This window comes from Brassica napus, chromosome C5, assembly GCF_020379485.1.
Source record: "Brassica napus cultivar Da-Ae chromosome C5, Da-Ae, whole genome shotgun sequence".
Taxonomy (NCBI): domain Eukaryota; kingdom Viridiplantae; phylum Streptophyta; class Magnoliopsida; order Brassicales; family Brassicaceae; genus Brassica; species Brassica napus.
This window is the reverse complement of record NC_063448.1, coordinates 35,490,189-35,562,277: the sequence shown is the minus strand read 5'-3', so window position 1 is coordinate 35,562,277 and position 72,089 is coordinate 35,490,189. Positions and strand designations below refer to the sequence as shown.

General features: G+C 38.3%; 5 protein-coding genes across 5 annotated transcripts; 1 reads left to right on the top strand and 4 right to left on the bottom strand.

Annotated features, from left to right (window-relative positions):
* Window positions 1-10,115: 10,115 nt before the first annotated feature.
* On the bottom strand, window positions 10,116-11,717 carry LOC111211456. The gene has a single exon (XM_022712551.1). The coding sequence runs from the start codon at window positions 11,715-11,717 to the stop codon at window positions 10,116-10,118; it is 1,602 nt and encodes a 533-aa protein (XP_022568272.1).
* A 16,315-nt stretch (window positions 11,718-28,032) lies between these two features.
* LOC111211451 (putative ubiquitin carboxyl-terminal hydrolase 11) lies at window positions 28,033-31,973 on the top strand. The gene is made up of 12 exons (XM_022712547.2): window positions 28,033-28,361; window positions 28,520-28,696; window positions 28,774-28,912; window positions 28,987-29,046; window positions 29,123-29,221; window positions 29,284-29,634; window positions 29,708-29,848; window positions 29,926-30,096; window positions 30,210-30,455; window positions 30,544-30,698; window positions 30,776-31,481; window positions 31,569-31,973. The coding sequence occupies exons 1-12, from the start codon at window positions 28,225-28,227 to the stop codon at window positions 31,713-31,715; spliced, it is 2,529 nt and encodes an 842-aa protein (XP_022568268.1). The 5' UTR covers window positions 28,033-28,224; the 3' UTR covers window positions 31,716-31,973.
* Window positions 31,974-44,238: 12,265 nt separating this feature from the next.
* LOC111211457 (granule-bound starch synthase 1, chloroplastic/amyloplastic-like) lies at window positions 44,239-47,626 on the bottom strand. Its single transcript, XM_022712552.2, has 12 exons — window positions 47,373-47,626; window positions 46,909-47,292; window positions 46,752-46,832; window positions 46,578-46,676; window positions 46,419-46,508; window positions 46,032-46,095; window positions 45,839-45,939; window positions 45,625-45,734; window positions 45,125-45,545; window positions 44,784-45,062; window positions 44,583-44,711; window positions 44,239-44,507 (listed from the first exon to the last, which is right to left on the bottom strand). Exons 1-12 carry the CDS (start codon window positions 47,523-47,525, stop codon window positions 44,391-44,393), a joined length of 2,028 nt encoding a protein of 675 aa, XP_022568273.1. The 5' UTR covers window positions 47,526-47,626; the 3' UTR covers window positions 44,239-44,390.
* Window positions 47,627-57,564: 9,938 nt separating this feature from the next.
* Window positions 57,565-59,165, bottom strand: LOC111211449 (UDP-glycosyltransferase 91C1-like). The gene has a single exon (XM_022712545.2). The coding sequence runs from the start codon at window positions 59,110-59,112 to the stop codon at window positions 57,751-57,753; it is 1,362 nt and encodes a 453-aa protein (XP_022568266.1). The 5' UTR covers window positions 59,113-59,165; the 3' UTR covers window positions 57,565-57,750.
* Window positions 59,166-65,793: 6,628 nt separating this feature from the next.
* Window positions 65,794-70,661, bottom strand: LOC111211454 (probable CCR4-associated factor 1 homolog 5). Its single transcript, XM_048759188.1, has one exon. The coding sequence runs from the start codon at window positions 68,336-68,338 to the stop codon at window positions 67,367-67,369; it is 972 nt and encodes a 323-aa protein (XP_048615145.1). The 5' UTR covers window positions 68,339-70,661; the 3' UTR covers window positions 65,794-67,366.
* Window positions 70,662-72,089: the final 1,428 nt, after the last annotated feature.

Sequence of the window (72,089 nt, the reverse complement as noted above, 5' to 3'; positions counted from 1 at the left end):
AAACATGCATGGTTCGGTTCCCTAATGTTCCTGACTAATCTAAACCTCAATAACCATAACAACACACAGCCACACTCAGATCCTTCATAGGATCAGGCGCGCCTAAGCCAGGCCCTAACCGGATCACCCCCAAGCGATCTAGATCAATCCGATCAGTCCTTGGTGTATCCGATCATGCCTAAGTCCGACCAAAGGCCAAGGACTTCTCATCTGAACCGGCTAAAGCCTTGGTTCGGTCCCTCTACATATGATCAACCATAATACAACATAATATAAAGAGAACAAGGAGGGTTAGAAGAGAAGAAGAGATGGATGTATCTGATCATCAACCCGGTGATAGACTATGGATTTGACCCATTTTCATCCATAGTTTATAGGTTTTTTACTAATAATTATATTACTATAGAGTCTATTTATTATATTTATAAGATCAGGAATGTTTTGGAGATAAGTGATGATTTTGGAGCATTTTGGAGATATTTGGAGCAAGCACCCGAGATGACCATCGAGATCGACTATCGGTCGATATTGGAGAGCTAGAATCGATCGATACACAAGACATGGTGTCGATCGACAGCAAAGCGCGCAGGAAGCCCATTTGCTCACAGCCGACTTGAAGCCCAAGATTTCACTATTTTACAAGATTGCCCTGACGAGTTTTTACCCTAATTATATAAGTGTTGCCGCCATGTTAGAGGCAGAGAGTGCTTTCTTTGTGTTTCATTGTTTTACTGATAGATAGGAGAGAAGATCCAAAGTAATAATTTGTGAATGGAACTCCACTGATATCTACTTAACTGTTGTTATGAATTGCTTAGCCATGTCTGAGTAGTTCTCTTGTTAGATTTTAGGGTTTAAATAGGTTAGGAGGGATTAGCCCCAACTATAGATTGCTGAGTTCTGATAATCATCGTTAGGATTGTTCATTAATGCATGTGTTTAGATTAGCTATCTACAACCTGCCCTTGGATTGATTGATAAAAGCCATAGCTTAATGCCCTTAGATTAGCTACCAAGACCTACCTAGAACACGCAACGTAGCGACCGACCAAGCCACTCGGTGTAGCGACCGACCAAGCCACTCGGTCGGTCACTACGTAGCAACCGACCAAGACACTCGGTAGCGACCGACCCGCGAACGAGTCGGTCGCTACGTAGCGACAGACCAAGACACTCAGTCGGTCGCTACATAGCGACCGGCCCGCGAACGAGTTGGTCGCTACGTAGCGACAGACCAAGACACTCAGTCGGTCGCTACATAGCGACCGGCCCGCGAACGAGTCGGTCCCTACGTAGCGACCGGCTCGCGAACGAGTCGGTCCCTACGTAGCGACCGGCCCGCGAACGAGTCGATTGCTACGTAGCGACCGACCAAGCCACTCGGTCGGTCCCTACGTAGCGACCGACACGCGAACGAGTCGGTCTCTACGTAGCGACCGACCAAGTCTTTCGTTCGGTCGCTACGTAGCGACCGATCCAGCGCGAACCGGGTCGCTAGGTAGCGACCGAACTGTCTCATACATCGATCAACGGGTACGACCCAAATCTGTGCACTCTCGTATGTTCCTCAATGCTAGCTCCCATGTACCGCAGCCATATCATTTCTCACTCCCATCGATTGGAGTTATCATTTAAACTATACGATAAAAATCGTGGAAAGTTTATTTTTATCGATAAAAATCGTAATAAACGTTTCGAGTCAAAAGACGGTCCAAATAGGTCTAAAACGTGATTAGAAACCCACTTACGATTCTTTAAGAATGAGCCCATAGATACTATGACGGTTTATACCCAGTCTGCAAGAAAAGGTAAATATCAGGTTTCCGCGGATAAATGTTAAGTTTCCGCAGATAATCATGAAGATCGAGAAAAATGGAACATCTCCATTTTTGAGTTATGACAGCTTAAGGGTAGAAGAGGAAAGCTCAAACTAACCTTGGAGGGAGTATATAAGGAGTCCTAGGGGAGAGGACAAAGGAGAACTTTTTCATAGCAAACTTAGCACTTAGAGCGATTTTAGGCAACTTTCCGTTTTTGTTATTCGAGCTGCGACTCAATTAGGTTTTGCAGTCTTAGGGTTTTAGAACTAGGAATCTCGCCGACAGCTCTCGTAGCCCAGGCTCTTACTTTTTTGTAACGCACAAACGCGATTTCGGAATAAGATCTATTTTGCTCTCTTTACGATTTCCTATTTTTCTCGTCTTTATTTCGTGTTTTGATTGCTTGGCGTGTGGTTTAGCAGATATCCGAGACCTCTGGGAAATTAGGGTTTTCCTAACTTTCCTTATTTAAACGGATATTGACAGTGCGAATTTCCGTTCCCACAGTTTGGCGCTAGAAGGAGGGGGTACGGATTACTCTAACAGAAATCACAGCAGAAACGTTTCTCGTAAAACCCGCAGAAACAACCCTATTTTGACATGTGTATACATATCACAGATTTACAATCTTCGTAAAACCGGTCCCCATTACTTACACGAAATCCTTCTTACAATCAGACTAAGTCTTACGAAGAAACTTTCGAAAGTAAACATAACTGGTTTTACGAAGAAGTATATTTTGTATAGCAAACACAAAGCTGTAAAATCTGACTTTGGATGACCAATCTAAAGAGAGATCTCTTCGCATTACGATTTAATTGATCTCATATTTTAGCCATGCGGCTCACTGGCTTCTGCGCTTCGTTCCCCGCGGTCGTATCCGAGCAGGCAATCGTCTCGCAACTGACTCCTCACTGGTTATGTATCAAACCTCTTAGGCTACGTCTTCCTCAGACAAAAACGAATCAATTTTCATAAGACTATAGGTAACATTATACGAAACATTCATCGTATAACTGAAACCTAAAGCATAGAATCGTTTTCTATGACTATCAGCCACCTTAACACGGATAACTCTGGCAAACTTGGCCTATCAATCTCGACAAGCGCTCTTTGGCCCTCGGTCAATTACGCCTTCCAGTAAAAATCCAAACCAGAATTAGCCATCCCCATTAAGGACGATCGTAAACTAACATGACCTTAAATGTTAAAGTGACATGGTCTAATCCTTGACCTATAACATCCTTGGCTATCTGATTGAACACATCCTTCACGCCAAGCCAAACTATTTGAGAAACCATCGCTCCATCACTTAACGGCTAAACGACAATCTACGATTTGTCTAAAAACGTCATGTAACTACTAAGAGAATAATTATTGTATAGCGCACAGTCGAAAATCATATGATAAATTCTTCGTTACGAAACTCAATCCTAACAACCAAACGGTTAACGGAAAACCAAAACTTGTCGACAATCGACCAAGTTCGATACATTCCACAATTCACTTTAAGCCCGCTATGTTTTACCCATAATACGCGGTATGTAAGGAAAAATTTGTAACAAAGCTTCTAAAGGTATACGAAACATCCTCAAAAATGCACGAAATAGATCTCGGAAGGCCAACACTTCACAAAGCACTATTAAGGAAAACGCTTCTTCCCATGGACAAATTTACGCGACCCCTCAGTCCTAATTCCTCGATTGCAAATCAAATCATTAGCATCCAAACAGGAACAACAATTTTTGCTGCGAACATTCGTAGACAAACCAGAATGTTTCTCAAACGCAGGGCTAAGACTAGACCATTGTAATATCGTGAAACATCTTCAAGCCCGCGAACATTTCAAGCACGAAACGCGGCATACGAAAGAAAAATCAATCTTCAGCATTGCGAGACGTGGCAGACGCCTGAAGAACCATTTTTCAACAAAATTACCTTCCTCGATAAAGGCATCTTCTTGGAAGACCAAACAGTCATACATACTAACATCTTCTCAAACACGTATTCTTCGCGAAGACTCAAAAACGGTAATATCTACCGATAAATTTGTTGCTGATCACAACAAACACTTAACGTCCTAAACAGACTTAGCCATCTCGTAGAGATAGCTCTCGTACACCCGACAGAAGGGTAATAGCGCTATATAAAAAAAATCCGAAATTTTGGTCAGCTTACAAGAGATGCTCGATTCCTACCATACAAGTCACGTAAGCCAAGAAAATATCACGGACTTTAAAGCGGGATGGAATCAGGTCGAAAACGATACGGGAAACGTAAGTCGAAGTAGTCATCGCACCCCTAAAGCCGTGATTAGACCTAGGTCTTGCCCTAAACCCAGCACACTGGTCTCTAACATCTCTAGGCATAGTATCAAACACCGTGATACGAGATCCCAAATTTTGTCTCTTGGCCAATATTCGAGAGTCTTCAGAAATCCCGCAAGTTTACACACTGCGGAAAACTCTCGAAACAGATCATGGATATAGCAGTTCACACAGAGTTAGATTACGAGATGACAACTCGTAGTCTTCCCTCTACACCCATATAAAATGCCATCGGCAGCAACATGCCTGATAACCTCTACATATAAACTAGGCCCTAAAGGTCTTGCTGGAAAACAGGTCATAAGAACCTTAAAGACGAACTACGAAAGGCTTAATCCCTTCAACAAGGGTACGTAGGCAGCCGTCATAAGGCGCAGCCCTAATCTTATCGCGTTCCACTCTTAGAAGAGCGAGAAGACCACTTACCACAGACCTTTTCAACCATTAATTCCGCCTAACTTACCCAACTTGCCAAAATTGCCAAGCCACTCGCTAGAACCTCACGCTAGAAGCTCATGGTTCTAACGAGCTGGGGGACGAACTGTTTGGGTCAAAATTGGTCACGACGGAATCAATGTCTGAAAGTCCCCGGAAAATATTTCCCACAATAAAAACACTTCTCGGAAAAGTAATTTTCGTAAAGAAACCCTTGCAGAAATATGTTGGGGTCAAAAACGGACACGACGAAGTTAACATCCAAATATCCGTAAAAATCAGCATGAATGTTTTTACGAAAAATAACCTTCGTGAAGATTATTTCTACGAAGAGCTATTCGGTGAAATCTTGCACTAATCTCGGTTGATTCATCAAAACTAAACACCCAAAGTCCAAAGACACGTTCATACAACGTCAGAAAAGGATCCAAACAAGGTCGCCATGTAGCGGTCGGTCCGCGAACGAGCCAGTCGCTACGTAGTGACCGACCAAGCCACTCGGTCGGTCGCAACGTAGCGACCGACAAAGACACTTGGTCGCTTGCTACGTACCGACAGACCAAGACACTCAGTCGGTCGCTACATAATGACCGGCCCGCGAACGAGTCGGTCGCTACGTAGCGACCGACCCGTAAACAAGTCGGTCCTTACGTAGCGACCGACCAAGACACTCGGTCTGTCGCTACGTGGTGACCGACCCGCGAACGAGTCGGTCGCTACGTAGCGACCAACCAAACCCCTCGGTCGGTCCCTACGTAGCGACCGACACGCGAACGAGTCGGTCTCTATGTAGCGACCGACCAAGCCTTTCGTTCGGTCGCTATGTAGCGACCGATCCAGCGCGAACCGGGTCGTTACGTAGCGACCGAACTGTCTCAGACATCGATCAACGGGTACGACCCAAATCCGTGCATTCTCGTCTGTTCCTCAATGCTAGCTCCCATGTACCGCAGCCATATCATTTCTCACTCCCATCGATTGGAGTTATCACTTAAACTTTACGATAAAAATCTCGGAAAGTTTATTTTTATCGATAAAAATCGTAATAAACGTTTAGTGGGAACCGAAATTCACACTGTCGATTATAATAAATAATAATGGAGGAAAACCGAGTCAACCCGTTTTTCCTTGAAGGTCCGAATTCTCTGCGTAATCACTTTAAAACGATAAAAAGATAGATAATCGCTCAGAGGCGTTTTATTGAATAGTATGAATACAAGATTTTCTCCGAGAGGAGTAGAGATATGCTAACTATCGGAACAACGGGACAAGAGGCGGTCAAGACGTCCTAAACCTTGTCGTGCTAGTCTAACCACCTAAGCCCTAAGTTCTCTAAGCTAGCAGGAGTTCTCTAAGTCTAAATTCTCGGATCCTTTTTCTTCTGCTCCTGCTCTCCTTATATAGTCGCTCTAGGTCGGTGGCCCATCCTTCGCCTTCGGGCCCAAGTCTATCACTTTCGGACATATTCCATTTGTCGTCGATCTTGATAGTTATCCTCGAATCTTTACATTTATCGTATTTCTGCGAGTAAGGACAAACCGTCATAATTTTTATGGGCTCGAATCCCTTCTGAGAGCGTAGATGGGCCCCTAGACCAGTCTGGATCCTTGCGCACCGTTCTTAGGCCTTTTGGCGTTTATACGATTTCTCGGTTTTGGTCAGAAAACTTCGAGAATAACTTTAATCAAAACGAAACGAGAAGTATATGGTCCCGAAGGACGGATATCACAGCTATACGAAAGATATGGGAGTCGAAGTAAGTCGGACAGGCCGGGATCAGGTCGAGCTCGCCGGGCAAGCCGACTCGCGTGACGGCCGAACTCGCCGGCGAACACAACCACGCGACGGTTCAGCTCGCCGGCAAGCTGACCGGCGTGATGGTTGAGCTCGCCGGCGAGCTGACCCGCGTGACGGTTCAGCTCTCCGGCGAGTGGCCTTTGTGTGGGATTCGCTCGTTCGTTCACTTCCGATCTTTCTTTCAGTGAATGTTTTGCGAGAAATCCGTGAATAAGTAATAAACATAGCCGTTGATTTCAAAATAACCGTTTTTGACCCCAACAGTTAGCCCCCAGCCCGTAAGACTCGGAGACGATATTACGGGCGAGTGATATGAATTAGAAATCGAAATCTTTGGCTAAGAATATTTATTGCGGAAATCCACGTCACCCTCATATCCTTATAAGTAGCAACTCACCACTCCTCATTCTTCACACATCTCTTTCTCTCATATTCTCTTTTCTTCAAACTACCTATCAAGAATATCTTCCTCCCTAAGTGAAAAGAAAAGCTCCGACATCGAGATGGGTGAGGCCAACTCGGCACTTCCGACTCCGGCCATGCACGAAGCTACTCCAACCTTCATCGCCGGGTTTCTTTCTTTCAAAGAGAGACTGTCCAGACGCAGTGCTGAGAAGGAAGGGGGTCGGATTCAGCCTGAGGTGCCAGCTATCCTTTCTTCGCCTGCGATGTCGACCTCGGCTGGAGGAAACAAGTCCCCTGGTGATGCCACGCCCCTCGCAGAATTGGCCATGGTTCCTGTTCAAGTTCTGGAGGTCTCGGCTCAACCCTCGGGCTCTTCTACCACACCAGTCCTAGCTCCTAAGGAGGAGAAGGTGACGGAGTTGATGCCTCCACCTTTGGATAGGAAGGAGATCGTCCCAGGGCTTCCCGCGTCCAGTGCTGCTCCTTTGACCAAAAGACGCAAGAGGACTGGCGCTGCGACCGAGACCGTCAAGAAGAGGAGATGTACCGCTGGCGCGGAAGGGGAGCCCTCGGGACCTTTGTCGCAACATCGTGCCAAGGTTTGTTTTGACTATTTTCAGCATGAGCCACCTTGTTCTACGATTATCCTGACCCTTATTTCATGTATAGTTTGTATCCCTGATTGACGGGATGCTCAGTGACTGCTGATCAGAGATAGAGCGTTCGACAAGGGGCCTGGCTGAATCGCGAGAGGCGTTGAAACAAGTCGAGGCCGCGTTGAAATCTACTGAAGCCGCTCGTGCTGCTAAGCTCTCTCAGCTGGAGGTTCGTGTCAGCGATCTCGAGCGGGACCTCGGAAAGTCGGCGAGTGCATTGTTCAAGCTGAAGAAAGAGAAGAAGAGCAAGGCTTCCGAAGTCCGTCGTCTCCAGCGTGAAATTCAGAACCGAGAAGAGTCGAGGACTGTTGTTTCGAGGGATGATTTTCACGCTCGCCTGACGAGGATGGCTGTTCTGTTCGATTCCCTCAAGGTGGCCCATGAGAAGGACCTGGCTCTGGCGAGCGGTTCCGATTCTGGAATCCGAAGAAACCAGGCTGTTATCTCGCAAGGAGGAATTGAAGGCTTCTGACGGGGACTTCGACTCAATCCTCTCTCAGCTGCAGTTCGAGTGCACCCTCATGCCTTGTTCGGGAGAGAACGAGGGGCATGGCCCCGTGGCTGAAGAAGGTGGAGATGTTGCGAACGGGAGAGGAAACGACGAAGCGGCCGAGGGAGGCAATGGCTGTGAGATTGAGGATGAAGGTAGTGCTCCGAGGAGCGCTTAGGGTAATGATCCTTTCGGGGATTTTTTTTATTTTCTGTTTCGGCCTGTTTGTGAGGCCACAGTTTGCATGTTTTGGGACTGGCCGTTGGTGGCTTTGAATCCCTGCCCTTGTTTGGGCTTTTTGTATAATGTTTGGCTCGATCTATAAAATCTTTTCGGCTTATTATAAATCGAGAGAACTCCGGGTTTTTCAAAGTTAGAGGGCGAAGGAGTGAGTTGTCGTCTCGTTCCTTGCCCCCGGACAATCACCGTATCCATAGTCTGTTGAGCGCGCAGCTTTTGCTTTATGCGAGGACTCGTGAAAACATATAGACTTAAGTGAAGAGACAAGTTTTGGGATCTCATATCGTGATGTCGCTATTATGCCTTTGAGATGTCAGGATCCAGCAAGACTGGGTTTAGGGCAAGACCTAGGTTTACTTTCGGACTAAGGCTATGCGATGACAAGTCGGCATTCGTTTGCCTGTTTGCGATTTCTACCTCATTCATACCGATATAAAGTCCGCGAAGTGTTAGCGGCTTATATGACTTGTCTTGGCATGAATCGAGCTACTTCCACAGGCCGTTTGGAGGTGGTGGCCAAAATTTTGGATTTTCTTGTATAGCGCGCTATGGTATCCTTGTCGGATGTACGAGAGCCTATCCTTTCGAGGGCGGCTAGTGTCTGTTTAGGACGTTAGGGTTCGTTTGTTGTGATCAGCAACAAAGAAGCGATGCCATTTTAAAGGCATTTCACCGTTAGAGGTATGTTGATTTTGGAAACAAGAGTGTTGTTTCCATAAGTGTTGGAAAGACCGTAACTTCAAGCGTGTTGCGACGTCTCATAGTGCCAGAAGTTAATCTTTTTTTTTTGTTTTGAGCCGCACTTTTCTTGCGGGCTCTTTACCAAGGATGTTTTTTTTATGAGCATTCGTGGGTTTGTTGATTTTAGCGTGATAGTTGATTTAGGCGTTCTGGGCGAGTTCTGGACCGCCGTTCTGGCCGCTTGTCGGGTAGTGGGCTTAGCGATTGTAGCGTCGCGTTTTTTTTTTTTGTAAAAAATTCCGAAAAGATCGACTTTTTGAAAGCTGTGGGAGTATACGAGTATACGTACCCATTCCCCCCCCCCTTTTTAAGATGGGGGATAGCTGAACTCGCTGGGCGAGCTGCCTACGTACCCTTTTTTCGGGGATCAAGCCATCTCGTAGTTCTTTGGATCCACTTTACGATTAGTGGTAGTATTTCTTAAGATGCATCGCGTTCCAGGTTCTTTGGATCTTGAAGTCCTGCATTTTTGCGATTTGGTATGATCCTGGTCAGACTACCTTTATGACCTTGTATGGGCCTTCCCAGTTTGCTCCCAGTTTTTCTGCGTTACGTTTGGTAGTGTTTTGGAAGACTTTACGAAGGACCAGGTCGCCTTCTTTGACCCTGCGATGGCCAACATTTGAGTTGTAGTATTTTGCGGCGGCGTGCTGGTAATTTTGGATCTGTATGAGAGCTTGATCTGCCGCTCGTTAATAAGATCGAGTTCGTCTAGCAGCATTGCGCTGTTAAGATCTTCTCGTTCGGGGAGGAATCTTCTCCGTACTTAAGGAAATTCTACTTCCGCGGGGATCATACATTCTGTTCCGTAAACGAGGGTGAATGGGGTTTCACCTGTAGCCCGTCTCGGGGTCGTACGATGAGACCAAAGAACTCCTTCGAGCTCTTCTGCCCATCGCCCTTTTCTGGCTTGTAAGCACTTTTTTAACCCGTCGAGGACGGTTTTGTTGATGGTCTCTGCCTGGCCATTGCACTGCGGATATCTGGGAGTCGAATTGGTCTGTCGTATCTTCCACTTCTCGCAGAATGCTTCGAATCGGGTAGAGATGAACTGAGATCCGTTGTCTATCACGATTTCGTAAGGGACCCCGTGTCTGGTGATGATGTTCTTCCATACGAAGTTCTTGACTTGTACGTCTTTGATACTTGCGTAGGAATCTGCCTCTACCCACTCTGAGAAGAAATCCGTGAGGACCAGGAGGAATCATTTCTGCTTCGAGTTGTGTAATGGCCTGGCGATATCCATGGACCATCGCATGAAGGGATACGGAGACGAGATGGACGAGAGGACTTCCGCGGGTTGATGGATTGTCGGCGCGTGCCTTTGGCACTTTTCGCACTTTCGTGCGAATTTCTCGCAGTCCTTGATCATACTTGGCCAGTAATAACCATGGCGTTTTATTTTTACGGCGAGAGATCTTCCGCCGGAGTGGTTCCCACATGACCCGGAATGAACCTCCTCCATTACTCTTCTTGCTTTTTCGCCTTCGGCGCAGGTCATGAGTGAGCCAGAGAATCTCCATTTGTAGATTTCTCCTTCAACCGTTACATATCGCGCGGCTTGGGTCTTGATTTTACGGGCCGCCCATTTCTCAGTGGGAAGCGTTCCGTTGATTATGTATGCTCGGATTGGCTCTAGCCATGGGCTGTCGCAGCCGTATTCCGACTGATCCACGTTTTCTTCTGGTGGGTCTTTGACTTCCTCCGCATTTTTGATTTGTGCTCGAATCAGATTGGCGACCACTGGTGGTTCGATGCTTGGGTGTTCGATGAACTCGACGGGGATTATTCGTCTTAGTCCAGAATCCGAACTTGATGTGAGTGCGGCCAAGGCATCCGCCTGAGTGTTTTCCGAGCGAGGAATCCTAGTGAGGGCGAAGTGGTTGAAGTCTCGGGAGAGGTCTTGGATGAGTTTTAGATATGCATCCATTCTTTCGTCCCTCGCTTCGTATTCTCCACTGTACTGATGTGCGACTAACTGAGAGTCATAGTAAGCGTGAATGTTGCGGATCTTAAGCCCAAGGGCTAATCGTAATCCTGCAACGAGTGCTTCATATTCGGCCACGTTGTTCGACGCATGGAATTCCAATCGGAACAATTGTTCCAAGACTTCGCCGGTCGGAGACGTGAGCCGGATTCCGATCCCGGATCCTTGTTTGGACGATGATCCGTCGACGTGAAGGATCCAGGTTGAGTCCGGTTCCGTGTTTGTTATATCCCCCTTGGGCAATTCTATCAAGAAGTCTGCTAGTACTTGAGATTTTGCGCAGGTTCTTGGGCTGTACTCCACGTCGTACTCGCTTAGTTTGATTGCCCATTTTGCGAGTCGTCCTGACTGACTCGGACTGTGCAAGATCGTTCGCAGGGGGAAGGTGGTGAGGATTATTATGGTATGCGACTGAAAGTACGGCCGGAGTTTCCTTGCCGATGTCACAACTGCGAATGCTAGTTTCTCCATCAGGGGATACCGAGTCTCAGCGTCCAGTAACGTTTTGCTTATGTAGAAGATTGGTTTTTGCTCACCGCGTTCCTCTCTAATCAAAACGCCGCTTACCGCTGTTGTGGAGACTGCGATGTACAAGAACAAGGGTTCTGCCTCCAATGGTTTTGCGAGGACGGGAGGAGTGGCTAGGTAACGTTTTAGCTGTTGGAAAGCTTTCTCACATTCCTCCGACCATTCGAACTTCTTATTCTCTTTCAGCGTGTCGTAGAAAGGAAGACACTTATCCGTCGAGCGTGAGATGAAACGGTTCAAGGCCGCGACTCTTCCGGTTAGCCTTAGGACTTCCCGTTTCGACTTCCTCATTTACCGCGGTGGCACGCTCCGGTCCTAGCTTCCGCCTTTTTTGTTTGAGAGGTCTGTAAGTCGGATCGATGTTAAGCTCATGACATGTTATGCCGATATCGATCCCTGGCATGTCTTCTGCGGCCCAAGCGAACGCATTGAGGTTCTTTTTGAGACAGGCGATGAGCTCTGTCTTTAGTGGCTCGCGAAGGTTGGCTCCAATTTCGACGCATCGTTCCGGAGAGGATTCGTCGAGGCTAATCGAAATTACCGGTTCACAAGTCGGTTCGCGCTTCCCTTCTAGGGCTTCGGCCCTTTGAGATTGCCAGAAGACTTCCGAGTCTCGTTCCGGGGCGTTTCGATTGCCAAGTTCTTTCTTTTTAACTCGGCGGCGAAACATACTTGCGACATCATGCAGTCTCCTTGTATAGTTTCGACTCCACGAGGGGTTGGAAACTTAAGGCACAGATGGAATGTCGAAGGGATCGCTCGCATGGAATTCAGCCATGGAGTACCGACGATCGCGTTGTACGATGTTGGGCGGTCGATGACTAATAATTCTGTGACTTTGGTGACGCTCCCGGCTTTAACAACGAGGTCGATCAAGCTGAGAGTCATAGTAGCATTTCCCGAGAGTCTGAATATCAGGCCGGGTCTTTCCGTAATGGCGCACAGATCGATCTCCATTCTTTCGAGGGTGCTTTTGTAGATAATATTGGCCGAGCATCCGGTGTCGACCCACTCTCGCTACGTCGATGTCCTGGAACGTCAGCTCGATGAGAAGGAGATCGTTGTGGGGTTTGGCCTGATCGGCCGTTGCCCGGTCCTTGAAAGAAACGACATCGTTAGCTGCTGAAGCGGACATCCTGTGTCTTTTATCGTTTAGTGATTTTTTAGTTAGAGAATTCATCAAACCCCCCCCCCCCTCCTTTTAGCGCCAAACTGTGGGAACCGAAATTCACACCGTCGATTATAATAAATAATAATGGAGGAAAACCGAGTGAACCCGTTTTTCCTTGAAGGTCTGAACTCTCTGCGTAATCACTTTAGAATGATAAAAAGATAGATAATCGCTCAGAGGCGTTTAATTGAATAGTATGAATACAAGATTTTCTCCGAGAGGAGTAGAGATATGCTAACTATCGGAACAACAGGACAAGAGGCGGTCAAGACGTCCTAAGCCTTGCCGTGCTAGTCTAACCACCTAAGCCCTAAGTTCTCTAAGCTAGCAGGAGTTCTCTAAGTCTAAATTCTCGGATCCTTTTTCTTCTGCTCCTGCTCTCCTTATATAGTCGTTCTAGGTCGGTGACCCATCCTTCTCCTTCGGGCCCAAGTCTATCTCTTTCGGACATATTCCATTTTTCGTCGATCTTGATAGTTATCCTCGAATCTTTACATTTATCGTATTTCTGCGAGTTAGAAAAAACCATCATAACTTTTATGGGCTCGAATCCCTTCTAAGAGCGTAGATGGGCCTCTACACCAGTCTGGATCCTTGCGGACCGTTCTTAGGCCTTTTGGCGTTTATACGATTTCTCGGTTTTGGTCATAAAACTTCGAGAATAACTTTAATCAAAACAAAATGAGAAGTATATGGTCCCGAAGGTCGGATATCACAGCTATACGGAAGATATGGGAGCCGAAGTAAGTCAGACAGGCCGGGATCAAGTCGAGCTCGCCGGGCGAGCCGCCTCGCGTGACGGCCGAACTCGCCGGCGAACACAACCACGCGACGGTTCAGCTCGCCGGCGAGCTGACCGGTGCGATGGCTGAGCTCGCCGAGCGAGTGCAACCACACGGCGGTTCAGCTCGCCGGCGAGCTGACGGGCGTGATGGTTGAGCTCGCCGGCGAGCTGACCCGCGTGACGGTTCAGCTCTCCGGCGAGTGGCCTTTGTGTGGGATTCGCTCGTTTGTTCACTTCCGATCTTTCTTTCAGTGAATGTTTTGCAAGAAATCCGTGAATAAGAAATAATCATAGCCGTTGATTTCGAAATAATTGTTTTTGACCCCAACACGTTTCGAGTCAAAAGACGGCCCAAATAGGTCTAAAACGTGATTAGAAACCCACTTACGATTCTTTAAGAATGAGCCCATAGATACTATGGTGGTTTATACCCAGTCCCCAAGAAAAGATAAATATCAAGTTTCCGCGGATAAATGTTAAGTTTCCGCAGATAATCATGAAGATCGAGAAAAATGGAACATCTCCATATTTGAGTTATAACGGCTTAAGGGTAGAAGAGGAAAGCTCAAACTTAGCACATTGGAGGGAGTATATAAGGAGTCCTAGGCGAGAGGACAAAGGAGAACTTTTCCATAGCAAACTTAGCACTAAGAGCGATTTTAGGCAACTTTCCATTTTTGTTATTCGAGCTGCGACTCAATTAGATTTTGTAGTCTTAGGGTTTTAGAACAAGGAATCTCACCGACAGCTCTTGTAGCCCAGGCTCTTAACTTGTTGTAACGCGCAAACGCGATTTCGGAATAAGATCTATTTTGCTCTCTTTACGATTTCCTATTTTTCTCGTCTTTATTTCGTGTTTTGATTGATTGGCGTGTGGTTTAGCAGATATCTGGGACCTCTGGGAAATTAGGGTTTTCCTAACTATCCTTATTTAAACAGAAATTGACAGTGCGAATTTCGGTTCCCACAGTTTGGCGCTAGAAGGAGGGGGGTACGGATTAGTCTAACAGAAATCACAGCAGAAACGTTTCTCGTAAAACCCGCAAAAACAACCCTACTTTGACATGTGTATACATATCACCGATTTACAATCTTCGTAAAACCGGTCCCCATTACTTACACGAAAAATCCTTCTTACAATCAGACCAAGTCTTACGAAGAAACTTTGAAAGTAAACATAACTGGTTTTACGAAGAAGTATATTTGTATAGCAAACACAAAGCTGTAAAATCTGACTCTGGATGACCAATCTAAAGAGAGATCTCTTCGCATTACGATTTAATTGATCTCATATTTTAGCCATGCGGCTCACTGGCTTCTGCGCTTCGTTCCCCTCGGTCGTATCCGAGCAGGCAATCGTCCCGCAACTGACTCCGCACTGGTTATGTATCTAACCTCTTAGTCTATGTCTTCCTCAGACAAAAACGAATCAATTATCATAATACTATAGGTAACATTATACGAAACACTCATCGTATAACTGAAACCTAAAGCATAGAATCATTTTCTATGACTATCAGCCACCTTAACACGGATAACTCTGGCAAACTTGGCCTATCAATCTCGACAAGCGCTCTTTGGCCCTCGGTCAATTACGCCTTCCAGTAAAACTCCAAACCAGAATTTGCCATCCCCATTAAGGACGATCGTAAACTAACATGACCTTAAATGTTAAAGTACCATGGTCTAATCCTTGACCTATAACATCCTTGGCTATCTGATTGAACACATCCTTCACGTCAAGCCAAACTATTTGAGAAACCATCGCTCCATCACTTAACGGCTAAACGACAATCTACGATTTGTCTAAAATCGTCATGTGACTACCAAGAGAATAATTATTGTATAGCCCACAGTCGAAAATCATATGATAAATTCTTCGTAACGAAACTCAATCCTAACAACCAAACGGTTAACGGAAAACCAAAACTTGTCGACAATCAACCAAGTTCGATACATCCCACAATTCACTTTAAGCCCGCTATGTTTTACCCATAATACGCGGCATGTAAGGAAAAATTTGTAACAAAGCTTCTAAAGGTATACGAAACATCCTCAAAAATGCACGAAATAGATCTCGGAAGGCCAACACTTCACAAAGCACTATGAAGGAAAACGCTTCTTCCCATGGACAAATTTACGCGACCCCTCAGTCCTAATTCCTCTATCGCAAATCAAATCATTAGCATCCAAACAAGAACAACAATTTTGGCTGCGAACATTCATAGACAAACCAGAATGTTTCTCAAACGCAGGGCTAAGACTAGACCCTTGCAATATCGCGAAACATCTTCAAGCCCGTGAACATTTCAAGCACGAAACGCGGCATACGAAAGAAAAAATCAATCTTCAGCATTGCGAGACGTCGCAGACGCCTGAAGAACCATTTTTCGACAAAATTACCTTCCTCGATAAAGGCACCTTCTTGGAAGACCAAACAGTCATACATACTAACATCTTCTCAAACACGTATTCTTCGCGAAGACTCAAAAACGGTAATATCTACCGATAAATTTGTTGCTGATCACAACAAACTCTTAACGTCCTAAACAGACTTAGCCATCTCGTAGAGATAGCTCTCGTACACCCGGCAGAAGGGTAATAGCGCTATATAAAAAAAATCTGAAATTTTGGTCAGCTTACAAGAGATGCTCGATTCCTACCATACAAGTCACGTAAGCCAAGAAAATAACGCAGACTTTAAAGCGGGATGGAATCAGGTCGAAAACGATACGGGAAACGTAAGTCGAAGTAGTCATCGCACCCCCTAAAGCCGTGATTAGACCTAGGTCTTGCCCTAAACCCAGCACACTGGTCTCTAACATCTCTAGGCATAGTATCAAACACCCTGATACGAGATCCCAAAATTTGTCTCTTGGCCAATATTCGAGCGTCTTCAGAAATCCCGCAAGTTTACCCACTGCGGAAAACTCTCGAAACAGATCACAGATATAGCAGTTCACACAGAGTTAGATTACGAGATGACAACTCGTAGTTCTCCCTCTACATCCATATAAAATGCCATCGGCAGCAACATGCCTGATAACCTCTACATATAAACTAGACCGTAAAGGGCTCGCTGGAAAACAGGTCATAAGAACCTTAAAGAAGAACTACGAAAGGCTTAATCCCTTCAACAAGGGTACGTAGGCAGCCGTCATAAGGCGCAGCCCCAATCTTATCGCGTTCCACTCATAGAAGAGCGAGAAGACCACTTACCACAGACCTTTTCAACCATTAATTCCGCCTAACTTTCCTAACTTGCCTAACTTGCCAAGCCACTCGCTAGAACCTCACGCTAGAAGCTCATGGTTCTAACGAGCTGGGGGGCGAACTATTGGGGTCAAAATCGATCACGACGGAATCAATATCTGAAAGTCACCGGGAAATATTTCCCGCAATAAAAACACTTCTCGCAAAAGTAATTTTCGTAAAGAAACCCTTGCGGAAATACGTTGGAGTCAAAAACGGACACGACGAAGTTAACATCCAAATATCCGTAAAAATCAGCATGAACGTTTTTACAAAAAATAACCTTTGTGAAGATTATTTCTAGGAAGAACTTTTCGGTGAAATCTTGCACTAATCTCGGTTGATTCATTGCTATGTAGCGACCGACCAGATCCTGAAGGTGAGCAATCATAGGAGACTCCGCTCTTGCTGCTCCGTCAGGTGCTTCTTTATCGGGTTCGGGCTCCGATTTGCTGTCTTCCACGTCGTAGGTCTGAGCATCCTTAGCCTTTTCACGCGTTGATGCGTCTCCTCCTGGCGCCGTAGTTGGGAGATTCGCGCATGTCCCAGAGTTAGGTGTCTCCAGAGTCGGCATGGGGCGAATTTGAGTCTGGAATCGATGCTTCTTGTTATTTGTCGTGTTGAGGGCTTGGTTCTCGTCTCGGAGGGTAAGATTCTCCTATTCGAGCTGGCTAAGCTTCTCAGCGCTCTGCTCAAGTTGCTTAGAGTGTTCGTTGAGCTTCTCCTTTAGGATCTGGAACTCCGAGGAAAGCTCGGGATTGGTATCTTCCCGATTTCTATGCAACCCGGTTACTTGACCTTGCAGATCATCGATTTACCTTTGGAGTTCAGCTTCTCTCTAGGTAGCTTCAGGTAGCTCATCCTGCTCGTCCACCGCCATTATCACGTAGTTTAGATTACCCCCTCCTTCTAGCACCAAACTGTTAGGGGAGTTTTGTGTAGGATCTTTGTGAGTACACGGAACGATGGACAAGGCTAGTGTTTGTATTGATTTCGTATGTGTTTGAGAGAGATAGACTTGAAGAGATGTTTTATTAGATAAAACAAGCCAGAACTACAATGATTGGTGTATAAACCCTAGTTCTAGCCGCCTAGCTTTAATCTCTAAGTCTCGAAGTGTCGATCCCTTGCTCTAGGGTTTAGGTTCCCTTTATATAGTCTTCTCAAGGCGGGCCTTAGTCGGTTGGAGTAGGTTAAACTCTTCCATATTCGAAAATATGGAAGGTTCTCCTTATCGGAAGTTTTCCTTTCCCCGGGGGAAGGGGGCGGTCTCGGGACCGGACCCGGAGAACTCCATAGCGGGGAACCGGGGTTCCTCTTAGCGGGGACCCAGAGGCCGGTGTCCTGCCTGGGATCTGGAGTTTCCCCAACAATTACGAAGAGCCATTATTCCAAAAATAAAAAGGGGCTACAAAGAGCCATTATTCGAACAAACAGATTCAACAAAATTCAGAGTTTCAAAAACAAAAACTCTTCCATATTCGAAAATATGGAAGGTTCTCCTTATCGGAAGTTTTCCTTTCCCCGGGGGAAGGGGGCGGTCTCGGGACCGGACCCGGAGAACTCCATAGCGGGGAACCGGGGTTCCTCTTAGCGGGGACCCAGAGGCCGGTGTCCTGCCTGGGGTCTGGAGTTTCCCCAACAATTACGAAGAGCCATTATTCCAAAAATAAAAAGGGGCTACAAAGAGCCATTATTCGAACAAACAGATTCGACAAAATTCAGAGTTTCAAAAACAAAAACAAGGAAAAATCATTCAGAAAGAAGGCTCCTCCGAGAATCGCGACCCCACAACAGAATTCGGGGTGGCGACCCAGGAAAAACTCCCCGACTGCTAGTCGATCCCCCCGGACAGGAATAGATGTCGGCGATACTCTTCTTTAGGATCCAGTGCTCTACCAGCTTCTCCAGCCTTTCCCTCATGAGATCCCATTTGGATGATGCCCTCACCAGCTGAACCAATAGATCCCGACAGGCCATCATGTCATTCACCTGGCTACGGAGAAAGAACACCTCGCCAATCAACCTCTGGTGAGCATCTACCAGTGGGTCATGATTAGATGCAGCTTGAGCACCAGTTGATGAGGTGGAGGATAAACCATTAACCGACGAAGCAGCCCTCACCAATCTTGGCGAGGGGTATAAAACGGACGCATTTTCCGTGTTTTAGCCTTATGGTGCTCGTCATAGACGGCTGACACCGAGAGCCTCACCACATTCCCTGGAGGCTATGACGGAATCCTATCAGATGAAAACTGAGGAGGAAAGGCTTACCCCAAACACGGCTATGACGCAAGGCCTCCTTGCTCACCAGAAAAGTCACCCATCGGAATCGCCGGGGAACTCCCATTATAAGCTTCGCTACTGCTTCTCCAGCAAAGGATACCGGACGAGATACATCTGATGTCAAAAACCAAGCATCAATAAGTATGAGGTCCCAAAGGAACAGTAAACTCAAGGCTCGAATAAAGGAGAAGAGCTTACCGACGGTACGCTAGGACGTAGGATAGCCGAATGGCCCTTGAATCTTCACGAACACATACCGGTTGTTCCAACCATCCCCGAAGGGATAGTTACCCCTAATACCCCTTGAAGGCTCCTCGACTAAAGGAGCGCCATCGCGGGATTGGAGGTGATAAAACCTTGCTTTGTTCACCAGAGGGGCAAAATAGTAGGAGTACAGAATCTCATTCACTCCGACAGAGAACCTGTGAAATTCCCCGAGCACTTGAATAGCCATTAAAGTTCTCCAAGTCAAAGGGGTAAGTTGAGAGGGACATAAACCGAAGTAAGAGGATACTTCAGCTATAAGGGAAGGAATACCGCCTCAGAAGCCCGCCTCTAGATAAGCCTCATAGACAGCCACCTCACTCTCTCCTCCGTCTGGAGCACGCTCGAACTCGAAAGGATTCTTCATCCCCACTGAAGGATTCCTCATCCTCACTGAAGGATGAATCACATACTTCCTCCGAATATCAGCATGGTCTCCCTCTCGGATCTCAGAACGGGGACCATCATCAAAGAAACAGGAGCAACGCCGTCTCAGGAGCTACGCCGTCTCAGGAGCGCCATAGGGACCGCCTCACTATCAGCTTCTGGAACATCTACCCAAGAAGGAATAGGATATGGGAAAGGATCGGTGAAAAGACGATGTGGCCTTGAACAACCACCCACTAGTGAGGACGGAAACGCGAGCAGTTCGGAATTCATCTTTCTCGTCCGAAAATCAGCGCTGGAGATGGATTGAGGCAGATTAGGAGATATCACGAGCCCTTATATACATCAGGATCACCCCTCCTCGTAGAGCCGGAAAAGGAAACAAGGATGTTTCCAAATATCTCAGAGAATCCTTGGCATAAACGACCAGCATTAAAAAACGAAACTCGGTCCTCGCAGGAGAAAGGAAATCCTCCCTAAAAAGGGAAATTTCACAGAAAGATAAAAATGATATGTACCTCTTAAAAGAAGATTTGAGTTAAGTATCCTTCGAAGCATCCAGAACCTCCAACGAAATCTTGTGCTAGCTTCGAACCTGCCTCCACACATCGCACTCAAATGCTCAGGCTTCCTCTTCGAAAATCATCATAGCTCCAGGCTCCATCATCTCCAAGGCACCGCTAAAAGCCCCGAGCTTCGCCACCTTCGACTAGAGTCAACGCCGCCAGATCCCGGTCAACTACAAGGGAACCGGTCCTCCCCCAGGTTCAGAGTATGGCTCCGGCCTGAGAGGAACCTGGGATAGCAGGATTACTGGAGTGATGTCCTGCCTAGGGGAAGCCTGCTGAGAATGAGCAACTCCAGTTGACTTGAGTGCACAAGTTATTCCCCGAGTTCGATGACGAAATTGAGAAATAAGGGGCAAACTGTTGGGGAAAAATACTCAGGTATTGAATTCCTCCAGACCCCATGCAGGACACCGGCCTCTGGGTCCCTGCTAGGAGACACCTCAGGTCCCCACTATGAAGAATTCCGGGTCCGGTCCCAGGGACCGCCCCCTTCCTCCGAGAAATGGAAAAAATCCGATAAGGGGATCCTTCCATATTTTCGAATATGGAAGAGTTAAACCCTATTAGCTGACCAAGACTGACCTACAGACGACTATATAAGGGGAGCCCAAACCCTAGAACAAGGGATCGACACTTCAAGACTTAGAGATTAAAGGTAGGCGGCTAGAGCTAGGGTTCTTACTCAATACATTGTAGTTCCATCATGTTCTATCTAATAAAACATCTTTCAAGTCTTATTCTCTCCAAATTCATACAAAATACAAAGCTTGTCCATCGTTCTGTGGTACTCACAAAGATCCTACACAAAAATTCCTAACACACGCTAGAATAAAAAATAGTTGACTTTTGTAAATCTATATTATAATAAGAGAATTTAATCTATCTTCTGGAAGTTCACGTAGTCATTTTTTTCTATTTGGTGAGACTTACATAATCTTCTATATATATATATATATATATATTATAATGGGAGAATTTAGTCTCTCCTAGAAGTGTCCACGTTGTCACTTTTTTCTGTTTGGTGGGACCTACATAATTGGCCGTCTTTATCGCTGGTTCAGAATCGCGAAATGTGGTGAGGAATTTGTGTACTTTAATTATGGGTCAGCCTTAATTGATGCATGAACCCAATATGTCACCAGACTGATTTGTTAATTTATCCATATTAATTTTAAAAGTGTGAAGCCCATTACTAAACCCATTTTTAGTCAAATCCCCTAAACATTCTGCGACTTTCCGGAAAAAGGACTTATTTCAAGATGAACTTTGTCTGTCGTGCCTATTCCTTTCCGAACTTTGTAGTAGTGTATATTTCATACTCAACTAAATAAAAAAAATTAAATATACTACATGAACTTTAATGCATCGTGCATTTTCATTTCCGAACTTTTAGTAGTGCATATCTATACCGAACTAAACAAAAATTCAAAAATACTAGATGAACTCTTAAAATCGTGCTTCTATATATATTGACCGTCAAAAGTGTTAGTCATCCGTTAATTTATCAAAACAACGTTATTTTGGATAACATACATAAAGCAAAATAACTTTCTTGTATAAATTGTGTAAACATTAACTTATATATATATATTAGTTTAATCAAATAAATGTTATCAAATTTTTCTTGTTTTAGTTTATCAAATAAATCTTTAATTACTTATGTTTTTAAATTTACCTTTAAAATTCTTATCTTATAAGTTTAAATTATTTATTATTAATTCAGATATTTACTTTATGTTTGTCCACCAGGGTGAGAGTTTGAATCTCCCAAAAAATATATTTTAACTTTATAGAATTTATCCAAGATAACGCGTTTTGGTAAATTAATGGATGACTAACACCTTTGACGGTCAATATATATAAGCACGGTTTTGAGAGTTCATGTAATATTTTTAATTTTTAATTTTACAGAATTCATCCAAAATAATGTCGTTTTGATAAATTAACGGATGAATAACACATTTGACGATCAATATATATAGAAGCACGATTTTAAGAGTTCATGTAGTATTTTTGAAATTTTGTTTGTTCGGTATGAAATATGCACTACTAAAAGTTCGATAATGAAAAGGCACGATGCATTAATGTTCATGTAGTATATTTAAATTTTTATTTAGTTCAGTATGGAATATGCACTACTACAAAGTTCGGGAAGGAATAAGCACGACGGGTAAAGTTCATGTTGAAATAGGTCCTTTTTCCTTTTGTTTCCCCTGCTGTTTTCTGAAAAGTCAATTGCATATGGACATCACATGAACGAATCCTCTTTAACCTCCAATCTCTCTCTCTTCACATCAAGAAATGAAGCCTATGAGGAGACAGTGGAAAAAGAGAATCGTCGGGTCATTCGTCTCCTCCGCTTAGAAAGCCATCACGTTATGTGATTTAGTTAGTGTGCATATATGAATTTCTAAGCAGGTTGATTCAAGGATTCGAAACACTACTCAAGATTGCTTATGGTAAGGTAGAAGATGATGAGGATGGAAACTGTTTAATTCTTGAATACAGGCAAGTTTTCATTTAAATTTCACGAGTTTTGTCTTAAGTTTTTTTTTTTTTTGCTAAAAAGTTTTGTCTTAAGTTTCTTCTCAAACATATGATAATAACTTTACTAAAAACTTTTGTGTACTTTCAGTGCGGATCAACAACAGAGCGAATTCATTCAGTAAAAGCTTGAGAATTGTAATCCAAAAGAAAAATCAGTTGTCTTTAAGGAACTTCTTTCTCATGTTCCAAACTAATGACTTTTGTGTTTGACATTTCATTCATAAGGTATGTTCCTACTTGACCCAGTCTTACTGTGAATTTCCCATCAGACTACCCTTTCACTTGATTATTTGGAACTATGTTTCAGTTTTTTGAATACAGCAGGCCATCAAAGAAAGGAACTCGCAGATCAGGGAAAGAACCACATACTCTGCAGATGCACGATTATAGAATAATACAAAAGGTACAAAACCACTACATTTTGCCTGGACCATGAAAAGAATGTTAAACTGGTAGACTCATGGGTGAAAATTTGTAGGTCAAGCTATAGGTTGTTTCTCCTCCTGCTTGTGTAGCATGAGGTTCAAGAAGCTTATTCCTTTTTCACATAAGTTTCCACATGCTGGTCCTCTCGCTGATCCGTTTCATCCCTTCAACGCGTATTGGTGAGGTCCACACTGACGCTCCTGAGATTAACTATGACAAATTCATGGTGCGACGTTACGACCACCTTCAAGTGCTTGTGAACCCCAACCTAGAGCTCCCAGGTGTGTGTCTCTATCTTCGCCATTTTCATTTCATCATTGTACTCCGTTGCTAACATAGTCTCCACTTGCCCTGTATCTTAACGACATCAGCAGGTCCATCAGAGTCGGAATTACGATTCCGTTTGACTCACTTCTATGTGCATAAGTATTGTCGGAATCCCGATCTGCTAATTACAAATTTCTCATGTTCTATCAACATTCTTTTATGCTTATCGCAGATTGTTCTTACTTATATGTTTTTCTCTCTTTCTCTTTTCTTTTTGCTTCTCATGCTGTTTTCATATAATGCTTAGTTCCTTTCTGATTCTCTACCGTCTTTTTATTCTTAATGACGAGAGCAGTCTATGAGAAGATATTGGATTTTAGGATAACGACACCTAAGATCATTCTGAATTATGTTTTCCTTCTTGAGGAAAATAAGTACTTTGAAAATGCTTTTGATATGTATGAAAGAGGTGTCAAGATATTCAAGTATTTCATGTTAAAGACATATGGTAACTTATCTTACAAAGTTTGTCAAGAGATATGGGAAGACAAAGCTGAGCGGGCAATAGAGTTGTTTGAGCATGCTGCTTACATGGTAATCTAATATATCTTACATACGCATTATTTTTGGTTTAAAGGTTGTTTTTGGTCGTCTATCGATTTGTACTTTATCTAACTTCTCTTATCTTTCTTTTCGGCTCCATCAGATGCTGTCTGTCAGGACCTTATACCTTCAGTATGCCAAGCTAGAAGAGGATTATGGCATGGCCAAACAAGCTATGAAAGTTTATGAAGAAGCCACCAAAAAGGTTCCAGAATGCCAGAGGGTAGAGATGTGTGAGATATACATTTCCCATGCAGCAGAGATATTTTGTGATCGTGCAGTCTACAAGTATGTCTCTCACTATGCTGATCCAAGGTCTGACCCAGAGTTCAGTAAGTGATGATGCTGCCATGTTTCTGTGCAATGACTAATTTTGGGATTCGACAGATTCGTATATCATAATTAAATTTGAAGAATATTGCATGTTTTTTAATTATTATATCAGAGTCTAGATGAGCATTTAGTTATGTGAAACTGTGAATATTCGACTCTGATCTAATTGAATGTGCCTTCTTTACAACTTATTATAAAATTTAGATTGGCATATATATGAATGGGTTGGTTAATATATGAGAGGAAGAAGTTGGTTTGGAAGTTTCTGTTACACAAAGTGGCACGAGCCTTAGGTGCAATGTGGGAAAGAAGACAGAGAGAAATGCTTCGGATCAAGAGAAGTGTCTCCGCAGGTTACAGTCAGGTTTGCTCTCTAATCTTTTACAATCAGGTGTTTTTGCGATGGATTCCATTGTTTTCAGCCCACAAGCAACCTTTTTTTGTCAATTCTTAGAATCCTTTTGTTGTAATTTTTACAGTTGGAAGCTGACTGACGTGACCGTATTTGATATTTTTGTTTCAGACTAATTTCATTCTGCTAGAGAACACGATCAAAAAAAGGCGAGATGGTAGATGTGGAGGAGGCAAAATACTAGCTGAATAAAGATGAAATGGTACCTTTGAAGAGGCAGCTCATGTCCCCAATGTCTACCACAGTTACATCAAAAGATGGTGCAAGAAAACTGGGGTTTGTGAGCCGGTGACAGGGAATGTGGAAGGTACTGAGCTTCTTGAAGAGTGTGATGATGAATCTGTTGGAGAAGACAAAGTAGAGATCGCTCATAAAGAAGTCCTTGTGTTTTGAAGACCTGCCAGAAATAGAGAGCAAGACGGTAAAGAAGCAAGAGAAGGCGTTGAAAATGGTAACCAAGGCTTTGGGTGTGCTAGAGAGGACAAAGAGACACAAACTAGCTCAGTGAGTAATGATGTTGACAAATTACTTGTGATACAGTTTGGAATTGTAATATGCAGAACATGATCGTATTATTTTCATGAGAAATTATGTACTTCTATTTTGTCTCAATTCCACCATGTTAGTTTATTGCAGAGTTCTTTGTACTCTTTCCATTACTTGGTCGGCCTTTCACCGGAATTACATCTTTGATCTAAATGTGCAATCTTTATTTAAGGTATTTAAACAATCGCAAAGAAACTAACAAAAGAAAGACTTAAACTCTAACAAAGAGAAGTAGAATGAAAGAACCACTGAACCACACGAGATAAAAAAAATCAGTTGATGAGCTTTGGTCTCCTCTCTAAAGACACCTTCAAGATTAACCGTCTTTGTAAGACCAGTTTTACTTGCTTTAGAAGTTGTTGATAGAGCTTCATATTTCTTGGAAAAGGCAATTAGGTTTTGTTTAAGATTAAGGAAATTTGAGGAAACTATTAAAGGAGACACCATAGGCAAACAAAATTTTGTAAAAAAACAAACAATACAATCCCATACACAAAACAACACAATGCACGATAACGTACCCAGCCCCGCACTTGCGCGGGGGCTATGTCCTTAGTCACATTATAAATTTTATGTTTAATAAAATACCGTTGGAAATCTTAAATGCAGTTAAATACGAGAGTCATCTCGCGGGCGAAGCTCAGAGCTCAAAAAACTCAGAATACCGAACCTCATTTCTCCTTCCCTAGTCAACAAAATTGATGGAATATTGTTACAAATGCCTAATAGATGTTAATGGTTTAGTTTGGTAATAACACTACATAACGCTTTTCTCCTCGCCGAGCGAAGCCTAAAACTCTATAGGACTGGGCAACTTCATCAAATGTGGCATTTCCAGGAGTGGGCGTTTGAGTACCATTCGGATTTAGTTCCGGTATGTTTCAAATTTAGAGGTTAGAGATTTAAACCTCATTCAGATATTTATAATTTTGACTCGGGTTCAGTTTATATTTTTGCAGGTTTGGTTCGGCTTTTGGTTCGGATATCTGTTTAAATTATTTTTACGAAAAATAAATCCAAACATCCATTAAAAATTTCAAAATCATAAAAAAAATATATAACATATAAATTTGAATAATGTATGTATAATACCTAAAATTAACATAAATTTTTTTGGTATGAATATCTGAATGGAGAATTAGTAGGTATTTTGAGCATCTTAGAGTTTTGAATTATTTTAGTTGTTTTGAATATTTACTTTTGGCTATTTGTATATATTTTTAGGTAATTTAGGATTTTTAAAATTTTTGTATACTCTAAATACTTTAGATATTAGATCTAAAAGTAATTAATATATCTAAATATATAATTCAAAATATTTTTGGGCATTTAACCGGTTTGGGTTTAGAGTATCTCCAACACATTGCTATATTCGCTTCCAAATGCTATAATAGAGGAAAAAAATATTCTAACCCATTGTTATATTCACCTCTAAAATAGAGATTGTGATTTTGTTTTCCTCTATTTATAGAAGAAAAAATAGTATTCCTCTATTATAGTGGCATAATTTGTTTTTTTAAACAGTCATTCAACCTTTAAACTTTTATAATTATAACAAAAACAATTATTTTATAGGAAAATACATTTTTTATAAACATAGAATCACACTTTTTATTTACCTAATAATCTTATAATGAAATTTTAATTTAAACAAAGTTATAATTGTATAAAAATCTTATAAAAATTAAAACTAAATAAGGTTGATTTTTAACTGTCATAAGTAAAACGTACTTGTTGTAAAATAAAAATAGAATCTTTTGAAAATATTCATTTTCAAAACTAAGAATAGAAGAATACATTGGACAGAAACACATCTCTATCTTAGAGTTATCCTTTTAGAGATAGAAATAGAGATATACATTGGAGATGGTCTTAGTACAGTTTTGTAGATTGGATTTGGTTTGGTTTTTTTGATCCAAATTTTGACCCATCCTGAAGCATTTCAATGCTGTGGGAAGACTTTAAGAGTTTTGAAATGAACTAAAAATGTATTTTATAAATTCTTTAACTAATAATTAAATCTAAATTCAAATTACATAAAATAGTTTTTAAACTAACATATAAAATCTAAAAGACCTTAAATAGGTATTTTGACCAAAATATCACACACAAATAACAAAAATAGATTTCATTAAAGGGATAAAAGACCTTTTTAACAATACTTTATAAATATCAATAAAAATTTGAATAAATAATTTTCTTTATTTAAAAAATACCTTTTTCAATTCCAACTGTTTTTTATTTTTACTTTTTATTGTTTAAATGTCAAAATTCATTTTGAAACTCTTTTTTTTTTAAATCCTAAACCGTAATCATCTTTCAAATCTAAACTCTAAATATAAATTAATTAATTTAAAGAATAAGTATATTTTTGCCTCTTTAATAAAACACTTTGATCATTTTGACTTTGTACGATATATTTATGGACAATTCTTTCAAATAGCCATTTTTTAAGTTTTTTGTCGCAAAAATAGCTTTCAAAATAAAATGACCAAAATAGTTTTTTTTTTGTTTTGAAAATTTTAATTATTTTGAATTTGAAACCTTATCTCCAAAACTCCACCCATTAACTATAAGTGCATTTAATAAAACATCTTTGAGTCATTTTTTCTCATTGGAAGCTATTTTTTGAAAATAAACTAAAAATAGCTACTAAGGGAATTTCTCTTCTACTTATGTTTAAATATTTTGCTCCAAAAATTAGAATTGTGAAGAGAGAAAAATAAACAGATATATAAATGTATTAATATAAAGAATACAAAAAGGAAGGAAAAATTGGCGCTTGGGGATTGGCAGTTGTTTCTGTTAAGGGGGGGAGAAGAGGAAAGGGGTCTGGTCTGTCTTCCTCCTCCTTGAATCTAGGGTTCCTGGATTTTGGGGCTTCCTTTCATTTCTCGCCTTCTTCTAGATACAACAGTACGTTGACCTTGCGTGCATCTTAATCGACGAAGATGACTATCTGTGATTCGATGATGGAAACGCATGTTCCGTGCACTCTCGAGGAAGAAAGACGTATTGTGACGGAGCTGATTAGCGAAGCCGAAGATAATCTGAAAGAGGGCAACTTGTATTTCGTCATCTCTAACAGGTATCCCTCCTAATCATCCCTCGATGCAAATTGTACACTTAAGCACATCATCGGACTCATGATCTTGGGTTCTTGTTTGAAAGATTTTGAAGATCTTAAGCTTGTTGTACAAGTTACATTCTTGATGTTTCGATTTTGACGTTTAACCGTTAATGCAGGTGGTATACAAGCTGGCAGAGATCTAGTAGAGAGCCTACTAGGCCCGGTCCGATTGACAATCATGATATTATTGATACCCAAAGTGACGCTAGTGATCCGCAGCTTTGTAGGAGGCTTGAGGAAGGTGTCGACTACGTTCTTGTTCCTCAACAAGTTTGGAGAAAACTCGTGGAATGGTTATTGTTTCCTCTGATACTACTGGGTTTATTGCATCTACTTTTTCAAAGGGCTCATCTGTTTCTATGTCTTTCAGGTATAAAGGAGGTCCTACTATACAGCGAAAGTTAATCTGTCAAAGGTTTCAGAGCTATAGTGTGGAGGTTTATCCACTCTGCCTTAAGCTGACAGACAGTCGAGACAAGAGCAGTGCAACCATAAGGTCGAGCAAACAGGTATGAAGTTTTTGTGGAAAGTTAAACACTTTGTGCTTTGTTCCCTTCTGATATGGATTATGGTGATGTATCAGGCTTCTGTAGGTCAACTATATGAGTTGGTTTGTTCTGCAAGAGGTGTATCAAAAGAAAAGGTGTCTGCTCTTAACCTTTGTTCTCTTCTTTCTTCCTTGTAATGGTTGCTCCATGTTTGATTATATGTATAACTAGGCTCGCATCTGGGATTACTTCGAGAAGAAGAAAAGCGTACTCTTGGATCCTTCATCTGAAAGAACCTTGGAGGAATCGTGCCTTCAAGTAGACCATGATGTAAGTGTCTGACAGCTTTTGATGGTTAAAAGGCCACGCTGAAGAGTTTGTATCCTATGCAGATTCTTCTTGAAGTTGATGAGAATGCGTCTTCTAAGTATGACATGAGCTCGGCGGGAAATGAGTTAGCTCTTGTACCTGTAGGGCCTACGAGATCAGATGCTACCAATACTATGCCTGGTGCTAATGGTCACTCCAACCGTTCCATGTTTTGGAAAGACCCTTTCGAACATGACTCCTCGAGTGGTTTTGGGGAAAGAGAAAAGAGAGGCTTAAGAGGATTGCATAATTTGGGAAACACGTGTTTTATGAATAGCACTCTTCAGTGTTTAGCTCATACGCCTCCTTTCGTTGACTATTTCTTGAAAGATTACAGCGATGACATAAATGAAGATAATCCTTTGGGAATGCGAGTAAGTAACTTGAATTGGTTTGTTTATATTTGCTTCCCCCGTGTGAAAATTTATTTATAGAATCGGTATGCAGGGTGAGCTTGCCACTGCGGTTGGTGAGCTTTTGAGGAAGCTGTGGTCGTATGGAAAAAATGCGGTTGCGCCACGCTTTTTTAAGACAGAACTTGCTAGATTTGCACCGCAATTTAGTGGTTATAATCAGCATGATTGTCAAGTAAAGTCATGTACTCTCAAGTTGATAACTAAGAGAAAAATAGATTGTCTTACTAATGTTAACTCTTTGGTTTCCAGGAAATGCTTTCTTTCCTATTGGATGGGCTTCATGAAGACTTGAACAAGGTTAAACAAAAATCTTACACTGAATCTAAAGATTCAGATGGTCGTCCAGATGATGAAGTAGCCGAAGAAATGTGGAAATATCACAAGGCTCGTAATGATTCCGTGATTGTTGATGTCTGCCAAGTACGCAATCCTCCTGAATGTGTTATTTCTCTTACATGAGCTTTGAAGTTTCTGCCCCTTCTCTGTATATGTTCTGACCGTTTCTTATGTGATGTATGTGTTTTCACGTTTAGGGACAATACAAGTCAACACTTGTCTGCCCAGATTGTGGAAAATTCTCAATCACCTTTGATCCCTTCATGTACTTAACTTTGCCGTTGCCAACAAGTCTCACTCGGTCAATGACTGTTTCAGTGTTTTACGGCGATCGGACGCCATACACAGTAACAGTTCCTAAAGATGGTTCATTGGGAGATCTAAGTAATGCAATAGGCGCCGCTTGTGGCTTGAAAGACGATGAAAGCCTTTTACTAGCAGATGTAATATATAATTTTGTCGAGTCTTTTTGGTTGTCCTTAGCTTTTCATGTAAAAAGACTCAACTAAAATGTTGGATTTTCCCTTTCAGGTGTATGCTCACAAGGTCTATAAATATCTTGAGACTCCACTGCTGTCTCTGAGTGAGATAAGAGACAACGACCGTATTGTGGCATATAGGTTCAACCAGATGCACAGAGGACCAGGAAAAGCCAAACTAGAGATTCTTCACTCGGAGCAGAAACAGTAAGCATTCGAGAATTCTTCTTTCTCGACTTTAGATTCTGTCTATCTTTCAAATCTCACAGGTCTGATTTTGGCAGAGACGCAGAGATTTCTGGAAAGTTATTTGGAATTCCCCTTGTTGCTTATGTCAACACAGAACGACATAGTGGAAGTGACATTGATGCAGTTATTTCTGGATTGCTATCACCGCTACACCGGACTCATTCACCAGCTGGAAGCTTAGAGGATACTACAGTTGGTGAAAAAGAGTTTTCTTTCAGCGTCTTCTGGTTAGATCGTTATTCGTCCGGTCTCAAGCCACTTGAGTCCGATTTTGTTCCGAATCCTCTTAGTGCTACAAGGCTCGTGGTCAAGTGGGACGAGAAAGAGCATGAAAAATATGATTCAAGCAGCTACTTGAATGATCTACCTGAGGTTTATAAAGAAACTTCCTCGGTGGCGGAAGAGGTTTCTTTGTTTTCATGCTTGGAAGCCTTTCTAGCAGAAGAGCCTCTCGGACCAGATGATATGTGGCGTTGTCCTGCTTGCAAAGAACACAGGCAAGCGAACAAGAAGCTGAACTTGTGGAAGTTGCCAGAGATTCTTGTGTTCCACCTAAAACGGTTCGCCTATACCAGATTTTTAAAGAATAAGATTGATACGTTCGTGAATTTTCCGATTCATGACTTAGATTTAAGCAAGTACGTGAAGAATAAAGAGGGTGAGTCGTATCTTTACGAACTGTATGCGATTAGCAATCATGAAGGTGGTATGGGAGGTGGTCACTACACTGCTTATGCTAAGGTTTTGTACCATCTAAATTGATCCTTTGTTATTATTGCATGCCTAATGAGTATAATGACAAATGTGTGGGGCTGTTTCTTTCTGCAGTTGATGGACGAGAACAAGTGGTACGAGTTTGATGACAGCCGTGTTTCAGCTATAGATGAGTCTAAGATCAAGAGTTCGGCCGCATATGTTTTGTTCTATCGAAGAGTGAGAAGTGAGTCGGAGGCATCGAGTATGGATGAGGATTAGTTCGGAAAATTCCCATTGCATTCTTCAGGATTCATGACCAAGTTTGCTGATTTGCTCAAGGTTCATTCAATGATTCTAAAGATTGTTTGATTAAGGCTTTTACCTTGTTCCCAGCGAGGGAAATTTTTGGGGGAAACAGATTATATAGAGTATCTAGGTGGGTGGGGGATAATTTGGCATATTGTTGTTCTTCTTACATTTCCAAAGTGACGGTGGTTAACTAATTACTACAAGTTAATGCTGCAACAGATTATTTTAGCGCTGCGATTTCGGTTAACCGAAACCGAACCGAACCGATTTTTCGGTTTTCGGTTATCCGGAATTTTGGATTTGATTTCCGAAGAAAACCGAATTTTAATTCGGTTCGGTTCGGTTCGGTTATCGGATATTTATTTAATTTTATTTAATTCCGAAAAAACCGAAAAAAAATATTTCAAAAAAAAAACCGGTTCAAACGGTTATTTCGGTTATTATCGGTTAATCTCGGATATCGGTTATCTCCGGTTTAAACGGTTATAGCTCTGTTTTTACCTGCCAAATCAATTAAACCAAGCAATCAACAACAAAAAAAAAACCTCAAAACCAACTTATAACCAAGTTTAAAAATCCAAAAGAGATCACTCTCAAACATGAAAACACACAAAAAAACAACAATCTGAATCTATATCTCTTTTCTAAAGATCAAAGATCAAAGTTTGAAAGATATATAGATTCATGAAGTTCAAAACTCAAAAGGATGTTGTCCAAAATAGAGAGATAGATAAGTTGGTTTTGAATCTTCCAAGTTCCAAGTTCTAAGCCACTCCAACCTACAAGTAACAAGTTCATCAGTAAGAATACATGTAAATATGTAATAACCGATTAGAGAGAGACAAAAAAATAGAAATCAGAGAGAGCAACAGGTTACCTCTAAGGATCAGATTCATTAGAAATTTTCAAAGACTCTACATAAAATCAAATGCAGTTAGAACTTAAGACACTGAGCATTAAAAAATATAAGGAAAATAGTTAAGACTTAAGAAGATTACCTAATGATTCATGAAAATCCAGTTCTTCAAACATCTGAACCAAGCTTGAAACCTTCTTCTCAGCATGGATGTTGTTTCGAAGCCACTGTTGTAAGCAGACAAGAGCTTCAATCATGTATGGAGTCAGACAGCTACGAAAAGGATCTAAAATCCTACCACTCGTACTGAACGCTGACTCGGAAGCAACAGAGGAGACTTGGACAGCTAGTACATCCTTTGCTAGTTCAGACAAGACTGGAAACTTACAAGAGTTCTTCTTCCACCAAGATAACACATTGGTGTCTAATCCGAGATTGTTTGTTCTTCTTGGCATTGGTTTTTCCATCAAGTAAATGTCGAGCTCACTACTGGATTCTTCATATGCTGCCTCTGAAACCATCTCTGAATACAAAGAATCTCTGCTCTCATAGTCCTCATCATCGTCATCAGAAATGTCAAACAGGTTGCCAACTTCACCTTCCCCAGATTCGATAATGTTGTTCTGACTATCACCTTGCGATTGAGGGCCAAGCTTGCTCACATACTCCTCATACAACGATTTCATCAGTGCTCTTATTGAGGTTCTGAGATGAGCACTCTCCAGACTATCCTTACCATAGAGCTTATCAAAACAGATAGAAGCAAACTGCATCTTGTTTCTTGGATCGAACACACTTGCGATGATGATCAGCGGGTTCATATTGAGAAGTCCATCCCAGTACTTCTCGAACTTGTTTCTCATCTCCTTTGCTTGAATCTGCAGAACCCCATCCCTGCTATTGCTCAGTGCAATCAAGTTCCTCTCGATTATCACAATCTCATTGTAACAAATGGTAGACGTGACTGTCTTGGATGCTGAGAACGCCAAGGTGCAACCAAAGAAGATTTTCAGAAACTTCACTAACCTCTGCACCTCTTCCCACCCTTCTGAAGTAGGAGGTCCAACCCGTTTCTGTCCATTCTCCTCTAACTCCATAAAGTAATCATTATACAGCATGTCTTCGGCTTTGAGCTTCTCAAACGCAACCTTGAACTTCAATGCAGCAGACAGCATGAGATAGATGGAGTTCCAACGAGTTATACAGTCCAAAGATAAGCTCCCTCTACTAACCTTTCCTGTCAGCACCCTCAACTGAAACGACTGCAACCTTGTACCCGATGATCTCACATACTTCACCGCGTTTCTAATAGCCATGACACTCTGTTTGACCTCAGATAACCCATCCCTAACTATCAAATTGAGAATATGTGCACAGCAACGCATATGCATCAATGAACCATCCCTAACTAATGCATTCGGGCCTATCAACCTACAGGTTTCTGCAAACAGTCGTAGAGCCTTATCGTTTGCCTTAGCATTGTCTACTGTCACCGTGAAGACCTTATCTATACCCCAATCAGAAATACATAAGCTCAGATGGTCAGAAATAGTGTCACCTTTATGATCCGTGATAGGCTTGAAACTGATGATCCGCTTCTGCATTTCCCAGTTCCTATCAATCCAATGAGCTGTGACGACCATGTAGCTGTATGATGTCGTAGGAGCCACCCAAATATCTGTAGTAAGAGACACTCTCTGCTTCTCATCAGCAAACAACTGCTTCAACCTAGCTTTCTCCAACATAAACATTTTAAAAATGTCTTCTGTTGCTGTTCTTCTGCAGTGAACTGTGTACATCGGTAACACGTTGTGACAGAACCTCCTAAACCCTTCAGACTCGACAAAAGAGAATGGCTCCTCATTCAGCACTATCATCTCGTTCACTGATCTCCTGAACAAAGTAGCATCATACTTCACAGTTGTCAAAATACCACTACTATCTCCATTTAACACCTGCTGCTTTCCAGATTCGTTGTAGAGTTCAAACATCTTACATCGACCAATGTGATTCTTCATCGCACTTGTCCCACTCTTCTTGGAGTCACATCCAATCGCTTGGCCACAGTAACGGCAGTTTCTGATGCTTGGATCATCTTCTCTTTGAATGAAATGTTGCCAGACGTCTGCTCGGTGGGCTTGCTTTTTCTTTGCAGCAGGAGGCTTATCAGTGCTTGACCTCTCTGAAGCAGATCGTTTCTTTCCAACTCCTTGATCGACATCTGTTTCATTATCTTCTCCAAAGAACTCATGGTTATCTTCACAAGCCGACATCTACAATCGGTACTAACTCAAACAGATAAAGTCAAGATCGATCAAAGATCGTGTTTGAGGAAGAGAGATTAGGAGAGGAGATTAGGTTAAGCCGTTTACGATTTTAGATTTGACGCACTTATGTTTGGTCTGATTAGGATTAGGTATATATAATTAGGTTAAATTTTCGGTTATCCATTCGGTTATAGAGAACCGAACCGAACCGATGACCAAACCGATTCATTTTAAAAGCATTGCCGATCGGTTCCTCTCCAATAACCGGACAATAACCGATTCCCCTAAGTGTCGGTTCGGTTCGGATCGGACCACTCGGTTCGGGGCAAAATCCCAGCGCTAGATTATTTGGTCTTAGCGGCTAATGTTTACTGATTTGAGACAGGAGACAATCATTTTGAAAACAAAAATGTTGGTCCAAGATCGAATAACTTATTGATTGATATATTTGTGGGCCTTGTGGCATGACTATAAACGTAAGTACTTTTTTGTCGGCCCAAGTTTCACTCAAATCAAAACCCGAAGGTTGGGTAAAAAGCCCATCTTACACCATTTGGGCGCTTCAGTTATTTTATTGGTTCGGTTTAGTTAATTCAGTTCTAATAATTTTTCAACTGAAGTAAAAACCACGATTAGTTTGTTTTGATTTGTATTCGTTTCTGTTTTGTTAATTTGGTTCTAGAAATTTCTCAATTGAAGTAAATAAACAATTAGTTTGATTTGGTTTTCTGTTCGGTTTAATCATATCCGTCTTAGTTTAGTTTTGTAATGTCTTAAAACATAAACGAAAGGTCATTAAGTCATCGCATCACGTTGGTCATAATAAAAGATAAACTATGTGAATTAAATCCAATGCATAACTGAAACAATAGCAGCTGCCGTTTCGATATAAGAGTTCAGATTTTTTTCTTCTTTTTATTCAAAACTTTTGATTATATATTGGGTTAGAAAAACATATGATTCTGAATAAAAATGGAAAATACATAGGTGTCTTAGGATTGTAGTATCTTGATAATTGAATGTTTAATTTAAATAATTACATAAACTCATTAGTTTCTCGGATTGGTTCGGTTTAAAACCGAACCGTTTGAGTTAGAAAAATCTTTAACAGAATGATATGATAATAGACTTAGGTTTGGTTTGGATCGGTCTGAGTTTGTTTTGACTTTGTTAGGTTCGTTTTTTTTGCCCATTCCAGACTTATATCCTTTTAAGATTAAAGCCTAGTTGGTGGTTCTCATTGCCAATAAATGACCTTTCTAGCATACTTTTTGCTTGTGTATTTGATAAATTTTGCTAATACGAGAAGAAAAAAAAAACTAGACTGCCAAAGATTTAATGATAGAGTCTTCACATTTTGTACTTGCTTTAACATTTTACTAGTTTAAGACTTGTGCTTGGCGCAGGAAGAATATGTTATATACACATTATTTTTACGTATTATTATTTATTTGACGTTTTTTATATTATGAAATAAATTAATAAATATATATTGAATAATTAAAAAAATTATTAACTGTTTACATGTATAATTAAATTGAGACAAATACATAAATTAAAGAAATCACTTTTATTTATTTACAATCAATTTGTGGTAAATACATTAAAAACATTATTTTCTCTATTTTGTATTGTATGTAATTAAATTTAAATAATTTTTACGTAGATATAATATATTTTAATATGATTGTCTATTAAATGAAATTTCCTAATCATATGATTTTATGATCATTTATATTTTTAACAAAAAATTTAAACCATTAATAACAAAAAAAATTAGTGTGGAACTTTTAATATTTTAATAATTTATAATCTTTCTTGAAAATTCAATGCAAATTTTGAAATTAAAAATATTAAGTTTCCAATTTCAAAAAATTTAAACCATTGATCATAAAATTTTCTGTGTTAGACTTTTAACAGTTTTTGTAATTTATAGCTGTTTTAAAAATTTTCAAAATATAGCATATATATACAAAAAAATCTAAATTTTTATTATATGGTTACTATGATTTTTTAATTTTATTTTAATAATATAAAATTAAACAAAAATAATTGAGGATATGTAATTTTTTATCAAATATTTATTATTAAAATCATTAATTGTCAAGTATATATTCTATTCACTTTTGATAATTCCGTAGCTTTTATTTAAAGAAAGAATGAAACATATTAATTGTAGATTGTTAATTAATTATGATTAATTTAATAAAAATATATAACATATGTTTAGTGGACCAACATATATTTCTATAGACTTTAAGAAGTATTCTAGTGATGAAACGTGTCATAGCTAAAATGTTGTAATGCTTCTATCTTATATATTAAAACAGAAGTCATGACTTATTTCATGTGTGATATTTCATTTTGGACCATCTCATAAGAAAATCATCACATTTAATTATTCTATCATTTAGTTCTATAATAAATAATATCACAAATATATCTTATTAATATCTTAATAAAATCAACAATATACTATTTTTAAGGAGAATATCAAAATTGTTTACTGTTAATATATGCTAAATTCAAAAATCTGTATTCAAAACCAATAAATTATATATAATTAAATATACCAACTGATTTATAAAAAAGACATTAAACCTATTAATCTAATAATTATTAACAACATATATTATTATTTTGTAGGACATTAACTATTTTTTAGGTCACGTCATTAACAAAAAATTCATATGTTATGCAATCATCGTATATGATTATATATACATATGATCGTGTACATCATTTTTAGTATTATGAAACCATAACATATGATTAATATTATTACTTTGATGATGTCAAAAAAGTATCACAACATGTGATTGTTCTTTAATATTATTAACATTTTTTATCAAATTAATACCATTCTAAAACATATAATAGAATTCGTTTACAATCATATAACTAAATTTAAATACATTTAATAATATATTTTCAATAACATTCTCTAAAATACCGTTCAAACGTTAAAGAAAAATAATTTGACATATAAAATAAATTTTAATTATATAATAGAGAAAAAATATAGCATATTTTTTTCCTTGAAACAAATAAAATATTGATGTACTAATATATATAATCAACTAAATGACACTGTTTCCATTTTTCTTACTTTAAAATTTAGATTTATTCACACAAACTAAAGAAAAAAATTAATTTTATACTTTATCTAATCAAAAACATCATTAACTATTTACCTAATCATAATTCAACCAATAAAACGCTAACTGGATAATTTAAAGGTTATATAAAAAGAAAAAAAAGAATAAACTTGCATTGAAAATTGAAAATATCATCTAATTTGAAGTGAAAAAAGATTTTCCAAAACGTCATATATTAAAAACAAAGTGAATATGTTCTACAAACATAAACACTAGAAAATCTTCTGCTTTGTATAGAATTATCAAATTACAAGTTAATTTTCTAACATATCAATTTGATTGTTACCCCGCGCGGTTGCGCTGGTCAAAATCTAGTTTTAATATATAAGGGATTCATTTAGTATAATCATAATCATTTTGTGTGTTTAGAATATAATTGTTTTTATTTTCATTTACTCTTTCACATTAAATAAGGAATAGCATGTTTGTTTAAAAATATAGTTTAAATAATATTTTTACATTTTAGAAAGAAAATGAAAAAACTTTGCAACTCATATCCTATCCTGCAAAACCTTATTCACTCAAACTCGATTTTAGGCAACTCTTCTTAGCTGTCAATTTGTATGTTGCTCTGAATCTCTTTGTTCACCAGTGAGACTAATCTCTGCTTCAACCCTTGTTCCTCCTCTCTTTACCAAGTTTCGACACTCCTCCTTCCCTTTTCCTTCTCATCGGTTTATTTGTCATCTATCTACTTCGTTTTTTTCTATCTTTGAAAATCAGAGTTAGTAAATGGTGAAAAATCACTTTTCGTTGCCGGTGATGATCAGTATCCCATTTCCCTTATCATGTTTTTCTTCTTCAACTGCCATTATTTCTTATCGGTAATTTGCGGTTAGGGTTTTTTTTTTTGTCATCAACTTACACAGACTCATACTGACTTTGTGAACCAAACCGGTAGATCTTGATCCATGTTAACGACGATAAACAGTTGCTTGCTGACACTGCGTGTTAGGCTATCCGCCTTTGTATTTTGCGTCTTTAGTACATAGATAATCTCTGATTGGAGGAAACTTTCTTTCAAGACCTTAATATCTTCCAAATAATTTGTAAAAGCTGGTCATTCTTCTTGTTCTGAAACCATCTTCACCAATTGAGAGCAATCTGTTGCAAACGTGACCTGAAATTGACGTAAGTTTCTCATGCATTACATTGCCCATAGTAGTGCTTCCATCTCCGCATGAAGAGATGAAAGACTAGCCCGAACATTCCTCGCCCCTAACAGCCCATCAAAACCTTCTAGAGTACTGAGCCAACCCTGTCCGGAGAAAATATCATTCTCTTTCCAGGAACCATCTGTAAAACACCATCTTCCTGTAATTGACGGTAGAGTCGTAACCTCTATGTGTTGTACATTCCTCTGTTCGTTCAATATATGTGTCTCAGCCCAGAGTGTTGTATCCGTTTCTGCCAAATTAAGCGTGTCCCTAGGATCAATGTCCAGATTGCTAAAAACTTTATTATTCCTTCCTTTCCAAATATATGATAGTATCCATGCAAACTGATGATCATCCATCTGCGGGAAAACTCTCCAGAAGAGATGATCCATGTTTGTAAATAGCGAGCTTGTTGGAAAATTAGCTGGATTTGATGGTATCTTTGAGAGAGCCCAAAATTGAAGTGTTGAAGGACATTCAAAAAACACATGGTTTATTGATTCCTCATCGGCTCCGCACCTTGCACAACGTATATCCCCATGTATCCCTCTCGCTTGCAGATTCTTCTTGACTGCTATACATGTTGTCACCAATTGCCATAGAAAATGTTTTATCTTTGGTGGGCACCGTATTTTCCAGCAGAACGCTTTCAATATATCAACTGTGGGTCCAAACATTAATGGTGGTTTGTCCCTCTGGGTAAACCCATTCTACCTGATATCCTGATTTAACCGTATATTTTCTATTGTTTGTGAAATGTCATCCATCCCTATGTACCATCTGAGTTCTGCTCAGTGGTATGTTTTCTACAATTTTCACATCATGTAGGTCCACCAAAGCCCGAAGTGCCTGCGAATTCCAAGTTCGCGAACTAGAATCAATAAGAGAATCCACTGTGAGGTCTGGGTAATAATTGTGTTGGTTTTTATTAGCTGGTCTCGGGCGAGTGGTTGGGAGCCATGGATCGTTCCATACAAATATAGATGATCCTGATCCCACCCTTTTGATTAGTCATTTGCTTACCAAAGATCTAGCAGATATGATACTCCGCCAGCCATATGACGGAGAATACAAACGACTCGGTTCCAGGGGTGAGGCGTTCCTGTAATACCGACCTTTGAAAACTCGAGAAAATAATGTGTTTGGCTTCTCTATCAGACGCCATAACTGTTTACCAAGCATTGATGTATTGAAATCAGTGATGTCTTTGAACCCCAAACCTCCTTCATCCTTATTTACACATACTTTATCTCATGATTTCCAATGCATGCCTCTTGTGCTTCCCCATAGACTCCACCAGAATTGTGCTACCGCGGTCGTCAGTTTTTTTGTGGTTGCCTTACGTAAATGATAGCAAGACTTCACATGATTTGGTAATGTCTTAACCACTGATTTAATGATCACTTCCTTTCCTCCTTTTGTGAAAAACTTAAAAGTGCAACCGTTAACCCTATTATTTAGCCGATCCTGCACAAAGCTAAAAACTTGTATCTTGGAGCCTCCAAGATTTTCTGGTAAACCTAGGTAAGATCTCATTCCTCCAATATTCTGGATGCCCAACATATATCATAACTCTTGTCTGGCAGATTCCTCAATTTTGTGCCCAAATTGAATCGAGGACTTATCAAAATTTATGAGTTGACATGATACTACCTCATATTCCTTTATGATTCTGAGAATTGTTTGACACTCTTCTCTTTGAGCTTTACAAAAGAAGAGGCTATCATCCGCAAAAAAAGCAAATGACATATAGATGGACAAGCTCTGGCTACCTTCATTCCCGTTAATTGTTTCCCTCTCTCCACCTTCTTAATATTTGCAATTAAAGCCTCACTACACAGAATAAATAAATAAATAAGGGGATAAAGGATCCCCTTGACGTAAACCCCTATGTGGAATAATGAGACCACGTGGTTGACCATTTAGTAAAACCCGATATTGAACCGATGATATACACTCCATCATTAGTTTAATCCAATGAAGATCAAAAATCTTCTGTAGTAAAGCCTTGATAAAATCTCATTCCACCCTATCATAAGCTTTGCTCATGTCCATTTTTATTGTCATATACTTTCCTTGACATACTTTATTAGTCCGTAATCCATGAAACATTTCCTGGGCTATAAGAATATTATCAGAAATCAACCTTCCTGGCACAAATACCGATTGAGTTTCTGATATGAGAGAGGGGAGGCATAATTTCAATCGCTAACACAAAACCTTCGAAATAATTTTATACCCTACATTACATAAACTGATTGGTCTCAGCTCCGTCATCCGTGTAGGCCTCTCCGCCTTTGGAATCATACATATATTAGTAATATTTAACCTTGGGTCCATTTCTCCCGAAACCAAGAAATTATTCACCATTTCTACCAAATCTTCCTTAATAATATGCCAAGAGTGTTGAAAAAATAAAGTTGTCATGTCGTCCGGTCCTGGCGCCTTCTCTGGGTGCATCATAAACAAAGCCTCTCTAACCTCATTCTCAGTCGTTATCCTTAACAATCGTTGATTCATCTGAGGAGTGATACCCGGTGTTACCTCTGTGAGGAAACTATCAAACTCTGATGGTGAAGTGGTACTTAATAGATCCTTGAAATAGTCTACTGCCACTTTTTCCACCCCATTATCCTCTGTAATCCAATTTCCCACTGCATCATGTAGCCCGACTATCCTATTACGAACCCGTCGTTGCTTAGTTAAAGCGTGATAGAATTTTGTGTTAAGATCCCTTGATGAATACCACATATTCATGCTTTTCTGATGCCAATAGTCCTCTTCATCCTTGTATGCATCTTGAAATTTCCTAGAAACCTCCAGAATATCCTCCTGAGACCTATTGTTATCTGTTTGTACCTCCTCAAGAGCTCGTTGAAGATCTTGGATTTTTTCCTTCCCATATGGTGGGTTGTTTTTCCGCCAAGCGGCAATTTCGTGGTGGCAATTTGTAATTTTTGTAACAATATCTTCTGTTTGTCCTTCATTATGACCTACCCAACCTGTAGCAATTGATTCCAGCAGCCCTTCCTGTCCAATCCATCGTTTATCAAACCTAAATTGGCCTCTCCTCCGAGAAACGTTTTCCTCAATAAAAGCTATTACTGGCCGATGATCCGACGCTACCATCCCAAGGTATTCTGTGTAGGAACATGGGAATAGTGTATGTCATTCTTCATTTGCTAAAGCTCGATCTAGCCTGCATCTAACCATGACAGCCCCTATGCCTTTTCCTCTTCTTCACTGCCATGAAAATTTATTCCCTCGAGCCGAGAACTCTAATAAACCGCTGTTCCTTATCATATTGTTAAAAGGAATGAAGGAATCTGCATTCCTTAAAGATCCGCCATCTTCTTCATGGTTCTCAGTTATCTCATTCAGATCACCAATAATAAACCAATGTTCAGATCGCGCTAACCCATATCGAGTTAAACGTTCCCATACATGTTCCCTCAACTTTTGAACCGGTTCCCATATACAAAAGTGAGAAATACCTGCTTCCCAAAAGCCACCGCCTCGACATCTATCATTCTATTACTCGAATATAAAATCTTGAGTTGATACTCATTATTATAGAAAAGAACTAATCTCCCACTTCTTCCATCTGGATCCACTGTGACCAAATTATCATAACCAAAATGTGATTGAAATCATTGCACAAATTTGAAGTCTTGCTTTGTTTCAGATAAAAATAAAAAAATCTGGTTTGCGTTTATGCCATATTTCTGTGAGATAACTAATAGTCCAATTGCTTCCTATTCCCCTACAATTCCAGCTGAGTACTCTCATTTAAAAAGGCTTGTATATGCTCCTATGAGCCGAAAGTTCGGGTTTAATGATACCATGTATTCTCATCAATCGCAAACGACATGATCTCCACGACTTATGAGCCGCTAATACTTCTCCTTGCTCCATCTCCCACGTACTGGATCGTAATAACCTTAACGAGACCAATTCTGCAAAGCCCTTTACATCTCGAAACAAACCATTGGATCTTTCGTCAAGCATTAGTGTAGTCTTTAAGAAATTAGACCAAAAAGTGATTTCTATGAGTCTACCAAAGTGCCAAAATCCATTTATATAATCGTCTAAAAACCCACATGTCAAGGCCAGCGCCCATGGATTCTCAGTCCATCTTATATCCATCTTATAAACTTATTGTTGCGATTTGGTCAGGTGCGGTAGTGTTTGATTGCCGATTGTAATATGAAGTATGTGATCTTCTTTGTGTTGAATAACATGAGTTGTTAATTTTTTATATTTTACTGATTTTTCGTTGTTTATAAGTATGGATTCGAGCTGCCAAAATCGAAAAGAATACTGAAACAGAAATTTAGAAGATAAACAACACACATGCAAACTGGCAATTCCAAAGATAGTGAAGACAGTTTTTCAGGATGAGTATAATAAAGTGATGAAAGACTTTGAATGAGTACAACACTAAATTGCGGTGATGAAAGCCAGATTGGATGGCTTTCTTGAGCTGCTTGTTCAGTGTTCAAATCATAAAGACATGCTATGATTTTTAAAGGATAAAAATTCAAAGTATATATTGTTTTTTACACCATTATAGCACTGGCGATCAGGGGCGGATGTACGCTTTGTAAGGAGGGGGCAGCTGCCCCCAGTGAATTATGATAAATAGTTGTAAGTGTAGCTAATTCTTGACGTAAATGCAGGTTCTCATGTCTCTTTCATTTAACGTTGGCTTTGAGTTGTGTTAATTAAACACTGATCTTCTAGATTGGCTTTTGAAGGCAGCGCTCTGAGTTCTATTATTATTCCCGGTCTACTTCTTGTCAATCGAAGAATCTTCTGCGCGCTCTGGGGGGTAATTCCGTGCTTGCTCCAACCGTCAATTTTTAATGCGGCGGATTCAAGTTCTCCGTGTTGGGCTCCGGTTTATCTAATATCATATGTAATGCCCATTGAACTTTTAATGAAATTCAGTTGACCAAAAAAGGAAGTCAAAGATGCTACATTGTAAGGTGACAATCAAATCCCGCATAGAAAACAAATGCATCACAACATTTGAAAAGATATGGTTCCGGATGATTAAACTTGAACATGCACTTATTATTATATTAGACTGAAACATCTCCCGTATATATACATAACCACAGGTAACGTAACACATTACTTTTACTCCCGTCTTCTCTAGTCCTAGTTTCTTCCACCAAACACGGTTTTCCTCAAAACTCACATTCTCAAGGTGTCGCTACGTTCTCCTTCGCCAGAGGAGCTATTTCTTCACCTTCGACTCCAGCTTCACTTCCGGCAACATCTAGTGACAATAGTACCTTCTCCCACAGTCTCGCTGGTCCCTGCATCCATCAATAAACGTCAAATCAGTTTCCATTAGCGCAAACCAAGCAAAAAGGTAAAAGAATGAAACGGACCTTCCAGGAGAAGTCTTGGTCCATGCAGTTCTTGACCATCTCTTTCATAGCGGGTGTACCGTACACTGCAACAGCTCTAGCTACAGCCTTTGCTGTTGCAATCACATCATCTGGATCCACAACTTCACACTACAAACACACACAAAGAAGCAAACACTGTAAGACACAATTACTTGTAATGTCGGCAGAAACAGTGTATACCTTGACGTTGAATCTTCCAATGTGGAAACCTGTGTATCCATCTTTAACAGTGTCCACAAGCCCACCAGTAGATGCCACAATGGGGACGGTTCCATACCTCATGGCGTGCAGCTGAATGAGACCGCACGGCTCAAACCTGCTGGGGACAATGATGAAGTCAGCTCCTGCTGTGATCATATGAGCCAATGGCACGTTGAATTTCGCCACTCCAACCGCCTTCCCTGGGAACTTCTCTTCAAGTTCAAGAATCTGAGCCTCCATCTTCTTCTTACCGGTTCCCTGTCATAAAACCTTCATCAGACAAGATTCAAAACGTTTGTGAACGCAAGTCCACTACTTACAAGGATAACCATCTGAACATTGAGACCCATGAACTTGGAGATAGCTTCCACGAGAATATCAGAGCCCTTCTGCTCCTCCAATCTCCCAATGAAACCGATCACAGGGACATCCCTGTCCACTGGAAGTCCAACAGCGGCCTGAAGCGCTTCTTTGATCAGTGGCTTAGCTTCCGTTACAGTGGTAATGTCATATTTGATATCGATGTACTTGTCAGTAGCCGGGTTCCATTCTTGAACATCCATGCCGTTAATAATTCCAGAAACTGTTTTCATTCGAAGGTATGAATGCAGCTCCACGCCTCTATCGATCCCAGAGATGAGCTCTTGAGCATAGTATGGACTAACTGTTAAGACACGCCATGCTTCTAGAATCGCAGCCTTCATCCAGTTGATCTTCCTTCCTTTTAATGGCTTTTCGTAACTGTACACGGAACAAGAACACAGATATCAAACTGAGGACAGAGAGTGTACTAACGTGTTTTCTTTTAAGGAATTAGTACCCGTCCATGAAGTCGAAAGAGCTCTTAAAGCTGTCAGGCAAATTGAGAAGAGAAAAGTCGTCGAAGGCAAATCTTCCTTGGTAGGCTATGTTGTGAATGCAGAACACAACCTGTTAGATCCATACGACTATAGATTAGTTGATGTTACTGTCTATGATTTTGGCAAACCAAGTATCTAGCTACCATAACGAAGGAGTACAAAAAGTTCATTTACCTTTGCATTCATGTAGATTCCGCGTGACTGATACATAGACTTGAGGTAACAAGGAAGGAGAGCAGTGTGCCAATCATTGGCAACAAACACAACATCTTCCCCTATAATAACATCAGAGATTGGTTTAGAAGCCTTTTTTTTCAGAATGCAGAGTTTTCAAAAGCTTTTACAGGAAATTGAAAACCATTCTCACCATATGGTCCAGAGAAATACTTGCTGCTGTTCAGGTTTAGAACCCGTGGTGCCTCAAGGGCAGCCTGCCAACGATCAAAAGTAAATCAAGTTATTATATGTTGTTCAAACACAGATTCTGAAGTAGCTATCTTCAAAAAAACAGTTTGTTTGGGCTTCAAGTTTCAGCCAAATGGACTTTAAGAAGATAAGTTGTGAGATTTGAGATGATTGGTTAGCCTAAGATGGTAGGAACTTAAATACAAGTGATCATTCTCTAATATTCTCTCTAACTTGGCACTAATTTCTTATTTGATAGATAAAAAAAATCTCATAAAGATGGAAGGAGCTCAGTTTTGATACAGAGAACAAACCAAGATTGAGAAACAAGAAGGGAAAGAGTGTTTACCTGACACAACAAACTAAACCGGAGTTGGTTGTCAGTGTAGTCTACTCCAGTTATAGGACCATAGATTTTGGATCCAGTTTTGCCCACAACCTACGTTAGTATTCTCTATGAGATCATAGCTTGAATTATCTTGTTGGTTAGGTAAACAAGAAAACAAACCTTTGCAAGGAAGAGTGGATGGTCGACAAAGACACGATCAACTCCTCGTTTGTAGCAGTGAAAGAAACGCACCTCCTCAACTTTATCCCCAACTTTTATCTACATCATTATCAGCAGATAACATTACAAGATGCTTGATTGTTGTTGAAGGTCCATATAAGAGTAACAATGTACCTGAACCACTACACAAGTGTCCCAAGCATCTTTATATTGGTCATACCGAGGGCATACTGTCATCACACGGTGGCCTCTTGCCTAACAAAAAAAAAAAAACATAAACATAATGGTCCATCAAAGACGTCAAGACGTCATGTATATATATTGAACTTACGGCGAGAGCTGGAGGCAGACCACCTAAGACATCACCAAGGCCACCGGTTTTGCTCCATGGACCAACCTCAGCACCAATAAAGATCATAGACATGCCTTTCTCACACACAATCTTACCCACACGTTTAGCTTTAGGAGCATTCTGCTGTAATCCCTTTGAGGATTTAGCAGAAACAGCTTTGGCTTGACATCTCCTCTGAAGCCTATCCACCATGTTGAAGGATCTTAGCCCACAGTGAGTCGTGGATTGACACTTGAAGTTGATCTGAGACAGATTGGCGTTGGCCTCAGAGCCTGAAGCTCCTCCATGGTTGTTGTTGACAAGCGAGACAAAATGGGAAGCTGTCACAGATGCCATCTTGCGAGAGAGAGAGACCCTTTCCACCTAAACATTGCAACAGGAAGAAGAACTCACAAATCGATGCTTTTCAGCAGAAAGATAACATCTTTGCGAAGAAAACTTACAGATGAAGATGTGATCAGAGAGCGAGAGAGGTGAGGAGAAAACGAAGAAGAAGGAGGTCCGTTTATGTAAAGAGGAGAGTGGAAGCTGGACTGACCAAATTTGACACGTGGCGTTATTACAGTAGTTGAGTTGCCTATGGATGCGATTTCCATCACATGAGAGTGGGCAATGGCATTCTCCGAGAATATGCTTCAATCCTGAGGCTCTTAACTTTCATCTGGGAAGAAGGACGTTTTCGTGCGTACGTTTCTTCCACTTGCTAAGAATCGACGGCTGAGATTTGCCTCTGAACATTGCCCAGTATGTGGGTCCCGTGATTATAGAAGTGTTTTGTTTGTCGTCGTGTACCTTGAACGTGTCTTTGGACGACATCTCTTCTTGGCCCATTTGTTTAATTGACGGTCGATATTTTTTTGTCATGTTTTTTTCTTCTTCTTCTTATTCTCTCTGATTAGTTTTTATTTCTTTTTTTTTTTTGAACAATTTTAGTTTTTTTTTTATTTCTAAAGAGTAAAAGTATACAGTAAAAGTATAGAGTAAAAGACAGTTACTCTTTGACCAAAAATTAAAAAAAAAGACAGTTACTCTTATTACTTCTTTTTTTTTTGCGCAACACTCTTATTACTTTTTTTTCTTAAATGGAAAACCAAATCTTACTCAAATGTTTCGTCTTTTCTTGTTTTATGGTATTACTTTACCTCCTTTCATTAAAGAGACACCTAAAGCAACAGAAAATAAATATATAATTATTAATATTTTTCCTTTTCTTTTTTCTTTCTTCTTTACTTATTCTATGTTACTCTATTTATATTACTTGACATTTCATTAATAAATTTTAATTTATTTCTGTGAAATAATCCTACTTGAATATATTGTTTAAGAAAGAAATCAGATATAGTGATTTTGGATCATAGTTTGTTGTATTTATTATCATTTTAAGATATTAAATTTATTATGTATATGCATAAAAATAGAATGTAAAATAAAAGAAATCTAAAATATAAGTTTGGCAAAGATGGAATTTCATGGGTTAATCATCTAATCTTTTCAATGAGAACTACATTACAGAAATATTTAGTTGATGTGTAATTAACAAAAATGTCAATGAAAATAAAATTGTATTTAAATTTTTTTTTTGTCGTATACATTTAATCAAGGTTTTTAAACTCGACCCGGACACAGAACTGGATAATTTTATGGGTCACCGGATTATTTGGTCCAACTCGTACAAACCACATGCTAATTAATTTTAATTTTTATATAATAATATATTGGCTATTAAAAATATAATATATACTTTTTGTTCTTTAAAAACTTTATTTTTTTAAAAAAAAATTGGAAAATACTTTACTTTAGTTTCTTAGTTTTATTTTATTTGATATACAAAATATCAAAACATAATTTAGACTATTTAACAATTTTTGTAACAAGTTAGGAGTAATGGCATCTAATAAAAATATCAAGATTTAAAATCCATAAGTATTTAAAATGTGAGTAGTAAAATTATACTTTAAATCCAAAATAAAACAAAAGTAAAACATCAAATTATAATAGATTGTCGATAACAAAAATAAACTAATACAAAATCGTTAACTTCATTTTCTTCAAGTGGCATAATTAAATCTTCATCAAAATCTAAAAATCGCAAAAAATAGTTTAATCGTCAACTATATATGATAAAAATTAAGTTGAATACAAAATTAGGTTATAATAACATAAACTAAAAAAATCTAATAAAGAAAAAGTAAAAGTTACCTACTGGTTCAACCGTCGCCGGATTCCGGGTTTTAATACTTTTTACGAGTTTTATTAGATTTTTAAAAATGATTTCTTCATAAAACGCAAACCAGATTATATATCGGATCACCGGATTTACCGGTTCGACTGCATGTCCGGGTTGGGTTTCAAAACATGCATTTAATCCATAAATGAATGGACCATGTAATTAACTATGCACTCAACTTCACATGATACAAACCTACTCTAAAATCAAACTGTATTGCATTATTTGTGAACCAGCATGTAACTACTATTCATCAAATCTGATTACGTTGTGAACCAACCGAAAGTATATATAATGGATTCAAAGAAGACTTAGATTTCATAATAAGACCTATTCACATTAAGCTTGAAAAATATAATTAATTATACGCTAACATTCACAGGAAAACTACTCTTAGCGCAAATATGATTGCAGTAATTTACTGTTTCAAATCTGCTACAGCTGATATCATATGAAAAAAGATACGTGAAAACTGATAGAATGGTCTCTTGGGAAATTCTGTGTACCTATGCCTCGAACGGATCCGGATATCCGGGAAATTTAAGGTATCCGGATCTGGATCCGCCGGATCCGTGAATTTAATATCCGGATCCGGATTTCTGGATTTCGGATATTCGTCTCGATATTCTATTATCCGTGGATATCCGGATCGATGATGGGTTTGTGGCGAGGAGACTCAGAGTAGAATTTCTGAATGGAGAAGATGGAGAACCATCGATCACAATTGAGAACGAGGTACTCGAAGCAATGAACGGGATGTGGAAGCAGTGTATGGTGGTTAGGGTTTTGGGAAGGAATGTTCCAATAACTGCCTTGAGTAGGAAGTTAAGAGAGTTATGGAACCCGAAGGGATCGATGTATGTGATGGACCTTCCTAGACAGTTCTTCATGGTTCGTTTTGAGAAGGAGGATGAATATTTGGAGGCGTTAATAGGAGGACCATGGAGGGTGTTTGGAAGTTATCTCATGGTGAGAGCCTGGTCGCCGGAGTTTGATCCGCTATGAGATAATATAGTCACAACGCCGGTCTGGATCAGATTGACGAACATACCAGTGAACTTCTATCATCGCTCGATACTCATGGGGATCGCTAAAGGGTTGGGCAAACCGATACGTGTGGACCAGACTACGTTGAAGTTCGAAAGGGCTCGTTATGCACGAATCTGCGTGGAGGTGAATCTAGCAAAACCTTTAAAGGGGACAGTGCTTATCAATGGTGAGAGGTACTTCGTCGCGTATGAGGGGTTATCAGAGATTTGCTCGAAGTGTGGGATCTATGGACACTTGGTCCACGGATGCCCAAAGGCTATTGCGGAGCGCATGGCGACGGTAGCATTACAGAAGGAAGATCCTCCACATGTGGTGACTGAATCCCCACGAGAAGTGTTGGAGCACACCGAAGACGGTTTTACTCCGGTAAGGGGACCACGAAGAGGAGTCACTCAGGCACCCCGACTGGTGATTACCATGTCAAGAAAATCAAATGAGGAGGTTGATAGAAGTGGCCGAAGAATACAAAGTGATAAGGGAGCTGAGAAGATGGTGTTATCCAATAAATACGGGAGCCTTGATTTGGATAAAAACACAGAAGAATCGATGGATGAGGTGATCTCTGGTCAGGAGAATAAGGAGAATCAGGAGGTAAACATCCAAAGTCCTAAGGATGCAGAAGCCTTAACAGAGAAGGAACCTTTAGTTTTTGGAGCTAGTGGAGGGTCCAATTTGAATGGGGTAAATAAGGAGAGAGGGAATGGGAATAAGAAAACAATGGAGGGAGTGAAAGGAAAGCCCAAGAAGTTGAATAATAGGCCGGTTAGAGGACTGGTACTTGGGCCAACTAAGGGAGAGATGGCCTTGTCGGAATCAGGAAAGAGACTGAGAGTGGAAAATAGTGATGCAGGGAGACCCGGTGGAGTCTTCAGAGATTGTGTGGGAATCGGAGATCCGCCTCAGTCTCTTCACCTACGCGATGAGGTGGTGGAGAACCCGATGGAGATCACTCGAAGTGAAACAGGGAAGCAAATGGTGGTGGAACCTCAGACGAAGTCACAGGAGGAGGAGGTAGTGGTATCCCTCGCATAACAGGGTGCCCCGGGAATTCAATCAGAGATTTGTAGAATTATGATGATTAATTGCTTATTCTGGAATTGTCGGGGGGCAAATAAACCCAACTTCCGAAGATCGATTAGATATATTCTGAAGAAGTATCAAACCGACTTCCTTGCATTGTTCGAGACCCATGCTGGTGGAGACAAAGCAAGAAAGATTTGCCAAAACTTGGGGTTTGATAGCTCCTTCCGTGTGGATGCTATTGGTCAGAGTGGTGGAATTTGGATTCTTTGGAGGGATCAGTTGGGAGTGATCACGGTGTTGGAATCGTCGGATCAGTTTATTCATGTGAAGGGGGTGTTTGGGACGGAGACTTTACACATTATCGCTGTCTACACGGCTCCTACGGTTAGTCGAAGAAGCGGTCTTTGGGGACAGTTGAAACGTGTACTAGAGAACATTGATGAGCCGGTGATGGTGGGGGGAGATTTTAATACTATTCTCAGAGTAGATGAGCGAACTGGAGGTAATGGTAGACTATCACCAGATTCTTTGGCGTTTGGAGATTGGATCAATGATCTAGCCTTGGTGGATATGGGATTCAAGGGAAACTCGTACACAAGAGGTAAGGATACGAGGAATTTCATGGCAAAGCGATTGGATAGAGTCTTGTGCAGTGCACAAACTCGAGTGAGATGGCAGGAAGCCGAGGTAGCACATCTTCCTTTCTTAGCATCTGATCATGCGCCACTCTACGTACAATTGGAACCGGAGCAGAAAGGGAATCCGAGAAGGAGACCATTTAGATTCGAAGCTACGTGGCTTAAACATGATGGGTTTAAGGAGTTACTCTCAGCATCTTGGAACAGAGAGATGAGTACTTCAGAGGCACTGGTAGCTTTGAAAGTGAAGCTTAAGAAATGGAATAAAGAGATCTTTGGGGATGTTAATAAACGAAAAGAAGAACTACTTTGTGAGATCAAAGAAGTTCAGGAGGCGTTGGAGAGAAACCCGTCTGATGCTCTATTATTAAGGGAGGAGACACTACATAAAGAATTTGATGTCATGTTAGAGCAGGAGGAGGTACTTTGGTATCAGAAATCGCGGGAGAAATGGATAGTACTTGGGGATAGAAACACGAATTACTACCATACGACTACCATTGTACGGAGAAAGAGAAACCAAATAGAGATGCTGAAGGATGATGAGGGTCACTGGATTGACCAACCAGAACAGTTGGAGAAGCTTGCAATAAACTATTACAAGAGACTTTATTCGGCAGAGGATATATCTCTTGACACAGAGAAGCTACCCATGGTGGGGTTTACGGAGCTCACACGGGATGAACTGGAGAGTTTGAATAAACCTTTTTCGGCAGTGGAGATGGAAGCTTCAGTCCGATCAATGGGTAAGTTCAAGGCTCCTGGACCGGATGGTTTTCAACCCATCTTCTATCAGGAATCATGGGATGTCGTGGGGGAATCAGTGACACGTTGTGGGCTTGAGTTTTTTCGAACAGGAGTTCTTTAAGAGGGCATGAATGACGCAATGATGGTTCTTATACCCAAAGTTCTGAAACCAGAGAAGATTATGCAGTTTTGACCTATTAGTTTGTGTAATGTTTTGTTCAAAACAATAACGAAGGCGATGGTGATGAGATTGAAGACACTAATGTCGAAACTAATAGGTCCAGCCCAAGCAAGCTTCATCCCGGGGAGATTGAGTACTGATAATATTGTGATAGTTCAGGAAGCAGTTCATTCAATGAGAAGAAAGAAAGGAAAGAAGGGTTGGATGCTACTTAAGCTAGATCTTGAGAAAGCTTAAGATCGTATCAGGTGGGACTTCTTAGAAGACACTCTCCACGCAGCGAAGCTACCACAAACATGGATCACATGGATCATGGAGTGTGTAACGAACCCAGGTATGAGTCTACTCTGGAACGGGGAAAGAACATAAGCTTTTATACCTCAGCGTGGCCTTAGACAGGGAGACCCTCTTTCTCTATATCTATTTGTGCTATGTATGGAGAGACTGTGCCATCAGATTGAGATCTCGGTTGCAAATAAGGAATGGAAGCCAATAAAGTTATCTAGAGGCGGCCCATCGGTATCACATATTTGCTTTGCTGATGATTTGATCCTGTTCGCAGAAGCTTCAGTAGCACAAATCCGAGTTATACGAAAGGTACTGGAAAAGTTTTGTGGAGCATTGGGACAGAAGGTCAGTTTAGAGAAATCTCTAATTTTCTTTTCCGAAAATGTTCATCGAGATTTAACTACTCTGATCAGTGATGAAAGCGGGATTAAAGCAACAAAGGACTTGGGAAAGTATTTGGGTATGCCGGTTCTGCAAAAGAGGATTAATAAAGAGACTTTTGGTACAGTCATTGAGCGAATGTCTTCAAAACTGGCTGGTTGGAAGAGAAGATTTTTGAGCTTATCAGGAAGGATAACTCTTACCAACTCTGTCCTCTCATCGATCCCGGTACACAAAATGAGTTCGATAGCTTTACCCATGTCGACGCTGAACCAACTAGATAAAATTGCTAGATCGTTTATCTGGGGAGTGTGGATGGGAACCGAAAACAACACTTGGTTGCTTGGGAGAAGATTTGCAAACCAAGAAGGGAAGGGGGTCTTGGCATACGATCAGCAAAAGATATGAATATTGCTCTCTTAGCGAAGCTCGGTTGGAGGGTGTTGAATACACATGACGATTTATGGGTACAGATCTTGCGCAAGAAGTTTCGGGTAGGGGAGATACATGTATCATCATGGTTGGTGCCTCAGGGAACTTGGTCTCCGACATGGAGGAGTATAATACTGGGAGTTCGAGCTTGTGTGGTTCCAGGCACTTGTTGGATTCTAGGAGATGGTCGCAGAGTACGCTTCTGGAAAGATAATTGGCTGATGCATGAGCCATTACAGAGCCTGAGTACAGTGGACATTCCGGAAGAGTTATTGGAGGCAAAGGCTCGAGACTTATGGCAGAGTGGGAGAGGATGGTTAATACAATGTATTGAACCGTATATTTCAATGGAGCATAGGCTATGTCTGGCTTCGGTGGTAATTGATGACGTCACAGGAGCTAGAGATAGAATGTCGTGGGGAGGCAATAAAGATGGACTCTTCTCAGTCAAATCAGCGTATGCATTATTGACGAAAGATGAGAAACCGAGGCCAAATATGAATGCTTTTTACGATAGAGTGTGGCGTGTGATAGTACCAGAGAGAGTCAGAGTCTTCTTATGGTTGGTTTCTCACCAGGTTATCATGACAAACATGGAGAGGAAGCGTAGACATTTGAGTGACAATGGGATGTGTCAGTTATGTAAGAGCGGCGATGAGACAATCCTTCATACCCTTCGCGATTGTCCGGCATCAATGGGACTTTGGAGAAGGCTGGTAGATCCGAGCAAACAACAGAGATTCTTTGATCAATCACTCTTACAATGGCTTTATGAAAATTTAACAAGTGCTCAGTCAGCTAATGGGGAGCGGTGGCCTACAATGTTCGCATTGACAGTGTGGTGGTGTTGGAAATGGAGGTGTGGATATGTTTTTGGAGAAACCGGGAAATGTCGGGATAGAGTTCAATTTGTTAAGGACAAAACGCAGGAGGTGATTCTAGCGAACAATAAACTGAGGTTACATTCAGTTGTTGGCTTACGTGAGGAGCGACATATCAAATGGCGAAGACCTTCAAATGGATGGTGCAAGTTAAATACTGATGGAGCTTCCAGAGGAAATCCGGGACTGACTACAGCTGGTGGAGTTATGCGCAATGAGAATGGGGAGTGGAAAGGAGGATTCGCGGTTAATATAGGTATCTGCTCAGCTACATTAGCAGAACTGTGGGGTGTCTATTACGGCCTCGCTATAGCATGGGAAAATGGGATACGGAGGCTAGAGGTGGAGATTGATTCTGCAACTGTGGTGGGGTTTCTTAAAACAGGGATTCATGATGCTCATCTCCTGTCATTCCTAGTACGCTTGTGCTATGGCTTTATTTCGAGAGACTGGTTAGTCAAAATTTCGCATGTGTATAGGGAAGCGAATTGTCTAGCAGATGAATTAGCCAACTATGCGTTTTCTTTATCTTTTGGTGTTCATTATTTTGAGTTGGTTCCGGAGCATGTTGCTTCCATCCTGTTGGATGATGTTTATGGGATTGTTAGGTCCCGACAAGTTTATTTGTAATAGGTTTGGATGATGTTTATGGGATTGCTAGGTTCCTGTCGCCTACCAAAAAAAAATCAGAGAAAACGAAAAATATCAAATATCAGAGAAATGTATAAGAAAACTAACTTATAACATTTAAGAAGTAAACCCTTACACCAAAAAGACACAATGGCAACAAAAAAGGAACGCAAAAGGTCTAATCACTCAAAAAACAAAGAAAAAAATTATTACCTGTTTCGGAATGATTCGGTTCCCAAGAAAGGAAAATCAAATCTTTTTATTTACATCAAATCTTAGTTCATATAACCAATTAACGCCATAAACCAGAATCTTGAACCAAATTTTAGGATTCACAAGCCATTGGTCTCAATTACATCACCTAGCTTGGAATTGATATCCGATTTGGCCAACGATATGAGACAGACTGGAACTCCGAAGGTTATTATTGGAGGTGGGTTTCACCCAACTCTAAATCCGGTTTGAGAATCCAGTCCAACATTTCAAATGCCCTTCAACCATGAAGAACTAAAGTCCAACAGCACCGAGATGATACGGTCAATCCAAAACGTAAAAGAGATCAGGTCATTAAAGACAGTCTTGATGTATCGAGTTTTTATAGGTTAAAGAGGAAGGAGGTGGAGAGTTAAGTTGTGTTACCAGTGATGAGTAATCAAGGATCTTTGAAGAGGGATTCTAATAGTCAATTCTGTTACACCGGAAAAGAGCAACAAGTTATCAACACATTAAAGCCGTCGACACTCGTTACAAATTAGGTCAAAGTAAAAAAGATATTATGATGTATTTGGACTAAATGGTTTATATATTTTCGGGGCAATAACAGGCCTAGTAACAACTTGCAATGGCATACAAGGTTTGTCACATGAGAAGTAACTCCTCACTTGCTCATTTAATTTGATGATGTAGATAGGCTGAGCTTTGAGCATGAATCCCTTTTATATATTAAAAATTTTTGTTAATATTTCCTTTCAATATAATTATTCCTTTTTGTTTCTTTAATTCACTCAATCCTAGGAATTAAACTTGTAGAAAAAGAAAGACCAGTAATAATAAATAAATTATTCTTTTTTTTTCTTTAATTCACTCACTAGTGTGTTTGAGCGGGTTTTCGGGATTACTCGTTTTATATCTGGTGTTTGAGCTTGTTCCTATGGTAGTTGCGTTCTTGGAAATCATTTTTCAAACTCAAATAATTAGACGTTCGTCACTTTCACTTTCATCTCTTTTTCGGCTCAGTTTAGCTTTTCTTTTCCTGCAGTTTATTATGTTTCTCCACCATACTCCTCCTAGAGTCGGTTTGGGAGGGGAGGAGGGCAAGGGGGTGTTCACTCTAGGGCCTAATTTTTTTTTTTGTACAAGTAGTAAGAAAAATGATTTAATTTTTGTAAGAAAAAAGTTAAAAATAAGGGCCCAAAAACATTTAAGTTACTGTAGACATATGTAAATAAATAAATTTAAAAACAATTTTATCGACCTTGGCTTCACCTCAACTTTGACTTTTTCTTTTAATCTAGTTTATGGGTTTAGTGTCTTTGCTAAACTTTGGCTCCGGATAGTGTGTATATCACCTTCCCGGTTTATGACTTGAGAAAGATTGCAAACTTTTGTTGACTTTGTGTACTTTTCTTAATATTAGATCAATAGATGACAAAAAGAATTCTATAATACTCAGTAGGACAAACGATGTTTTGTTTCTTTCAAGGAATATATCAATTTTATCTCTGAGGAGGCTGGTAAGAACATGTTTAATAGAAATTCTTAAGGTTGAATTCTTAGCGGAATGTAAGAATCCGTATGTTAACTTTTAACTAAAAAAGGTAAGAACCTGCTAAGCAAATTACTCTTTTCTTAACAAAGAAAGGTCTTTGACTCTTTGTAACATGACTGAATCAACATATATTTTACACGATTAATTGCATTTGCGCATACAGTCAAGACAGATAATAACATATGGAGTTTGTCTTGATGGCATGGCAAGCGTTTTGATCTGAAGCCAAATACAAAGTCAATGCCTCATCACCAAAAAATATCTAATTGCTTCTTCAAAACTGAGAAGTTCTAAAACGGAATCTAAATGGAACCAAAATTCAATTTGAGTACCATTAACAATTTTTTCCCACCTACTAAAATGACATTTTTCTAAACTTACTTATCAACTGTTAAAAGAAGTTGAATGGTATTTAATTAAACTAAACACAGACGTAGCGTATAACATCGTCATCTAGTTCTTGTAACATAAACTAATGCAAGATATTAAATAACAGAAAACCATATGGAAATATTACATGCCTACTAGTACGACTAATCATTTCGATTTGCGAACTTGCAATGAGACGTGTTATACTATTTACTTCTCATATATCCGACAAGTTCGTCGACGTAGCGAGAATTCTCATCCATGTTCCCAAACAAACCCATCATGAGCTTTGTTTTTGCCCTAATCGACTCGCCTGCATCATCAACCATTGCCAATCGAACCGAGTGAGCCACCGAGTCAGAATCAAACGAGCCTTTTTCCTCATCTCTAGGGATCTCAACACCAAGTCCCTTTCCCTCCAACAGCCTAGTGTTGAGCCCTTGCTCATTTAACACCGGGAACAAGATAGGAACTCGCCCGAACCCTAACCCTTCCACCAATGAGTTCCAGCCGCAGTGCGTCAAGAACCCGCCAACCGAGCTGTGACTCAGTATTTTGACCTGAGGAACCCAACCAACATGAACCATGCCACGTCCCGCAAATCGTTCCACGCACCCATCTAGAATCTGTGACTCGTTTCTTATAACCCAAAAGAAAGGCACCTCTGATTTCTCCAACCCATGAGCCAGCTCGGTGAACTCTGCTGGGGGAAGGCTCGCCTCGGTACCTAGTGCCACGTAGACAACTGAATTAATGCTCTGCTTGTCGAGCCAGTTCTTTATACCAACCCATGTTTTATCTCCTTCGACTTCGTCTTCAGTACCGGTTGGCAAAAACCCTGTCGGAAACACGGGTTTTCGATACAGATCTTTTAGTAAACCAAGCCACTCTGGTTCAAATCCCGTCGAGGTATGGACGAAGACCGCATCAGACTCAGAGATCGAGTAGCCGAACCGTGCAGAATCGGAGACTCCATTCGTATCTTTCCCCCTCTTGTCACCGACCAAAGTCACTTCGTGATAACGATATGCCATGTTCGATTGGAACGGGATCCACGGCGGCACGACTGTGAAGTCTTCCGGCGTAGATCTGACCCCTTCTAACAACAACGACGGCGGTCCCAAGAAGCAGAGAGAGGCTGCGTTAAAGATGCTGAAGAAGGCCTTCGAGATTCCCAGCTCCGCCGCAACTGGAGGAAGCCAGTGAGCAGCGTAGTCATATATGACCCAGTCCGGAGACTCCTCTTGGAGAAACTCCGTCAACGGTTTTTGGAGGAGATCGAAGGCGGATTTGAGAGACGGTTGCTTGTTGTAAGGCACGTCCATGGAGCATTCGGAGCCACGAGTTGAGCCGGGGAAGGGAACGAGAGGGAAAGAGACAAAGGTGATGAAGGAAGAGAGGCTTGATGGTAAACTGGGAAGTCTCTCGATGTTCCTTGGTGTCGATATGAAGGAGACCTTGTGACCCTTTTGCGCAAGCAACTTAGACATACGGAAAAACGGAAGAAGATGACCCATAGCAAGCCATGGAAACATAGCTACATGCATAGCTCCTTCTCCCCTCTCCATTTTTGTGTGTTATCTCTGCGTCTCCAATAAACAGTCTAAATATCACATATATATATATATATATATATATATATATATATTAGAACTGGTTTAAGTCTGTAACTATCGCTACGTGGTTTAACTAAAAGACAATTTGGAATATGCTTCTCTTTTGAAATAAATTAGCGTCAACAATTTAGAATTTAAAAGACAAAACGGAAAGTTAGTCGGCTCCACGTTCACAAACTTATAATATGTTATAAAAAGACCGCCAGTGTAGTAAGTCAAGAAGTGGATAGCTCAATAGCCTCAATTTCAGTTTTATTAGAGTTGGACTGGAGTTTGGTGCAAACTGCAATGTTTAGTCTTCACAAGTATTATAAGAAAATAGGTTTTTTTCAAACCACCACAATGGATGAACTACAAAAAAAAAAAATGTTCTTTACTCGTTCGTTAATCACTTAAAACTCGTTTTTATTTGATACTAGGTGTTTTGTCCGCACATGCTGGCATTATCTTCTTACGAATAATTTTTGGTTTATGTCTTATTAATTCAAAAACTAATATAATAAATAATTATTAATGATTTAACAAAAAGTTTAAATCAAACATCAAGTATATATATATGATAAATATTTCCATCAAAATATATATGTTTATTATTGTGATAATTTTTTAAAAGCACTTATATATTAGAAATATTTTATACAAAAAAATTTCATATTAATATTTAATTATAAATGGTTCTATATCTTAATATTTTATAATAAAAAATATTTCCAGATAACAACAAAATATATATATATATATATATAAGAATTATCTTTTTTTATTATTAAAAATATATGTTTTTATTTTGATGATTTTATCATATTAGTTTATAATGAATTAGCTAATATAACTTATAATATATTATTATTAATATACAATTATTTTAAATTATATATTAAGCAAAAATACCTAAAATCATGGAAAATACGACACACACAAAATCAGTTTTTGATTGATTAATATTTAAATAGAAATTGTTCTATGTCTTAATCTCTTATAATATTTTTTTTTATTTTCCAGATAACAGCAATATATATACATATATATATATATATATATATATATATATAAGAATTATCTTATTTAAAAATATTTTTTTAAATTTTGATAATTTATCATATTAATTTATAATCAATTTAGTAAAATAAAATATAATCCAATATTATTAAAATAATAATTCATTTTAGTTATATAATAAAATTTTAAAAGCACTTATATATTCGAAATATTTTATAAAAATATTTTTGAATGATTAATATTTAATTATAATTTCTTTATTCTTTATATCTTAATGTTGTAGAATAAAAAATATTATTTCATTTAAAAACAAAATAATATGTATAAGATTTATAGTATAGGAAAATATTTTTTTTTGATCATTTATCATATTAATTTATAATCAATTAGCTAATATGAAATACAATATAATATTATTAATATAAAATTTGTTTTAATAATTATATAATAAGTCAAATACCTAAAATTATGGAGAACATGAGACATAAGCAAATTCACTTCTCAAATAATACTATAGATAGATAGATAACTACAGTATTTGTAAATTTGTAATGCATACATGCTAAATACAATAAACGGTTCTACGGACTACGAATATACTATCGCTACAAGAGAAGTTCGTTTAACGCGATCATTTAAATACTTTACATCCATTAAAAAACTGTTTTCGATGGCAATTCATGTGACATCATATCATAGATATATGGTAACCAGTTATCTAAACAAGCATTTTGGAGTATCTTATCATTTTATTACTCCCTCTGTTTATATATATAACTTTTTGTTTGTTTCAAAATATAAGTTGTTTTCAAAGTCCAATGCAAAAAATAATACCTAAAATAATATTTAAACAAAAATTTAAGGGTTTTTAGTAATTAAACTCATCAACTAAAGATGAATCGTAAAAAAAACTTTCAACTAAAAATCCTATGAAATAAACCATCAACTTTAATTTCGATAACATATGTTACCCTCCATCTAAAAAACTGTGACGGTTAGTGACATATGTTAACGGTTTATATGTTGAGAGTTTATAATGTTAAAAACTTAGTTGAAGAGTTTTTTTACTATTCAAAAATAGTTGAAAAGTTTTATCACTAAAATTCATTAAATGTTTTAAAATCTTTATTATCGTTTAAACATTATTTTAGATTGATATAAACCTAAAACAAATTTATAAATTTTAATACATTACTTTATAACCGATTTATAAAGCTTCATAATTATTTTAATACTTTGACATATGATTAATACAGTTTCACAATGATTTTATAAGTTTTTACAATTTCTGCTACTTGTTAGGATAAAATAATTTGACATTATTAATTTCATGGATGAATTATGCTAGACACTACTTAAGACTTAATATAACTTAGAAACATTAAATTATTTGATATTTGACAATGACGATATAAACACACAATTTTTCTTATATCATTATTGCCAAATATCAAATAATTTAATATTTTGAAGTTATATTAAGTTGTAAGTAATGTATTAAATTTTATAAATTAGTTTTAAAGGCTTATATCAATCTAAAACAATGTATAAATGATAATAAATATTTTAAAACATTTAATGACTTTTAGTCATAAAACCCCTCAACTATTTTTGAATCGTAAAAAACTCTTCAATTAAGTTTCCAACATTATAAACCCTCAATTTATAAATCGTTAACGTATGTCACACTCCATCATGGTTTCATAGACAGAGGGTAACATACGTTAAGGAAATTAAAGTTGAACGTTTATTTCACATGATTTTAGTTGAGGTTTTTTTACGATTCATCTTTAGTTGAGGGGTTTAATTACTAAAACCCCAAAATTTAAAAGCAAATTTAAAAATATGATTTGTTATTGGTTCTCTCCTATCACTTCAATTAAATGCTAAAGTTATAAATGTGTTTTTCTAAAAACTTGTGATTTTAGACAAAACTACTTATAATTGGAAACAGAGGGAGTATGTTTTAAAAACACCTTTAATGCTCTTTGTTCACTAGAAGATTTTGTTGAAACTAAAAACCAAAGAATACACATAGACGTAACCAAAGTTGGTAAGTTCAAAAGCTTCCGGATACTGTTAAAGTGAAGAATTGAATAACCGTAGATAAACAGTAACATATAAAAACAATAAAAACATATATTATTTTTATTTTAACTTTTTTAGTAAGTTAGTTAGTTTGAGTCAAGTAAAAACTATTTATAATCGTTTGTAGCTACAACTGTAAGATTAAGGGAATTAAATCTCTCTCGATCTCTATTCTCTCTTCTCCATATTCTCTCAACAATCTCTTCATCTACTCTCTATTATTCTTTATTCTATTTAAGTTAATTTCATATTCTCACATGGACAATAGTTCATATATCTCTTCCGAATTCAATCTATTATATTTTACTTTTTCTAAATCGGACCATGGAAAAATTAATGCAAGTTAGTTGTTCCAATCTCTCTTAAGGGGTTAACTATTTGTTGTGGTCTATGATGGTCAAGACAACTTTGATGGTCATGGTTTATGGCGTCATGTAACTCAAGATAAATATCTAAAACAAACAATCCAACAAGATGACATGGAGATTATCCTTGTGGAAGAAGGCAAGTGATTTCAAAAAGACCAGCAAGTGTTATCTATCATCCAAAACTCCCTAGAAGGACAAATCTTGGAGGCTTACTCCTATTTTGAAACCACCAAGACGCTTTGGGAGACTCTTACAAAGGTCTATAGAAATACCACCAACTTGGGCCGAATCTTTGAAGCAAGGCCATCAATGATCTCAGCCAAGAAGATATGGAGTTCACCCAACACTTTGACAAGTTTAGATCTTTATGGGCTGAGCTTTGAGATGTTAAGGTCAAGTTCGGTTGATGTCTTCATTGAGAGGCACAAATAAGACGCAGTCTTTGGCCTCCTGATGACTCTTGCTTCATTATCTTGTAACTGCCAACAAAAGAGTTTTCAAGTTTGAAGAAACGAAGTTTGGGTGTGTGATCACTGTAAAAAGAAGGGTCATACCAAAGACAAATTCTGGATTCTTTACCTTCATTTCAAACCAAGCAAATTTAAGGAAACAAGAGCTAATCTCTATAACGAAGCAGCCAATTCTTCTACATGGTTCAATGAGAGAGAAGGCAAGTCATTAGTAACAACTAGGGCTGGGACTTCGGATATTCGGTTCGGGTTCGGATAGGAACCGATCGGGTCCGGGTTTTTTGGATAAATGAATTCTATACCCAATGGGTACTTAGTAGATTTTGGTTCGGGTTTCGGATCGGGTACTACCGGTTTCGGGTCGGTTCAGGGTACCCGTTTCTTATGTGAATTATATAAATATTTGCAAAATAAAATAATTATATACCAGTTTTTTATTTATTTATTTTATTTTTTAAACGAAAAATAAATAGAAATCGTATATATATTAGTAACATGTATTAAATACAACAAAGTTGAACTAGTCTAGTGGTATTACAGTTGTTGCTTTGCCTATCAACCCGGGTTCGACCCTCAGAAGATACAAATCTATGTTTTTTAAGCATAGAATTCGGATTAAACGGGTACCCGTTCGGTTTCGGGTAAAAACCGGAACCGAACCGATACCCATGGATAATTAACACTAATACCCATCGGATAAATTGTCTAGGACCGAAACCGAACCGAACTGGTTCATTTCGGATCGGTTCCGGTTCGGGTATTCGGTTATGGATAAAAATCCCAGGCCTAGTAACAACGACTCATGCTTCCTTATAACCACTCAGGATGAACTTATGTACATATATATATAGCTACAGTAATATGCTAACATATTTTGTGTCTCGTTCTTAATTTCTACTAAAACTTGTGAACACAATTTGTGCATTTGTTTAATTTTTTTTTACACGGGACTGCTTCTAAATCAATTGCAATATCATTTATAACTTCAACATAAACATTCCTAATAGTAGTACAACATTTCTTTTAGTTATGCACTTTAAGAACATATATTACTAGGTGTTTTGCATTCATATGCGGGCACAATCTTCTTAATTTTCATAGTAGAAAAATATTAGTTCCAGATAATAACACAATATATATATATATGTATATATATATATATAAGAATTGTCTTTTTAAAAATATTTTTATTTTGACAATTTATCTTTATACAAACTTTTGCTTAATTGATATTAAATTTGAATATTTTTATCCCTTAATTCTTTAACTTTTATATTAGAAAACATTATTTTCAGATAACAACAAAATATATAATTATAATAATTATCATTTTTTAGTATGTTTTATTTTGAAAAATTTATAATAATTTACAATTATATAATATAACATATAAATCTAATATTATTAACAAAAAAATCGTTTTTAAAATTTGTAACTTTTATAGTAGAAACATTATTTTCAGATAACAATACAATATATATAATAATTATATTTTTTTTTTGAAAAAAAAAATGCTTTTATTTGACAAATTTATCATAATTTACAATTATCTAATATAACATATAAATATAATATTATTAACATAAAATTCATTCTTAACTATATATAAAAATTCATTAACAGTAGTATATATATTAACTGCTCTAACTTTCAACGTGAGAGATCGGATGCAAAAATTTATTTCGCAAATAATAGTATAGATATCAACATCTTGACTTTTTTTAACATCTTGACTTTAATTTTGTAGCATTCTTAAATTGGATCAATATTTCTAATAAAAACCAAAGAAGACAACTTCTTCTTTAAAATATATAATGCCGGAAGAAACTTATTATTTTGACGAGAACATGTGTATATGCATCGTTCATATATATATATATATATATATATATATATTAAGATAGAGTTGGTTTAATATTACTACACTAAAAATATATATATATATATATATATATATATATATATATATTTATAATAATTTAATGTTAATATATTAACTATAATTTTATTATATAAAGTTTGGTTCTTCAAAGTTGCTAATTAACATGATTATGACACATGTCACTTAAAAGTTTTAAGATGGTGACATGTGTTAAAATATTTTATAATTATATATATATATATATATATATATATACTGAGTTAATAAAAAATAAATTTTATTTAAAAATTATTATAAATAGTATTTAATAGTAATTTTCCATTTTTAAAATTCTAATAGTAATTTTCCATTTTTAAAATTCTACACAAAAGATATTTGCAGAATATTATTGTTGTAAATTTCTTTTGATATTGTGACATGTGTTAAAATATTTCATGCTTAAAAATATATATACTAAGATGATAAAAAGAGTTTTATAAAAGTAATTTTAAAAATTATTTAATAGTATATTTATAGAAATTTGGGGAAATTTTACGTTTACCACTTTCATTGTACCATTTTGCATCTTTACCACTACTAAATAGACATTTTTAAAAATACATTCATCATTAAGTGGCAAAAGATTCTTATACCCTTGTTATCTATATATATAATAAATCATTATTTAAATAAATTAAAAAATAAAAATATTTTTTATGTTTTCGAATTATACTTTTTCAAATTCAAACTTTTTTATACAATTTTTTTTTGAATTTGTTTTTTGAAAATTTTGTTTTTTTTTTCAAAATTTCTTTTTGAAAATCTAAAATTATGTTTGAAACTATTTTTTAAATTTTTTTAATTGTATTAAAATTATTTAATAGTATAAAATTTTTAAAATTATTGAATAGTTTTTTCTAAAGAATTTTAATTTTTAAAAATCCTAAACAAAAAAATGATTTGTAAAATAGTTGATTTAATGCTAAATTTTCCTTTTCTAAATCCTAAAGAAAAGATAATTGTAACATATTATGTGATTGTATTTTTTCCTTTTAAAATTTTGACATATGTTAAAATATCTCATGATTAATAAAAATATATATAAGTTACAAGTTATGCGTACCTTCCCTAGTTATTAGTTCTCAAAAATAAAACATCAGTTGAATTTTTTGGAAATATTATACACTAATAACAATTAATCTGAAAATTGCCTAAAGATATCAACCTTGACCACATTTGACATAAAAGAGTTGAGAGTTATCTAGAGGTTCAGATTGAGGGATACAAGAAACCTGCATTGGTGGGTTTGGTGATCTAGGAAACTTAACCAGATGTTTTGTATTCATGTCACAATATTAGTTCATGAGATTGGTAATGGCTTAGGGTCAAAAGTAACACTTACGCCGTTAAAAGTGAGTATAGTGTGTGTAGGAACAACGAATGAGATCTAAAAAAAGGCATTTTATACGGAGTACCTCGTCATACGCTTACCATGCCAAATAATAAAGAAGGGCTATTATCTGGTAAGGTACTTGTTTGTTGAAGTCAAAGACCAGTGGAAACTCATCATAATGCTCAGAGAAACGAACGCCACCATCTGAAAATTAGGGAGGAAAAAAAAACGAAATGATTTACTAACTTGTCTATTGAAAGCACAGAGGTCACAAGAGCTACAAACAAATTGCATTTCATCATATTGATCTTCTCGAGACCATCTAAGCCTTCCCTTAGCAGCTTCACCAATGGTGGAAGAAACAGAGCATTCTCATCAGTCATACTCTTATTACATGATTAAGAAAAGCCAAAAATTAAGGCAACACGCATCAAAATCAGGAGGAGATATCAACCTGCATAATTGTGGACTGAACACAAGCTGGAAGAGCGAAATAACTTTGATCACTACAAACATAAAAGTGTTATCCGACCAAGGGATAATAGGGCTGAAGTGGCATGAGAATACTCACCAACAGAAGCTGAGACAAATCTAAGGTAATTATGAGGTACTAATCTTCTGTCGAATCTAGGTAAAGGGAAGAAAAATCAACAACCGCTAAACTACAAGCAATATAGCCGTCACCAATGAAATATTTAAAAAAAATATACAGCCGTTACCAACAACCTCCTATTTTATCTTGCTCTTGAAGAATCTTGACGATTATACAGTGATTTTGGAGTAAAAAACGGATCACTGTTTTTAATAGAGGCTATTATAGTAGTATATTTGTCTCTGAGGTTCAGGGTTGGTGAAAACATGTTATATTTGAAAGTGTTATTATCGTGTTGCAGTTAGAAAATTAAGTTGAAAGAATGTAAACACAGAAGCTTCAGTGAGAAAAGTTAGTATTTGTATTTAAAAGAAGGATATGACAAATATATACATACAGTAGTTGAACAATTAACGTAAAGAAAAGACGAATGTTTCACTGTCCTGCATTCCTTGACAATCTAGGTGCCACCGGCACTACAAAGTAGCCACGGGGAGATGGATAATGAGCATAAATGATCGGTCTAGGTGGATGGACTGGTCCATAACATCTTCTTGGCACACATCTGCGCATAAGAATCTCTTGTTCCATCACTTGCTGCATAAAAAGATGTTGTTGCAATCGGTCATGTTCCCGCCTTATCATCACAATCTCTCGTTCATGTTCTCGCTTCCGCTTTAGGTCACGAGAGAAAGTGAGATTTATGTTAGCGAACACACGAGCCGTCAGTTGGCTGTCGGAGCCAGCGTGATGGGCTTCTCCGACACGTCTGATGCCAAGCTCGTCAGCTAATCTTTGCAACCCGAAACGGCTGTTGAGTCCTTTGCACTGTCCCGCAAGTTTCTTCACGTCGAAAGTTAGCCCTAAGAGTTTCTGAACCGTTTCGTTAAACCCAAGAGACGTGTCGGGAAGCCTTTCTCGCCCGGTCATGCTTTGAATTATATAACCTAAATCGTACGATCCATCAAAAGTAACCCAATTAATAATCTTCTTGTCTTCTTCATCTTTAACCATCCGAGTAAACTCTGTGAAGAAATCTTTGATGCCAACTCCTTCCTCTCTGATTCTCTTGAAATCGAGCCCGTTGCGCTTGAGGAAGGCGATGGACTTCTCGTTGCAAAGATCCTCTGTCTCGTCGAAGTCGGAGAAATTGACCTCCCAGGTTCCGCTGATTGCTCCTTCACTGTCGAATAAGGAGAAACCCAGTTGAATTGGTTTGGTTTTGTCCACATTGAACCTCAGGTTTTGGTAACGGGTCTCCTCGCTAGCTTCCATGGCGGTCTCTTTCAGACACCCGGGAAATTCTGTGTCTACAGAGATGTAATTGCAGCTTCTAAGAGATTCCCGCACCAAATTCATCTCTTCTGTCTTGTTCCAAGACCAGATTTCGCGGATGGTCGTCGTCATCTCCCACAAGAAGAAGCACTCTAGTCTGTATCTGCGATTTGTTTCCTTTTTTAGGTTATTCAGAAAACGAAAAGAGCAGTGAGTATTGTTGTGTGTGATTGATTATATATATATACACTGTATATGTTTATGATTTTCCTTATTGCCCCACCCAAACTTTTCCTTTTCTTAACAAGCCGAATGTTTACGTTGACCATTTGGCCTCAGATTTCCTTTTCTTGAACACAAATTTCCTTTTCTAAACATATATTTTCTTTTAGAGAAATTGGGGCGTATAACGCAAAAAAAAAAAAGCATAATTTACTAGATGGCCATTTGACCTAACTTTTCGATACATCCAATCCATTTTATGTAATAATGCTATTTTGCCTTTGGAAACAACCGGTACAAGAAACAAATAATTTAAGCTGCAATTATTTACTATGCAAGATAAAACGTGGCCATTTGTTGCTCACACACTTTCACTAGATATGTTTTTCATTGCTAATATTTGGAAAAGTGAATAGATTCTTCTGCAGATTTGAACTTGCAGAATTGAACGATGAAGACGTTACTCTGTGTTCCCGGAGAAGTTTTGTGGAGGAGAAGGCCGGTTTAGGAGGTTTAATCGGTGACGAAAAGAAGAGGCTTCTCGGATTCTAAAAGCGACAGTTACGAAGACGCCAAAACATGTATGTATATGACGCCAAAACATGTATGTATATGAATTTGAAGTAAATTCATATCGAGTGTGGAAGAAGATGAACAGTTTTTTTGTTATTGTGTTTTATTCCATTTGAGTTCCACCAATATGTTCTATGTTATTTATTTTTTTACATTCTATTTGGGTTTATGGTTTATATTTGGGTTTAAAGTTTATATTTGGGTTTAGGGTTTATATTTGGAGGAGGGTTTAGTGATTAGAGTTTAGGGTTTAGTATTCATGTCGCATGTGGAATAAGATGAACAGTTTTTTGTTATTGTGTTCTATTCCATTTGAGTTCCACCAATATGTTCTATGTTATTTATTTTTTTTACATTTTATTTGGGTTTAGGGTTTATATTTGGGTTTAGGGTTTTGGATGAGAGTTTAGTGATTAGAGTTTAGGGCTTAGTATTTAGAACGTGAGAGAGTTTGATTGGGGTCAGCATTAACTTATTCCATGCAATCATTGACATTTAATAATTTAACCAATATGTACTATGTTATTTATTTTTGGTCCACTTTATTTTGGTTTTGAGTTTATTATTTGATTTATGGTTTATATTTGGGTTTAGGATTTATTGACTAAAATTTAAAGTTTAGTATTTAGGGGTTGGGGTGGGTTTGGGTTGAAGTTGGGATTTAGGTTTAGTATTAATTTATGGGTAGGAGATGGATAATGTTTAGTATCAGAGGTTTTGGGTGAGATCATAATCATATAATACTTTGCTGATATGGAATAGAATAATCGTTGCATATATATGGTCAATTAATATATAATGTGAATGACTCTTCTTTCTTTCATATGGAATATTAGAGATCCACTTTTAACCATATGTTCTTACTCTCGCAACTTGAAACGTCATCTCTTATCACACATGTTGACTGAAAACTTGTCAAGGGAAGGGGTAAAACCGGTTAAGAAGTGATGTAAATGTCTGATATTAAATTATGTCAAAATCAATGCTAGTTACCTAATTTACACACGATATATGGCTATTAGGCAAATTAGCCCTTTCTTTTATTGGTTTTTCAAATTAAAAGACACTAAAATCTGAAGGGAGAAGTATACCAACAAAATTAAACCGACATCAAATATCTAATTCAATTGTTTTGTTCCTATTATTTTCGTTGATAAAATGTGAATATTATATTAGAATATGTTTAGTTATATGCGTTAATTAAGTTGGAATTTTCAAATGGAAAATATTAATAAAAAGTTTATTGATAAAAAGCAATGAGAAGAACTTAAAATAAATAGTTTAGTTTAGATTGTAAGTGAATAAAAACTTATAAAATCTGACCTATTTTAAATCTAATGGAGTTGATTTCAACATATGCAACCAATAACACCCTAAACCACCAAGTTAGAAATTTTTGGCAAAATATTTATGGGGTACAAGTAGGTCCGGGTGCCCGGGTATCCATTAAAGTTTGGATCAAGTATTTCGGGTTTTCAAATTTTAGGATTCTTCGTATTAAGTCTCATTTAAAAATTTTATAAGTACAAAGTCGGGCTCAGAAAAAATAATTTAAGTTCGGTTCTAATTTGACATACATCCTAAAACCCATAAAGTACATTTGGATTCGGGTTATAGCGGTTCGAATATACCCATAGTAACAATTTAAAAAAACATAAGAAATAAATAATTGTTTATATGTAATTGTACATTTAAGATAACTATTTAAATTTTAAATACTTAATTTACATAGTATATTAAAACAATCATGGAATCGAATATCTGAAATATATATATATATATATATATATATATATATATATATATATATATGTTTCATATATTTCTATTGGATAATAATTTGGACATTCAAATTGAGATTTTTGGATTTAGGTTTGGGTTTTCTTTTGGTCGATTTTTTTTTAGATTATCTATCTGGATTAGTTTGGTAACACTTAGAGTTTGGATATATTTCGAAACATCCTACAAAATTGATTCAGATACTTTTATATTTTGAATTGGATATTGTTCAGATTTTTGTTCAGGTTCGGTTTAGGTTTTGATTTTCATATTTTATGCCTAGCTATAGGCCCATAGGTACAAGAATAAAAAAGAGTGTCGACAAAACAGATGTTTTTAACTTGCAATATACACCAAATATTTATAATCACAAAAATAGAAACAAAGCAGAGAAGCTGTGGAGAATAGGAGAAAAGATACACCAAAATACGAGAGTTAAGACATGCGTACTAGTAGATTTTAATGAGTCTCTCATGAATTAAAATATAAAAAAATAAATGAAAAAGGTGAAACGAGGAGAAAGAGGAAAATTTGTTCTTTCTTGAGAGACATATGTTTTTTTAGGAGAGACTTTTTTCTATATTTTAGTTTTTAATGGTTTAGTTATTTAAAGGAAACAAACTACAACTATATAATTAGATAACAATATTTTATTCAACTTTTGGAACTTGACCATTTTGCACCAATGCTAATGCTCTTAGCTCCCATGAATCAGAAATAATAAAAATATAATTTATTATGACAATTTAAATGTAATAAACAAATGGTTAAAAGTTGGCATTAATTAATAACTAAAACATCATACTATATATATATAAATTAATACAAAATATTTTTTTTTCAAAAAACATCTTCTTCTTCGACACCGAGAAATCAATCAAAGGTGATTCTCAATTTTTGTTTGATTGCTTTTGTTTTGATTTTTTGTATGATAATTTAGAGGTTTAAAAGGTTTAATTCTGTTTGATTGTGTTTGTTGTGTGATGCTTAAAAGATTGTCGATTTTGTATGAAAAGTTATGATGTTGGTTTTAAACTTAAACAACAAGTAAAGGTTTTTGATATGATTATTTGTGTTCAGTTTGGTGGAGTTTTTGAAGATCATTACAAGTTGTTCTTTTGGTTGATTGACTTGTTTATGTTCGGTTTCATTTACATGATCGTAGCGAGTGGATATTACAAGTTTGAGTATATCTTAGTTAATGGATGAATCAAAAAAAAACTGGTTGGGATTCAGTCCTGTACATTGATAAAGTTAAAGAGGTTTTGAGAAGAGCTCATCAAAGAATTAGAAACATGTTTTGGTTCAT

Bases quoted from the DNA above. Each gene is read 5' to 3' on its own strand.
- LOC111211456 (XM_022712551.1), bottom strand. From the start codon at position 11,717: ATGAGGAAGTCGAAACGGGAAGTCCTAAGGCTAACCGGAAGAGTCGCG.
- LOC111211451 (XM_022712547.2), top strand. From the start codon at position 28,225: ATGACTATCTGTGATTCGATGATGGAAACGCATGTTCCGTGCACTCTC. The intron at 29,047-29,122 runs GTGTCTGCTCTT...ATGTATAACTAG, and splicing joins GAGGTGTATCAAAAGAAAAG to GCTCGCATCTGGGATTACTT. The intron at 29,635-29,707 runs GTAAGTAACTTG...ATCGGTATGCAG, and splicing joins ATAATCCTTTGGGAATGCGA to GGTGAGCTTGCCACTGCGGT.
- LOC111211457 (XM_022712552.2), bottom strand. From the start codon at position 47,525: ATGGAAATCGCATCCATAGGCAACTCAACTACTGTAATAACGCCACGT. The intron at 46,096-46,418 runs GTAAACACTCTT...GATCGTTGGCAG, and splicing joins GGTTTAGTTTGTTGTGTCAG to GCTGCCCTTGAGGCACCACG. The intron at 44,712-44,783 runs GTATACACTGTT...GTGTGTTTGTAG, and splicing joins TTGGAAGATTCAACGTCAAG to TGTGAAGTTGTGGATCCAGA.
- LOC111211449 (XM_022712545.2), bottom strand. From the start codon at position 59,112: ATGGAGAGGGGAGAAGGAGCTATGCATGTAGCTATGTTTCCATGGCTT.
- LOC111211454 (XM_048759188.1), bottom strand. From the start codon at position 68,338: ATGACGACGACCATCCGCGAAATCTGGTCTTGGAACAAGACAGAAGAG.